The sequence below is a fragment of the Leucoraja erinacea genome, unplaced genomic scaffold (assembly GCF_028641065.1).
Source record: "Leucoraja erinacea ecotype New England unplaced genomic scaffold, Leri_hhj_1 Leri_177S, whole genome shotgun sequence".
Lineage (NCBI taxonomy): Eukaryota > Metazoa > Chordata > Chondrichthyes > Rajiformes > Rajidae > Leucoraja > Leucoraja erinaceus.
The window spans coordinates 815-72,903 of NW_026576078.1; the positions used below are offsets into that span (position 1 = coordinate 815).

Consider the following 72,089-nt stretch of genomic DNA (forward strand, 5'->3'; position numbering starts at 1 on the left):
GTGGAGTTTATAAAGTCCAGAACAGAGGATGTATAGGAATCAATGTCCGTGTGGGAGTGGCATGGGCTGCAAACGCCTTCCAGTCAGTGTTTTCAAAACACTGCTGAAGTGTGGAGTCCGCTTCCTCTGACCAGGCCTTAACTGTCCTCACAGTGGGTTTAACCCGTCTGATGACTGGGGAGTACTTAGGGAGCAGGAACAATGAGAGGCGATCAGACTGACCAAGGTGGGGGAGGGGGACGGCTTTGTAAGCTTCAGCCATGTTAGTGTACACTTTGTCCAGTGTCTTGTCTACTCTAGTGGGGAAGGAGGCATGTTGGTGGAATTTGGTGAGTACAGTCTTCAGGTTGGAGTGATTGAAGTCATCCGCAACAATGAAGGCTGCCTCGGGGTTGTGAGTCTGGTGTTTACTAATGGCAGTATGCAGCTCTTTCATTGCAAGCTTGGCATTAGCATCATGAGGGATATAGGCTGCAGTCACAACAGTGGAGGTAAACTCTCTGGGAAGATAAAACGGTGTGCATCTAACCAAGAGGAACTCAAGGTTCAGCCGAACGCACTACTTTCTGCAGAGCCTTCATATCCTAGTCAGAACAGTTCCTGTAGATTGATGATGTATGTGAACCAATCACACATAAACCAGCATCACTAACTCCACTATAACACTTATAATAACACTCTTTCCCGGCACTGCCAGTTCGAGCCGCTAGGATGAACTGACAACCCGTCATCCTCAACGCTGTTAATAATAATAATAATAATAATAATAATAATAATAATAATAATAATAATAATAATAATAATAATAATAATAATAATAATAATAATAATAATAACGTTATTTATAGAGCACTTTAAAAACAACCACTGTTGCGACAAAGTGCTGTACATGACTAATCATGGACAAAAAATTATTACACGACAATAAAAACATTAAAAGAGAGAGTAAAAACAATTAAAAAAAAAACATTAAAAACACTAAAACAGGAGCAAAGTCTCATACAGGATCAAAAGCCAAGGAATATAAATGGGTTTTAAGATTGGTTTTGAAGATGGACAACGAGGGGGCCTGTCTGATGTGCAACGGCAGAGTGTTCCATAACGCCGGAGCAGCAACAGAAAAGGCTCTATCCCCTCTGAGCTTCCGCTTAGACCTCGGTACCTCCAGGAGCAGCTGACCTGAGGCACCGGGCAGGAGCGTAGGGATGAAGCAGCTCAGAGAGGTAAGGCGGGGCGAGGCCATTTAAAGATTTAAAAACAAATAAAAGAGTCTTAAAATGAACTCGAACGTACACCGGGAGCTAGTGGAGGGAGGCCAGAATTGGCGTTATGTGCTCCCTCTTTCGAGTTCCAGTTAAAAGGCGAGCAGCAGCATTTTGAACCAATTGGAGACGAGCCAGGGAAGATCGAGCAATTCCAAAATAGAGTGCGTTACAGTAATCCAGCCTAGACGTGATGAAGGCATGGATTACTGTTTCAAAATGCTGCCGCTCAAGAATGGGCTTCACCTTTGCCAGCTGCCTTAAATGAAAGAAGCTGGACTTTACTACCGCGCCTATTTGATGATCCAATTTAAAATCACTGTCCATCTTAAGTTAAGTTTCAAGTGCTCATTAAAGATGTGTTAAAACATGATTTGAGAATTAAGGGACAGGAGTTTAGGGGTAACATGAGGGGAAACATCTTTACTCGGAGAGTGGTAGCTGTGTGGAATGAGCTTCCAGTTGAAGTATTGGCGGCAGTTTCGATTTTAGCATTTAAAAATAAATTGGATAGGTATATGGACGGGAAAGGAATGGAGGGTTATGGTCTGAGTGCAGGTAGATGGGACTAGGGGAGAGTAAGTGTTCGGCACGGACAAGAAAGGCCGAGATGGCCTGTTTCCGTGGTGTAATTGTTATCTGGTTATATGTTATATACGGTTATAATTCACATACTGCTCTGGCTCGTGTTTACTTGGCGTCAGAAGTGATCTGACCTTCGTCTTTTGTATAACGGTTTTTATTTTTATTATTTGGTGAGTTTTGTTTTACTTTACGATGGCTTCTTGTCGAAAGCCTGACCCTCTTGTCTTTGATGCGGATATCAGCGGACGCTGGGCTACGTTTGAAATGGATTACCAGCACTACATGAACATTGCACACCGAAATGAACCAGATGCTGTCAAGAACATTGCGCTATGTTCCAGCAGTCCGCGATACTAACGGTCAGGTAATAATCCCAGCTGAATCTCCTGACGATCCCAATGTCCTGCTGCGTAAACTGAGCCAGATCTGTGACCAGCCCTCAAATCACATTTTGGATAGGGCGAGGTTCATCTCTTGGCTCCCTGGCGAATGGGTAGACTCGTTTATATCTGAATAGATATCTAGCCCAACGTGGTCGGTTCGAACTCATGCCGATTGATCAGCTGACTGATCAGCTAACGATGGACATGTTAGTGAATGGCATGAGCGATTTAAAGCTCAGATCAGAGCTTCTGAGACGGACAGATTTGACGCTTGACGAAGCTGTGCACGCGTGCAGAACTGCTGAATTCATCGACCCCATAGACGGCATGCATGAAACAAAAACCATCGATCTGACGGACCTCACTAGGCAGCGAACAAACACAGATAACAGGCGATTTACGACCCGAGTCAGTCAGGCAGATGACCCAACTGCAATTACTTACACAAAACAGACAATCAGCCTGCCCCGCCCTCGGGAAAGCATGCAATTATTGCAAAATGTTGAATCACTTTGCTTTAGTTTGTAGGGCCTCAATCCGGGCTCGGGGGGAGGAATTCGCCAAGTTCCAAGTGTAATCTCAATGTTTTTGCAACGAGACAGCAACAGTATCACTCCCCAATTCAAGCTCGAAGCTGCCCCAGACTACAGCCGAATTGACTCTCAAGAGGATTAGACTGTTTACTCTTTACAGCATCTTGCTGCCAAGAACTCAAATCCGACGGTGACAATATCTGTAAACAATGTGGACTTTGGCGCGAAATTAGATACGTGGTGTAAAGTGAACACAATGCCAATCAACCTCTTCAACAAGATTAGAACTAACGAGCCTCTTATCAAGGACAAGTCTAGGGGTAATATGAGGGGGAACTTCTTTACGCAGAGAGTGGTGGCGGTGTGGAATGAGCTCCCAGTGGAAGTGGTGGAGGCAGGTTCATTGGTATTATTTAAAAATAAATTGGATAGGCATATGGATGAGAAGGGAATGGAGGGTTATGGTACGAGTGCAGGCAGGTGGGACTAAGGGGGAAAAAAAATTGTTCGGCATGGACTTGTAGGGCCGAGATGGCCTGTTTCCGTGCTGTAATTGTTATATGGTTATATGGTTAAGTCCACTTTACATGCTTTCGGAGAGGAGGTATTGGTTCCTCTGGGCAAAATCAACTTGAGATATGTATTGAAAAGATCCACGATGGATTTAACCTTTTTTATCCTGAACTTTGATTCAGCCATCGCTTGGCAATCGTGCCTGTCAGGAGCTGCAAATTTCGTTTGAGCCGCTGAGTGAATTCCCTGATCTTTTCGAAAACAACCTAGGCAAGTTGCCTGTGACCTACAATATTATTACTGACCCCGATGTGACGCCCGTCATCCGAACCCCGCACCGATTGTCATTTGCCATGACTGACAGGGTTCATTCTATGCTGAAGGACATGACCTCCATAGGCGTAATTGAAGCAGTCAGCGACCCCACTGCTGGGTCTTGACCATGATTTCCACATTCAAGAAGGGAAAGAACGAAATCCGTCTGTGCATCAACCAGAAAGACCTGAACACTGCCATTAAGCGCCCAGACCATCCAATGAAGACCGTGGAGTATGTTACGGCAAAGGTCGGAATGGCCACCCTCTTTTCTGTGCTCGATGCAAAGAACTCTTTCTGGCAGATACCGCTGGACAAGAAGTCATCAGACCTCACCACACATTTGCCACCCCATTCGGCAGATATAAGTTCCTGAGAATGCCATTCGGAATCAACTCCGCCAGTGAAGTCTTCCAGAGAACCATGGAGCAATTATTCGAGGGCCTACCTTGTCCTATCATTGTTGACAATATCCTCCTATATGGCAAAGACGCAGCTGAACACGATCACAATCTCAGGCTCATCTTGGAGCACGCACTGTTCAATCCTGACAAGTGCAAGTTCCGGGTTCCAGCGGTCTCCTATGTCGGCCACATCTTTACTCCTGATGGCCCTAAACCCGATCCGAAGAAAGCTGCTGCCATCACAGAGATGCCTGTCCCCATAGACGTGAAAGGCCTGCAACGTTTTCTGGGCATGGTAAACTATCTCAGAAAGTTCATAGCGAACCTCAGCGAAATAAGCTCCACACTGCGGCAGCTGACCAAAAAGGATCCTGCAACATCAGGCCACCTTTGATGTCTTAAAATCCAAACTGACCAGTGCACCGACCCTGATATTTTTCGACCTGAAACGTCCCGTGACGATCACCTGCAATGCCTCGAAATTTTGGCCCGGCACAGCCTGCTTGCAACCATCTGCCGATGGCACCTGTCACGTATGCCTCTCGCACCATGACCGACACAGAGCAGCACAATGCGAAAATCGAAAAGGAACTGCTGGCTGTCATTTTTGCCTGCACCAAATTTCGTCCTTGGCAACACATTCATGGTCGAGACGGATCACCAACCGCTGGTGACGATCCTGAACAAGCCCATCCATGCCGCGCCAACTCGCTTGCCGCGCATGATGCTGCTGATGCAGCGGTATGACTTCACCATTACCTACAAGAAGGGTAAGGACATGCATGTTGCTGACACTCCCTCTCTCGTGCACCTTGGGCATCTTGCGAACAACACCCCCACGAGCAGGAGGATTTCATGGTCCTTGGTGTCGACCTCGTCCCCAGTAAGCAACTGCGTACCCTGGCCGCGCACACTGCCACTGACGATACGCTTCAAACCCGCTCCTCCATCATCAAAACAGGCTGGCCAGACAAACGATTCGACACGCCCACAGAGGTACAGCCGTACTTCCTGGTACGTGATGAATTGGTGGTACAGGATGGTGTTGTGGTTAAGGGTGACAAGGTAGTGATACCCTCATCGCTACGAGACAAATATTTCAAAGAGAGACGCAGCGGTCATCCCGGGGATGGCCGAGTACATCCGGGACCGCAGAGCCTCCTGCCCCACTTGCAACAACCTTGCGCCTCATCAGCAGCGGCAGCCCCTTCTGCAACAACCTCCAGCAGCACTGCCCTGGACGTCGCTGGCGGCAGACATGTTTGAATGGTGCGGAAAGCACTACCTCGTTCTGGTCGATTCCTTTTCTAACTGGTTTGAACTTGACGAACTGACCTCCCTCACGTCTGACATGGTCATCAAGAAGCTGAAAAGGCACTTCTCCGCCCATGGCGCTCCTGTTTGCCTGAGAACCGACAACAGTCGGTAGTTCACCAACCACATGTTCAAGCTTTTCGCAGACTGATGGAACTTCCAGCACGACACAAGCAGTCCCGAGTATCCACAGAGTAATGGACTCGCTGAACACGCTGTCCGAAGTGCCAAGCACTTGCTGGAGGGAGCACACATTTCAAAGTCAGACGTCTATCTCGATCTCCTGAATCTCAGAAACATTGCCAGTGATGAAACCCTGGGATCGCCGGCACAGCATCTGATGTCACGATTGGCGAGGTCTCCGGTCCCCACCGCACAACAGCAGCTGGTTCCTCGGGTGTTGAAGCCTGCCTCTGTCCAGAAACATCTCCAAGAGAAGCATGACATCCAGAAACGGTCATACGACAGTTCCAGCAGACTACTCGAGCCTCTACTGCCGGGCCAGGTCATCCGTCTACAAACCTCAACTGGACATTCCCGTCTGGGCACTATTGTCAGCCCGACTGACGAGCCACGATCCTACCTGGTGGACTGTGAGGGAGCGGTATAACGGAGAAGTCTACACCTGCTGGCTGTGGGGGAGCCCCGCCCACCGCCTGCTGGTCCCTATGGTCCGCCGCTCCAGTTCCAGCTGCCTTCTGCAATGTCTCCCACCCGTCCCCGCATGCCTTACACCACTCTTCATCCCTCGGTCTCCACTAACCACGGGGCCTCATCTACCACATGTTTCCCATTTCGGTCCCCATGAGCCTCTCCCGCACCATTCTCGCCTCCAGGATCTCCGTCTCATCTTTCAGGAGAGGGAGGGGAGGGTTGGGTCCGCATGCCCTCGGGCCGTGTTAGCAGACCACCAGACAGATATGGCGAGTATGTTTAACTCCATTGCATGGGTGCCCTTTCCACACTTAATCTTAAGGGGAAAGGATGTAGATTGATGATGCATGTGAACCAATCACACATAAGCCAGCATCACTAACTCCACCCCACTATAACACTCATACTAATATTTGCTCCCGGCACTGCCAGTTTTGAGTAGCTAGGATGCACTGACAACCTGTTGTCATCAACGCTGTTAACTTTTAGTGCTCATTAAAGATGTGTTTAAATCATACACGGTCTCTGGTGCCTGTTTACACAAATAAAATACATCAGCGGCCAAACGAAATTGCCAAGTGCAGGAACTATCTTTGAAGTAGTGGGGAGGTGACTGACTGCCCTTGGGCTACAGATATGCATGGAGGAGAGAATAATTTCTTATCATTTCTGGAGATGGTTGGCATTTTCTTTCATTATGATAGCACATGTATTCTGAAGAATTCCGAAGAACAGTCAGATCAGGACAAACTTATTTTATTTGTTACGTAAGGCATAAATGCATCAAGACTTTCTTTAAAAACAATTGCCTTTAATTTTTTGGGCAAGTGGAAGCCAGCTGGTACTGTGAGCAGTCGGCTGTGCAGCTTGGCTCACTTTAGCATTTTCACTTGGGTACATTATGGATGAAAAGATGCTGGTACTGTTGATGGTCTGCTCCTCGACAGGGCCAAGGAGGGCTTACATTGGGAACACTTCTCCATCCGTTTCCCACCACGGATTGCCGACCTGCTGAGGTCTACCGATATTTTGGAGGGGAATGAACAGGCGACGTGTCGGGTCAGGGCCTTTCTTTGGACTGATGGAGTCGGGGGAGAAAGTTGAAAAAAAGAGATGGGGGCGGGACAGTAGTATATCAGCGGGATAGGCAGCATCTCCAGACAGAAGGAATGGGTGACCTTTCAGGTTGAGACCCTTCTTCAGAAGTGATAGGTGGATATAGGTGAGGGAGACACAAGAAACTGCAGATGCTGGAATCTTGCATAGAACACAATTTAGTTAGATGTACATAATCTGTTGCCCAGAGTGCGGGAATCAAGGACCAGAGGACATGGGCTCAAGGTGAAAAGATTTAATAGGAATCTGAGGGGAATGTTTTTTCCACACAGGGTGGTGGGTGTATGGAACAAGCTGCCGGAGGAGGTGGTTAAGTCTGGGACCATCCCAACGATTAAGAAACAGTTAGACAGGTATATTGGAGGGATAGGAACCAAATGCAGGCAGGTGGGACTAGTTTAGCTGGGACATGTTGTCAGGTGTGGGCCAGTTGCGCCGAAGGGCCTGTATCCATCCTGTATGTATGACTCTAACACGAAGTGCTGCACTAACTCAGTGGGTCAGGCAGCATCTGTGGAGAACATGGACAGGTGACATTTCACAGAGTGCTGGAGTAACTCAGTGGGTCAGGCAGCATCTGTGGAGAACATGGATAGGTGACATTTCAGTGTGCTGGAATAACTCAGTGGGTCAGGCAGCATCTGTGGGGAACATGGATAGGTTACATTTCGGGTCGAGACACTTCTTCAGTCTGACACGATGTTAAAAGATGAGGGGGTGATTGGCAGATGAGTGGAGTAAGTGACAGAGGCGAGAGAAAATAAGGAGATAAAAGGATGTGAGATATGGAGAGAGGAAAGTATATGTGCAACTTTAAGGGACATACGTCAGGTAGCATTTGGAGTATGGCATACAGTTCTGGTCACTCCATTACAGGACTGATATGGAGGCTTTGAGGAAGGTGCAGAGATGGTTAACAAAAGGAACTGCAGATGCTGGTTTTCATAAAAGGACATACAATGCTGGAGTAATTCAGCCGGACAGGCAGCATTTCTGGGGAGAAGGAATGGGTGATGTTTTGGGACGAGACACAAGAGGGTCTCGATCAGAACGTTACCCATTCCTTCCAGCATTTAGTGTCTACCTAAACAGCACCTATCCTCGTTGCGGTGTGCCAGCTGGCTGGAGCGGGCAAAAGCCTTGCCACAGAGTGGGCAGGTGAAGGGTCACTGGCCGGTGTGGACTCGCCAGTGCTCCAACAGGTGGTCAAGGCAGGTGAAGCCCTTACCACAGGATGGGCAGGGGAAGGTCCGCTCGCCGCTGTGGGTACGCCGGTGCTGCCACAGGCTGGACATGCGGGTGAAGCCTTTGCCACACTCAGCCCACTCAGAGTCTTTCTTTAGTGTGTATCCGCGGGTGCTCCCGCAGCCCCCGTGCACTCTTGAATTGCTTTCCGCAGTGGGACCAGCCGCTCGTGCTGATGAGATAGGTCATGGGAGGCCGTGGCAAAGCGCTCTCCACACACAGGGCTGGGGCTGGGACGGTCGCCGGCGTGCACCCGCTGGTGGGACAGCAGGTTGCTGAACTGGGTGAAGCCCTTGCCGCACTGGGTGCAGGTGTAGGGGCGCTCGCCGGTGTGGGTGCGTTGGTGCACCAGCAGGTTGTAGGACTGGGTAAAGCCCTTGCCACACTGTGCGCAGGTGTAAGGCTGCTCGCCAGTGTGAGTGCGCTGGTGCACCAGCAGGTGGCTGGAGCGGGAGAAGCCCTTGCCGCAGTCGCTGCAGGTGTAGGGCCGTTCCCCGGTGTGCAGGCGCCTGTGCACCTTCAGGTGCGACGACGACTTGAAGCCTTTGCCGCAGTCGCTGCAGGTGTAGGGCCGCTCACCGCTGTGCACCCGCCAGTGCCCCTGCAGCCCCGACAACTGGGTAAAGCTCTTGCCGCAGGTGGAGCAGTCATAGGGCTTCTCACTCGTGTGCAGGCGCCGGTGCACCTGCAGCGCCGACATATGGGTAAAGCTCTTGCCGCAGTCGGAGCAGTCAAAGGGGCGTTCTCCCGTGTGCAACCGCCGGTGGGCCTCCAGCCAGCTCGGGCACTGCCAGGCCTTGCCACACACGTCACACTCATACCGCTTCTCCTTGTTGCGCCCCATCATGTGGTCCTCCACCGAAGCTCAGCCCCTCGAAGCTCAGCCCGCACACTGAGCAGATGGGGGGGGGGGGGGGCTCACCGGCACCCTGGCCACCCTCAATAGCCGCTCACGTCCCTGTCTCTCCGTCCACAGCAACAGCTCCTAAACCCTGCAGGAGGGGAACACAGAGGGTCAACAAGCTGACAAACAGGACATCACTGACGCGTGAACATTACTGGTGCTTGTTTTAAGGGGGGGAAGGGGGTTGGGGAGATGGGGAGGGGATAAGGGGGGGGGAAGGTGGAGAATGGGGGGATGGAGGAGGTGAATGGGGAGATAGGAGGGGGGGAAGGAGAGGGAGTTGGTGAGGAGGCAAGGGGGGAAGTGGGGAAGGGGGATGAGGACTGCGGAAGTGAGGGGAGGGGGAGAAGGGAGATGGTTTATGAGGGGAGAGCGGGGGGTGAGGGTGTTGAATGAGGGGGTGACAGGAGGGGTGGGGGAGAAGGGAGGGGGTGAAGGAAGCAAGTGGGAGAAGGGGGACTGCACGATCAGCGCGCCGACATCACTGCCAATCCGAGGGGGACTGCCGGCCACGCACCCTGCCAATGCGCAGAGTCACGTGGGGGGGCGGCGTGCATCCAGGCAAGAAGGTGACACAGTGCTGGAGTCACTCAGCGGCTCGGGCAGCTTCTGTGGAGAGGGGGAATTTGTTACATTTCGGATCGAGACCCTTCTTCAGTCTGATGGGAGGTACAGAGATAAGGAAGTATAAGGAGTGCAACAGGACAAATGGAATGGAGTTCAAGGAAAATGTAGAAGCGATCATTGTTCATTGGGAGAAGGTAACAGGCAATAGGTGCAGGAGTAGGCCATTCAGCTCTTCGAGCCAGCACCGCCATTCAATATGATCGTGGCTGATCATCCAGTGTCTAATTACCCCGTTCCTGTTTTTTCCCTATATCCCTTGATTCCGTTAGCCTTAGAGCTAAATCTTACTTGAAAATCTAGTCTTCAAAACATCCAGTGAATAAGCGTGTTCGGTATTCTGACTGCACATGTCCAGGTCATAGAAACATAGAAAATAGGTGCAGGAGTAGGCCATTCGCCCCTTCGAGCCTGCACCATTCGCCATTCAATATGATCATGGCTCATCATCCAACTCAGTATCCTGTACCTGCTTTCTCTCCATACCCCCTGATCCCTTTAGATACAAGGGCCACATCTAACACCCTCTTAAATTTAGCCAATAAACTGGCCTCAACTACATTCTGTGGCAAAGATTTCCAGAGATTCACCACTCTCTGTGTAAAAAATGTTTTGCTCATCTCAGTCCTAAAATATTTCCCCTTTATCCTTAAACTGTGACCCATTGTTGTGGACTTCCCCAACATCGGGGACAATCTTCCTGCATCTAGCCTGTCCAACCCTTTAAGATTTTTGTACGTTTTTATAAGATCCCTCCTCAATCTTCTAAATTGAGGAAAATACAAGCCGAGTCTATCCAGTCTTTCTTCATATGTCCTGACATCCCAGGAATCAGTCTGGTGAACCTTCTCTGTACTCCCTCTATGGCAAGAATATCCTTCCTCAGATTAGGTGCCCAAAACTGTACGCAATACTCCAGGTGTGGTCTCACCAAGGCCCTGTACAACTGGAGTAGAACCTCCCTGCTCCTATACTCAAATCCTTTTGCTATGAATGTCACATATTCACATTTTGTTATTGTCATAGGTCACTCGCTATAAAGATTCTCGGCGACTGTGCTGATGTGTGGGTGCAGTTCTGCATCTCGCCCGTGGTCGGGGTCGGGCCCGGGTCTCTGGCACTGCGGACGCTGTTGAGTTGCTGCTGGGCCGTCCCCGCCCCGGGCATGCAGCCGGCGCAGGAAGGAGGCATGGGCTCCAGCTCAGCTCTGCCTGTCCCGCCGGGTTGGTCGGCAGCCCTGGACTGGTGGGGCACCGGCTCTGGACTTGCTGCCAGCAAGGAGGGGTGACGAGTCACTCGGGGGGACGGGGACTGTCCAGTAACAGTTCGGCAGCGCTTCGGCACCATGGACCCGGGTTCGATCCTGGCTGCGGATGAGATGAGGGTCTGTGTGCGCACAGCAGCGCAGCTGCAGAGAATGTCTCTGCCCATCACCCACTCGCATCTGCCCCCTCTCTCTCGCGCTGTTGCACCCCGCATAAATTATGAATAAAGATACGAATTTAAACACAGATTATACAGCCAGCACCTTGTTTGCTTTTTCTTTATAGCAAATGACCTTTGACAAATCAATGATTCCTTGCGATTTTCAGAGTACCAAACTCGCTTATTGGCATCCACTGCCTTCTGAGGTAGAGAATTCCACAGATTCACAACTCTCTGAATGGCGGAGCAGACTTGATGGGCTGAATGGCATAATTCTGTTCCCTTTACTTAGGACCTTATAGGAACATAGAAAATATGTGCAGGAGGCCATTCGGCTCTTAGAGCCAGCAACGCCATTCATTGTGATCATGGCTGATCGTCCCCAATCAATAACCAGTGCCTGCCTTCTCCCCATATCCCTTGACTCCACTAGCCCCGAGAGCTCTATCTAACTCTCTCTTAAATCCATCCAGTGACTTGGCTTCCTCTGCCCTCTGTGGCAGGGAATTCCACAAATTCACAACTCTCTGGGTGAATAAGATTGTTCTCAACTCAGTCTTAAATGGCCTCCCTTTTATTCTAAGGCCCCTGGTTCTGGACTCGCCCAATTTTGGGAACATTTTTCTTCATCTAGCTTGTCCAGTCCTTTTATAATTGTATATGTTTCTATAACATCTCCCACTCAGCCTTCTAAACTCCAGTGAATTCAAGCCTAGTCTTTTCAATCTTTCCTCATATGACTGTCCCGCCATCCCAAGGATCAATCTCGTTAACCTACGCTGCACCCCCTCAATCACAAGGGGGTCCATCCTCAAATTAGGAGACCAAAACTGTACACAATACTATAGATGTATTAGCTTTCTTCACTGCCTGCTGTACCTGCATGCTAACTCTCAGTGACTGGTGTACAAGGCCACCTAGGTCTCGCTGTACCTCCCCCTTACCTATCCTAACCCAATTGAGATAATAATCTGCCCCCTTGTTTTTGCTGCCAAAGTGGATAACCTCACATGTATCTATATTATACTGCATCTGCCGCGCATCTGCCCACTCACTCAACCTGCCCAGGTCACCCTGCAACCTCCTAACATCCTCTTCACAGTTCACACTGCCACCCAGGGAGAAACCTTGTCTCTGAGCTGGAGTCACACAAGTCTTGCACTCAACGTTATTCCCTTTATCCCATATCTGTAAACTGTAGAAAGATCGATTGTAATCACGTACACAAAAAAGCAAGAGAAACTCAGTGGGTGCAGCAGCATCTATGGAGTGAAGGAAAAAGGCAACGTTTCGGGCCGAACCCCTTCTTCAGACTGATCGGGGGTGGGGGAACGGGGAGAAGAAAGGAAAAAGGAGGAGCCCGAAGGCTGGGGGATGGGGGGAGACAGCAGGAGGGCTGAGGAAGGGGAGTTGACAGCAAGGACTAACAAAATTGGGAGAATTCAATGTTCATGCCCCCAGGATGCAGACTCCCCAAGCGGAATATGAGGTGCTGTTCCTCCAATTTCCGGTGTTGCTCGCTCTGGCCATGGAGGAGACCCAGGACAGAGAGGTCGGATACGGAGTGTGAGGGGGAGTTGAAGTGCTGAGCCACCGGGAGGTCAGGTTGGTTATTGCGGACCGAGCGTGTTCGGTGTTCGGCGAAACGATCGCCCAACCTCCGCTTGGTCTCACCGATATAGATCTGCTGACATCTAGAGCAGCGGATGCAATAGATGAGGTTGCAGGAGATGCAGGTAAACCTCTGTCGCACCTGGAATGACTGCTTGGGTCCTTGAATGGAGTCGAGGGGAGAGGTAAAGGGACAAGTGTTGCATTTCTTGCGGTTGCAAGGGAAAGTGCCCGGGGAGAGGTGGTACGTGAGGGAAGGGAACAATTGACAAAGGAGTTATGGAGGTGGGGTCACGTTGGAGGTGGCGAAACTGACGGAAGATTACTCGTTGTATGTGAGGGCTGGTGGGGTGAAAGGTGAGGACTAGGGGGACTCTCCCCTTATTGCGGGGTATGGAAGAGACCCTGGTGCGAGCCTCATCTATGGTGGAGGACAGGAACCCCCGTTCCCTGAAGAATGAGGACATTTCAGATGCCCTGGTGTGGAACGCCTCATCCTGGGAGCAGATGCAGCGTAGACGGGGGAATTAGGAGTAGGGGATGGAGTCCTTACAGGAAGCAGGGTGGGAAGAAGTGTAGTCCAGATAGCCATGGGAGTCAGTAGGTTTACAGTGGATGTCGGTCAGAAGTCTATCACCTGCAATGGAGATAGTGATTGTAATCTCTTGTTGTCTTTCCGCTGACTGGTTAGCAAGCAACAAAAAACTTTTCACCGCACGTCGGTACGCATGACAATAAACTAAACTAAACCCTCCCACCGCCAGGGGGCGATGCGGCCAGCTGACCAGAGGCTCTGCACCGCGGCCTGCAGGCACCAGGGGGCGTTGCAGACAGAGGAACAAAGACTGCGCCGCGGCCTCCCGCTGTCAGAGGGTGCTGCACATGGAGGGCCTCAGGCGCTGCATTGCGGCCTTCAGCCTATAAGGGGCGCTGTACCACGGCCTCCCACCGCCAGAGGGCCCTACAGTCGGAGGACCAGAGACACTGAACCGCGGCCTCGTCTTTTCAATCTTTACTCATATGACAGTCCCGCCATCCCAGGGATCAATCTCATGAACCTACGCTGCACTGCCTCAATCACAAGGTTGTCCTTCCTCAAATTAGGAGACCAAAACTGTACGCAATACTCCACATGTGGTCTTACCAAAGCACCTCTATAACTGCAGAAGAACCTCTCTACTCCTATAATGAAATCCTCTTGTTATGATGGTCGGTTTAAAACTGAAGATAGAGACAAAATGCTAGAGTAACTCAGCGGGTCAGGCAGCATCTCTGGAGAACGTAGACAGGTACAAAGTGGTTGAGTAACTCAGCGGGACAGGCAGCATCTCTGGAGAACGTGGACAGGTACAGAGTGGTTGAGTAACTCAGCAGGACACGCATCTGCAGTTCCTTCCCACACAACTATCTGCAATTACTTGCAGGTCTTGGACGGAGCTGTCCTAAACCGTGCTGTGATAAATCCCGATAAAATGCTTTCTATTGTGGGGAGGGAGGGAGAGGAAAGGGGTGAGGGAGGGGTGGTAGTGAGGGGGAGAATTTCCCAAAAAGTTAATCTGCAAGTCAATAGACAACCGGTGCAGGAGTATGCCATTCGGCCCTTTGAGCCAGCACCGCCATTCACTGCGATCATGGCTGATCATCCACAATCAGTACCAGTTCCTGCCTTCTCCCCATATCCCCTGACTCCGCTATCTTTAAGAGCCTTATCTAGCTCTCTCTTTTGAAGTATCCAGAGAACCGGCCTCCACCATTCTCTGAGTCAGAGAATTCCACACTCACAACTCTGTGTGAAAAAGTGTTTCCTCATCTCCATTCTAAATGGGCGACCTCTTGTTCTTAAACTGTGGCACCCTTGGTTCTGTACTCATCCAACATCGGGAACATGTTTCCTGCCTCAAGAGTGTCCAACCCTTAATAATCTTATATATTTCAATAAGATCTCCTCTCATCCTTCTAGATTTCAGAGTATACAAGCCCAGCCGCTCCATTCTATCAACATATGACAGTCCTGCCATCCAGGGATTTAACCTTGTAAACCTACTCTGTACTCCCTCAATAGCAAGAATGTCCTTCCACAAATTTGGCGGCCAAAACTGCACACAATACTCCAGGAGTAATCTCACCAGGGCCCTGTATAACTGCAGAAGGAACTCTTTGCTCCTATACTCAACTCCTCTTGTCGTATGCAGACGTGGCGTCGAAGGATGAGAAGCCGAAGGGAAGAAGTCGAAGCCAAATAACCAAGAGACGAAGAGAGACAGAGAGACAAAGAGGGGGGGGGGGGGGGGAGAAAGGGGAGAGTGGAGTGAGGGAGAGGGCGGAAGAGGGAATGTGAGAGAGAGGGGGAGAGATGTCCAGACACTTCGAGAAACAGCCACCTGTCCCCCCCCTCTCCATTTCTCTCCCCTCCTTCCATCCTTCTGTCGCTACTTCTTTTTCCCCCTCTCTCCCTCCCCCCTTTCTCCTCTTCCTTCCCTCTCCATCTCCCTCCCTCTCTCTCCCATTCCCTCTTCCGCCCTCTCCCTCACTCCATCCTTCCCTCCCCACCCCTCTCTCTCTGACTGTCTGTCTGTCTCTCTCTCTCTGCCTCTCTTTCACTCTCTCTGTCTGTCCTGTCTCTCTCTGTCTCTCTCTCTCTCACCACTATATGTCTCCGATGATCAGCAGCTTGAACAGATGATCCTGGTCCCGACCCGCCATGGACCTGCCCCGCCCCGAACTGCGTCAGCACGTACAGCGCTCATCGTCACCACATACAGCCTGTAACGTCACGGCGTACACGTTCAACCTGTGACGTTAGCGTGTAGACACTTCACCTTTGACGTCAGCTCATTCCCCTGACTCTGCCCTCCTGACGTCAGAGCTGAAAGAGTCGAGACATTGTCGTTGGTTTTTTGTGTCTTTTCTTTCTGTTTTGTTCTGTTTAATGGGAGGTTGCACGGCAGTCGGGGTCATGACCCGTGACCCGTACTGTTGCCACACAACGCCAGCTGGAGTACACGAGGTGAACTACAGGTAAGCACTTACCATTGTTTCCATGGTAGCGGGCCAGTTAAAAACTGCCAAAATGGTCAATTTTTGCACTGTAAATAATTATGAAAATCGGGGTAACCGTGAGAGACATTTATCCTACTTTAGAATTCAAAATGTGAGGAGAAATTATGGTAGAGAGAAGCGAGAGCTGAAGGGACAACAGCTAAAGTGCTTGGCGAACATTGGCCATGCAGATATCGAGATTGAAAATATTTGGAATTAGTGCGTTTGTTCACTGCATTCCATCAACAGTAAGGCATCATTTGTGTTTTTTTCTTTATTCTTTTGGTATCTAAAACGTTTCTGAAGTGATAAATCTGGCTGAAAAATGTTAAAAATCGCCCATGGTTCTCAAGTGGGTTTTTGCATACAAAAAGAATACGCTTCTGAAGCTAAATTTATCATTATAAAAATCGCAAACCATACGTGGGTTTTGAATTACATTTTACTCAGGTGCAAGCCAAGGGGTAGCATAATTGTTAGCTGTTAATTGGACATAATCAACCTCAGAAAATTGACAATATCTTTGAAAGGGAGTGAGTGTTTAACCTGTCAGGACATTTTATTTTCCAAAATATACATCTCATTAGCATAATGATAAAAAACTTACTTTTCCACACGCCACTCGTATGTCTGGAGATGTTTTTAATGAGAAATTTCGCTTCATAAGCGTTTTTTTTATGCATGGGCGACGTTTTCAGTGATTTTTAACGGGTAAGAAAGTACATGTTTCATGTATTAACAGTATATGCCGGAAGCTGCCTTGTCCTCCACATGGATTGAGCTGCTCCATGCGACACGGCCTATGACCTGATGACCTTACGTGCAACCACCCTATAACAAGAGGGGTTGAGTAGAGGAGCAAAGAGGTCCTTCTGCAGTTGAATAGGGCCCTGGTGAGACCACACCTACTCATGACTGCGTAGCCGGTCACAGTGCGAACTCCATCATCAAGTTCGCTGACGACACCACTGTTGTGGGATGTACCACTGATGGGGATGAGTCATAGTATAGAAGATCGAGCAACAGTCCATATGATGCCAGCACAATAACCTGTCCCTCAACACCAGCAAAACCAAGGAACTGATTGTCGACTTTGGAAGGTGTAGGATGGGGACGCACAGCCCCGTTTATATCGATAGTTGAAAGGGTCAAGAGCTTCAAATTCCTGGGCGTGCACATCTCTGAAGATCTTTCCTGGTCCGAGAACACTAATGCAATTATCAAGAAAGCTCATCAGCGCCTCTACTTCCTGAGAAGATTACGGGGAGTCGGTTTGTCAAGGAGGACTCTATCTAACTTCTACAGGTGCACAGTAGACAGCATGATGACCGGTTGCATCGTGGCTGGGTTGGTTCGGCAACTTGAGCGCCCTGGAGAGGCAAAGACTACAAAAAGTAGTAAACACTGCCCAGTCCATCATCTGCTCTGACTTTCCTTACATCGAGGGGATTTATCGCAGTCACTGCCTCAAAAAGGCTGGCAGTATCATCAAAGACCCACACCATCCTGGCCACACACTCATCTCCCTGCTACCTTCAGGTAGAAGGTACAGGAGCCTGAAGACTGCAACAACCAGGTTCAGGAATAGCTACTTCCCCACAGCCAACCCCTCAGTTAAACATGGTTCGGACAAAACTCTGATTTTTAATAACCCATTATCTGTTATTTGCACTTGATCAGTTTATTTATTCATGTGTGTACATATTTATATTATGGTATATGGACACACTGATCTGTATTGTAGTAAATGCCTACTATGTTCTGTGTGCTGAAGCAAAGCAAGTATTTCATTGTCCTATCAGGGCCACATTACAATAAACTCACTTGAACTTGAACTTGAGTGCAGTTTTGGTCTCCAGATTTTGAGGACATTTTTTTTGTTGTTGTTTGACTTTTGCACAAAAGTCCGCGAGCATTGCCACTTTCATTTCACTGCACATCTTGTATGTGTATGGTAAATGACAAATAAACTTGACTGTGACTTTCAGGAATTTCTCTCAGTTAAACCTGGTTCGGACCATAAAAAAACACACCAGATTTGATAAGACTACAATTCCTAAACACTGATCTGGGGCACTGTTCTGTGTTTCTGAAGCAAAGGCAAGAATTTCATTGTCCTACTCAGAGGAGAGCCAATGTGAGGCCGACATCCCTCGTCAATTCCTGACGTCACCGCGCCGTCCCGAGTGGCCACGCATTCGTGGCCTACACCTCCCGGCGGGCGCTGCGCGGCGGCGGCCAATCGGAGCGGGCGGTGACGTCCCGACAACCAATGGGCGGAGGACGACGCCACGACGCAGGCCCGTAGTAACCAAGATGGCGGCGGCAACAGCGATGGCGGTTTGACGAAGGCGGAGAAAGAGGAGGAGGAGGGGCGGCGACTCCATTGCTCTCCCTCTCGCTCTACACTTACCGTGTGGAGGGGCCATCGGGTTACCGCGCCGCCTGCGAACGGAGACGCTCCGTCAACTACTCCGGTGAGCCACGGCCGCCATTGTTCTTCCTCCGCTCTTAGCCCCTCCCTCCACTTCCTGCCGTCTCACAAATCAGGGAACTTCCGGTCGCTCCTGATTAGATACAACGGACGTCAATCAATCACCTCCGTGATTGGATCAGAATTACGTCAGTCAACCCGCCGGTCCACGTCCCGCCTCCTACCCCCATTGGATGAAGAAGCCTATAGACAATCGGTGAGAACAAGGAGGAGCCATAGATCCCCCCCACATGCACCAACTCTCCCCCCCATGCACCAACTCTCCTCCTCCCTGTCTCCCCCCCATGCACCAACTCTCCTCCTCCCTGTCTCCCCCCCCCTTCTTCATGCACCAACTCTCCTCCTCACTATCTCCCCCCCCATGCACCAACTCTCCTCCTCACTATCTCCCCCCCCCATGCACCAACTCTCCTCCTCACTGTCTCCCCCCCATGCACCAACTCTCCTCCCCCTGTCTCCCCCCATGCACCAACTCTCCTCCTCACTGTCTCTCCCCCCATGCACAAACTCTCTTCCCCCTGTCTCCCCCCCTCATGACCAACTCTCCTCCTCACTGTCTCCCCCTCATGACCAACTCTCCTCCTATCTATCCCCCCCATGCACCAACTCGCCTCCGTTCGTCCCTGTCTCCCCCATCATGTACCAGCTCCCCCCTCCCCTCCCTCTCCCTCCCCCTCACTGTCTCCCCCCCCTCACTGTCTCCCCCCCCTCACTGTCTCCCCCCCTCACTTGTCGGCTCCCCCCTCTCACTGTCCCCCCCCTCACTGTCTCCCCTCTCACCTCCCCCCTCCCTCTCTCCCTCTCACTCCCCCCCTCCCCCCCCCCTCCTCTCCCCCCCCTCACTGTCTCCCCCTCCCTCCTCCCCCTCACTGTCTCCCCCTCACTGTCTCCCCCTCCCTCTCCTGTCTCCCCCCTCACTGTCTCCCTCCCTCACCCTCTCCCCCCCCTCACTGTCTCCCCCCCTCACTCCCTCCCCCCTCACTGTCCCCCCCCCCCTCACTCTCTCCCCCCCCCCTCACCTCCTCACTCCCCCCTCACTCCTCTCCTCCCCCCTCACTCTCCCCCCTCACTCTCCCCTCACTGTCTCCCCCCCTCATTGTCTCCCCCTCACTGTCCCCCCCTCACTCTCCTCCCCCCCTCACTGTCTCCCCCTCCACCCCACTCTCCCCCTCACTCTCTCCCCTCACTGTCCCCCCCTCACTGTCTCCCCCTCACTCTCCCCCCCTCACTGTCTCCCCCCCCTCACTCACTCTCCCCCCCCTCACTGTCTCCCCCCCCTCTCTCCCCCCCCTCACTCTCCTCCCTCCCCTCCTCTCCCCCCTCACACTCTCCCCCCCTCACTGTCTCTCCCCCCCCACTCCTCTGTCCCCCCCCTCACTGTCTCCCCCCTCACTGTCTCCCCCCACTGTCTCCCCCCTCACTGTCTCCCCCCTCACTCCTCCCCCCTCACCACTCTCCCCCCCTCACTGTCTCCCCCCCCCTCACTCTCCCCCCTCACTGTCTCCTCCCCTCACTCTCCCCCTCATGCACCAACTCTCCCCCCTCATCCGTCCCTCTCCCTCGCTGTCTCCCCCTCCTCACTGTCTCCCCCCCTCATGCACCCCCTCAGTGTCTCCCCCCCTCACTGTATCACCCTCATGCACCCCCCTCACTGTCTCCCCCTCATGCACCAACTCCCCCCCCCATCCGTCTCTGTCCTCTCCCCCTCATGCACCAACTCACTGTCTCCCCCTCATGCCACCTCACTCTCCCCCCCCGTCTCTGTCTCCCCCTCATGCACCAACTCCCCCCTCACTGTCTCCCCCCCTCACTGTCTCCCCCCCCCCTCACTGTCTCCCCCCTCACTGTCTCCCCTCCCCCTCCTGTCTCCCCCCTCTATCTCCCCCCCTCATGCACCAACCTACTGTCTCCCCCATCCGTCTCTCCCCCTCACTGTCGCCCCCTCCGTCCTCTCCCCCCCTCATGCACCGCCTCACTGTCTCCCCCCCCCACAGTTTCCCCCCTCATGCACCAACTCTCTCCCCTCATGCACCAACTCTCTCTGTCTCCCCCCCTCACTGTCTCCCCCCTCACGCACCACTCCCCCCCCCTCACTCCTCCCCCCCATGCACCAACTCTCCTCACCTGTCTCCCCCCCCCATGCACCAACTCTCCTCCCCTCTCTCCTCCCCCCCCCCCCCCCCCCATCCGTGCCTCTCCCTCCGCACTGTCTCCCCCTCATGAATCAACTCTCCCCCGTCCCTGTCTCCCCCCATCATGTACCAGCCCCTCCCCCCCCCTCTCTCCTCCCTCCCTCACTGTCTCCCCCTCACTGTCTCCCCCCCCCTCCCCTCACTGTCCCCCCTCACCCCCCCCCTCACTGTCTCCCCCCTCACTGTCTCCCCCCCCCACTCACTGTCTCCCCCCCTCACTGTCCTCCCCCCTCACTGTCTCCCTCCCCCACTGTCTCCCCCCTCACTGTCTCCCCCCTCACTGTCCCCCCCCTCACTGTCCCCCCCCCCCCCCCCCACTCTCCCCTCACTGTCCCCCCCTCACCAACCTACTGTCTCCCCCATCCGTCTCTCCCCCTCACTGTCGCCCCCATCCGTCTCTCCCCCTCATGCACCGCCCCTCACTGTCTCCCCCCAGTCCCCAGTTTCCCCCCTCACTGGCACCCCTCATGCACCCCCCTCACTCTCCCCCTCATGCACCAACTCACTGTCTCCCCCCCCCCTCACTGTCTCCCCCCCTCATGCACCAACTCCCCCCCCCCTCACTGTCTCCCCCCCCCCCCGCACCAACTCTCTCCTCACTGTCTCCCCCCCCCATGCACCAACTCTCCTCCTCCTCACTCTCCCCCCCCCCCCCCCCCATGCCACCCAACTCTCCTCCTCCGCACTGTCTCCCCCTCATGAATCAACTCTCCCATTCGTCCCTGTCTCCCCATCATGTCCCAGCACCCCCCCCTCACTCTTCTCCCCCCTCACTGTCTCCCCCTCACTGTCTCCCCCCCCCCCCCCACTCCCCCACTCCTGTCCCCTCTCTGTCCCCCCCCTCACTGTCTCCCCCCCTCACTGTCCCTCCCCCTCACTGTCCCCCCCTCACTGTCCCCCCCCCACTGTCTCCCCCCCCTCACTGTCTCCCCCCTCACTGTCTCCCCCTCAGTCTCCCCCCCTCATGCACCAACACTCCCCATCCCCTCCTGTCTGTCCCCCCTCACTGTCTCCCCCTCACTGTCTCCCCTCACACCAACCTCCCCCACTGTCTCCCCCCTCACTGTCTCCCCCCTCCCCCCCTCATGCACCAACTCACTCCCCCCCCCACTGTCTCCCCCTCACTCATCCCCTCACTCACTGTCTCCCCCCTCACTGTCTCCCCCCCTCACTGTCTCCCCCTCACTGTCTCCCCCCCTCTCTCTCCCCCTCACTGTCTCCCCCATCCGTCTCGTCCCATGCCCACTACCGCCCCCCCCCTCCTGTCTCTCCCCTCACTGTCGCCCCCCATCCGTCTCTCTCCCCCTCACTGCACCCATCTCTCCCCCTCTCATGCACCCTCACTGTCTCCCCCTCACAGTTTCCCCCCTCATGCACCAACTCTCCCCCTCATGCACCAACTCACTGTCTCCCCCCCCTCACTGTCTCCCCCCTCATGCACCAACTCCCCCCTCACTGTTCTCCCCCCCATGCACCAACTCTCCTCCTCACTGTCTCCCCCCCATGCACCAACTCTCCTCCTCACTCTCCCCCCCCCCCCATGCACCAACTCTCCTCCGCACTGTCTCCCCCTCATGCACCAACTCTCCCATTCGTCCCTGTCTCCCCATCATGTACCAGCACCCCCCCCTCACTGTCTCCCCCTCACTGTCTTCCCCCCCCTCACTGTCTCCCCCCCTCACTGTCTCCCCCCTCACTGTCTCCCCCCTCACTGTCTCCCCCCTCACTGTCTCCCCCCCCTCACTGTCTCCTCCCCCTCACTGTCTCCCCCTCATTGTCCCTCATTGTCTCCCCCTCACTGTCTCCCCCCCTCATGCACCAACTCTCCCCCCATCTGTCTCCCCCTCACTGTCTCCCCCTCACTGTCTCCCCCTCACTGTCTCTCCTCATGCACCAACTCACTGTCTCCCCCTCATGCACCAACTCTCCCCCATCCCGTCTCTGTCTCCCCCTCATGCACTGTCTCCCCCTCATGCACTGTCTGCCCCCCCTCACTGTCTCCCCCCCTCACTGTCTCCCCCCTCACTGTCTCCCCCCTCACTATCTCCCCCCTCATGCACCAACTCACTGTCTCCCCCATCCGTCTCTCCCCCTCACTGTCGCCCCCATCTGTCTCTCCCCCTCACTGTCGCCCCCATCTGTCTCTCCCCCCTCATGCACCACCTCACTGTCTCCCCCCCCCCTCACAGTTTCCCCCTCATGCACCAACTCACTGTCTACCCCTAACTGTCTCCCCCTCAGTACTCCGCCCAGACAGCACCTATAATCAGAATCGACCCGGGTCTCTGGCAGTGAGGCAGTAGCTGTACCACTGCGCCACTGTGCCACACAGAATTATATAACGGTTTCCTCCGCCATAAATGCACCCAATATGTGCTAGTATTGTCCTGTTTGCCAGCTTGTTGCCCCTCTGTTCACCTCCTGCAGGGTTTAGGTGCCGTTGCTATGGACCTCCGTAGTCCCGACGAGGATTTGAGCAGCCATTGATTGCAGCCAGGGTGCTGGTGAGCCCCCCCCATCTGCTCGGTGTGCGGGCTGAGCTTTGATGGAGGACCACATGACGGGGCACAACAAGGAGAAGCGTTATGAGTGTGACGTGTGTGGCAAGGCCTGCCCGAGCCCGAGCCGGCTGGAGACCCACCGGAGGGTGCACACGGGAGACCGGCCCTTCAACTGCTCGGAGTGCGGTAAGAACTTCATCAGCTATGCCAACCTGCAGCAGCACAACAGCGTGCACTCCGGCGAGAGGCCCTTCACCTGCTCTGACTGCAGCAAGAGCTTCAAGACTGCACAGGTCCTGAAGATGCACCGACGGGTGCACAAGGCTGAGAAGTCCTATGGCTGCTCCACCTGTGGCAAGAGCTTTGCCCGGTCATCGGGGCTGCGGCTGCACCGGCGGGTGCACAGCAGTGAGCGGCCCTTCACCTGCTCCGACTGCGGCAAAGGCTTCAAGTCGTCAGCGCACCTGAAGGTGCACAGACGCCTGCACACCGGGGAGCGGCCCTACACCTGCAGCGACTGCGGCAAGGGCTTCACCCAGTCCAGCAACCTGCTGGATCACCAGCGCACCCACACCGGGGAGCGCCCGTACACTTGCGTCCAGTGCGGCAAAGGCTTCGCCCAGTCCAGCATCCTGCTGGCGCACCAACACACCCACACCGGCGAGCGTCCCTACACCTGCGCACAGTGCGGCAAGGGCTTCACGCAGTCCAGCAACCTGCTGTCCCACCAGCGCACCCACACCGGCGAGCGTCCCTACACATGTGCCCAGTGCGGCAAGGGCTTCACCTGCTCCACCACGCTGCTGTCCCACCAGCAGGTGCATGCCAGTGGCCGTCCTGTCCCCAACCCGATGTGTGGAGAGCGCCTTGCCATGGCCTCCCATGCCCTGTCTCACCAGAGTGTGCACACCAGTGGCCAGCCCTACGACTGCCCGTACTGCGGTGAGGCGTTTGACAGCTCGCGGGGGTTGCGGCAGCACCGGCGGGCCCACGCCGGAGAGCGACTGCTCCCACTGCGGCAAGCATCTCAAGAGTGTATGGGGGCTGCGGCAGCACCCGTGGATACACACTAGAGAGAGACCCTTTGTGTGCACTGAGTGTGGCAAGGGTTTCACCCGCCTGTCCAGCCTGTGGCAGCACCGGCGTACCCACAGCGGTGAGCGTCCCTTCCCCTGCCCGAACTATGGTAAGGGCTTCACCCACCTTGACCACCTGCTGGAGCACCGGCGAGTCCACACTGGCCAGCACGCCCCTTCACCTGCCCACTCTGGCAAGGTCTTTGTCCACTCCTCCAGCCTGCTGGCACACCGCCATGCTGTTTAGGAAGACACAAAATGCTGGAAGGAATGGGTAACGTTTCGGGTAATTTCTTCAGTCTCCCATTCCTCTCCAGAGGTGCTGCCTGTTACTCCAGCATTTTGTGTCATTTTTTGTAAACTAGGATCTGCATTTCCTTGTTTTTAAACCATACTTGTTAACCTTCTCTGCACCTTCCCCAAAGCCTCAACATCAGACCTGTAATGGAGTGATCAGAACTGTATGCAATACTCCAAATGCTACCTGACCAATGTCCCTTAAAGCTGCACATATACATTCCTCTCTCTCCCCCCTCCCCACACCCTCCTTTCTCCCCTCCACTCATACATAACTTCTCACCACCCCACCCTCCCGCGTCCCTCTCGCTCACACACCCCCTCTCCCGCTCCCTGTCTCTCTCTCACACACTCCCCCTCTCGCTCCCCGTCTCTCTCACACACACCCTCAACACCCCTTCCCTCCAGTGCCTCTCCCAGGCAGAAATAAAAAGCTTCCCCCCCTCCCCACGTTTCCTCCGTCCCTCTCCTACACCCCCTCTCTCTGTCCCTCTCTCTCACGCGTACACACACTCCCTCTCTCTTTTTCTCTCTCACACACTCCTCTCTCACACACACACCCTATTTCTCTCGCACACATGCACCCCTCTCTTGCTCTCTCACACAACCTCCCTCTGCTCTCTCTCACACACATTCTCACACACACATTCTCACACACACACTCTCACACACACACACACACACACACACATTCTCACACACACACTCTCACACACACACACATTCTCACTCACACATGCACCCTCACACTCTCTCACACACGCTCTCTGACACACGCAGCACCTCTCACACACGCTCTCACATACATTCTCACACACATTCTCACACACGGTCTTTCAAACATGCACTCTCTCTCTCCTTGTATCTAGACTAGGCGGGCATTCCACCCTACACTTGCACTCAGTCCGCCAAGTCCTGCTGGATCTCCCGGTTGCCAACGATTTTAACTCCCCTTCCCACTCCCACACTGATCTTTCTGTCCTGGGCCTCCTCCATTGCCAGAGTGAGGTTGAAAGAGCTAATAGCCCTTTTTCACGTGGCGACTTGACGCAAGATGTAGCCAGAGTGGAGTGGTCGTGGTCTAACACGATATCACACGATATAACGGGGGTAGAGTAAAGAGTTCCCACGGTATTCGGCAATTCTGTCATTTGTGCGAGTGACTTGTCCGTCTCCCGATCTTTCCCGTTAATCGTGAATGAACATCGTGGACTGTAGTGTAGTTAATCACGTGGCACAAATTATGTTACTTTGTTGTCACACACTATATTGTTTTTTTTCACCCGAGCTCTTTAATGAGCTGAAGAATAATCTGTGTTTTTTTAGACAAATGTTGTTTGGTGTGATGCACCTTCTCTCAATATGTGCAAGAAGTCGTCTTTTTATTTTGTCAAATATGAATAAAGACTGTGTCTCACATTGACCGTGATGATTGTGTTATTTTAAGATCTACTGAGAGGTGAAACTTTCAGTCTGAAGAAGGCTCTCGACCCGAAACGCCACCCGTTCCTTCTCTCCAGAGATGCTGCCTGTCCCGCTGAGTTGCTCCAAGCAACTGGTGTCTATCTTCAAAGGACTGACCAGGACTGCCTCTCTCTCTCTCTCTCTCTCTCTCTCCCTGCCTCCCTCTCACACAGGCATGACTGGAGGAACTCCGTGGGCCAGGCAACATTTACGGAGGGAAGTGGACAGGCGACCCATTCTTCAGGCTGCCTTATGTCTCTCTCCCCCAACTCCCACCCACACACACGAATGCTGGAGAAACTCAGCGGGGCCAAAACGTTGTCTATTTCCTTCGTTCCATAGATGCTGCTGCACTCACGGAGTTTCTCCAGCATTCGCGTGTGTGGGTGGGAGTTGGGGGGGGGGGAGAGAGACATAAGGCAGCCTGAAGAATGGGTCGCCTGTCCATTTCCCTCCGTAAATGCTGCCTGGCCCGCGGAGTTCCTCCATTCATGCCTGTGTGAGAGGGAGGGAGGGGGAGAGAGAGAGAGAGAGAGAGGCACACACAAGGTGGATGCGAAATCTCACCTGCCTGTTTCAGTGACAGACACCCACCGCCAGTAAATGAAGACACCTCCATCTGTCTCCCCCTCCTCTCCCTCGACTGCCCCACCTTTCCCTCCCAACTCCAGTTCCGTCCCGACCCCCTGGGAAACTGAAGGTTTCCCGCTGTAATTAAAGAGTTCCCACGGTAGACTGTAAAACTGGGACCCTGGTTTTGGACTCCCCCAACATCGGGACATTCTTCTTCCATCTAGCCTGTCCAATCCCGTAGGTACGATTAGACAGGTATCTAGTTATTTAATTCAATTAATGATTTCTATCGCCCAGCCTCTCATCTTTCAATCGGGTTCGGCCAGGAAGGAACTGCAGATGCTGGATTAAAACGAAGATAGACACAACATGTAGCTCAGCGCGACAAGCAGCATATCAGAAGGGTCTCGACCCGAAATGTCACCCATTCCTTCTCCCCAAAGATGCTGCCTGCCGTCGAACTCATTCTCTTTAAACCTGCATCTGCTGTTCCTTCCGACACACACACAAGAAATAAGCAACTTTTCAGGCCGAAACGTTGCCTATTTCCTTCGTTCCATAGATGCTGCTGCACCCGCTGAGTTTCTCCAGCATTTGTGTGTTTGGGTGGGAGTTGGGGGGGGGGTTAGAGAGATAAGGCAGCCTGAGGAAAGGCTCGCCTGTCAATTTCCCTCCGTAGATGCTGCCTGGCCCGCGGAGTTCCTCCTACCGTTCGCAGGAGTTCCCACGGTAACCACAAGAGTTAATACGGATATCGCACTGGCCACTACGTTCATAAAATGTTGCAATGCTCAACCACAAGTGTACAAGTCACTCTTGGACAATTTCAAACATGTTTGAATTTTCTCCCGAGTACCCAAGTTACACGATTACCTGCCGTTAGCGCCACGGTGGTCCACGAATGCCGTACTGTTACCGCACGAGGTTCCCACGATGTTAAACTCTGGTTACCTCTTGCGTCAAGTCGCCCCGTGAAAAAGGGGTTTAATAGTTAAATCTAAAACATGCTTTTGTTCTTCTACAAAAGCATGGTCTAGTAGAACAAAAGAATGGCTCGGTCCCAAGTCTCAGATTCAGATTCAAACTTTATTGTCATTGTGCAGTGTACAGTACAGAGACAACGAAATGCAGTTAGCATCTCCCTAGAAGAGCGACATAGAATATGAGCAATAAATAAATATACGTGCATACAGTCATAGTAGTGCAATTATTTTTTTCCTGGTGGAAGGAGTGTTCGGGGTGGGGGGGGGGGGTGATTGGCAATCAGCGAGGTACAGTGTTGAGTAGTGTAACAGCCGCAGGGAAGGAGCTGTTCCTGGACCAGCTGGCCTGGCAACGGAGAGACCTGTAGCGCCTCCTGGATGGTAGGAGGGTAAACAGACTGTGGTTGGGGTGAGAGCAGTCCTTGACGATGCTGAGCGCCCTTCGCAGACAACGCTTGCTTTGGACAGACTCAATGGAGGGGAGTGAGGAACCGGTGATGCGTTGGCCAATTTTCACCACCCTCTGCAGTGCTTTCCGGTCGGAGAAATAGCAGTTGCCATACCACACTGTGATACAGTTGGTAAGGATGCTCTCGATGGTGCAGCAGTAGATGTTCTCCAGAATCTGAGGAGACAGATGGACCTTTAGTCTCCTCAGGAAGAAGAGTCTGAATGACTTTGCAAATTATATGGAACACAATATGGAGGACAGGTCTTTTTAATAAATAAATTTTGATGGAAGCCTGCATATACTTCTTTCAAGGGGGGAGAGGATTGGGGGAAACTTTTTTCAGGATCTTACCTTCCCGGAGATGTGATCAATTTTCAGAGCACATTCTCCGGGCTCTGCAGCCTACCATCGATGGAGCTGGAAGCCTCCTCGGACTGTCGTGAACTTAACATCGAAGCTGATCCCTTGCCTGGGATCGCTCCCACCGTGACCATTGCAGACTTACCATCAAGGTCTCGCAGTCTTCAGGTGAGGCCGAGTAGGGAACTCCAACGCCGCGGAAGGTTTGGCCAGCCCCGACGCGAGATTTGATCGCCCGGCGCGGAGTAGCTGACATCCCCCTTGATCGCCTCGACACGGAGGCCTTGAATGCCGCCGGCTATGGGAGTCAAGATCGTCCCTTCAATGGGGGCTCGAGGCCCACGACTGAGGAAGAGCTAAGGGAAGGACTTGAACTTTATTTGCCTTCCATCACAGTAAGCAATGTGTAGGAGTCACTGTGGAGGATGTTTCATGTTAAAATGTGTTTTTGAGTGATCTGTTACTTTTAATTGTTTGACCTGGCCAATGAAATTCCTCGTATGTAGCAAAACATACTGGCGAATAAAGTGTGATTCTGATTCTGATAAAGAAGCCAAGATTGGAAAAAAAAAGCTGACGCTGCAGATATAAGTAATAACTTGTTATTGGATGAGCTTGATTTGGACCCAGCTTTTCCTATATTCTGAAAGGCTACAGAATCTTTCAGTCGTACCATATTCAGACTTGGTAGGAGTGTTTTACTGATAAGAAAAATGTATAATTGCGCTAACTTTCCTTTGTTCTGAGAGTGGAGCCCGTGAAGCACTGAGAAACATTTGTGCTCATTGTAGATCTTGCCACTCACGGCTGAAAAATCAATTAAAGATTGCCATGGTTTACCATTAACAATTTAGTTGCTATCTGCTTTTTAAGAGATGAATTTTGACAAGGTGACACGCATGCTGGAGGAACAGCAGTGTCCAGACCCGACTCGTCGCCCGTCCATTTCCCTCCAAAGTGCCAGTAGAACTCAGCAGGTCAGCCATCCGTGGTGGGAAACGGATAGAGAAGTGTTCCTTATATAAGCCCTCCTTTATATCGAAGTCATGTCAGTGACTACGTGAAGAGGCCGCCAGCCCGCGTGCGCTTCAATACGTCGACGATTGGCACGAGAATGTTGTGACTCCGCGGGGCAATGGTAAGTAATGTCAGTCCCACAGCTGAATCCGAGCTCTGCGAATGGGTCGGTTCAACTCCGTGGCCCGGGGTGGTCGAAGCTGCCAAAGCTGTGGCCCTCCAGTCCAGCGGACGCAGCTGTTGTTGCAGGAGCTCCGGAGAACAAGTCACCAACTTGTGACATGTGAGCTCCCGACGATGTCGTCCACTTGCCGAGCCTCCGAGGTCGGATCGCCACTGCCGGAACGCCGCCCCAGCTCCGAGGTCGGGTCGCCGCTGCCGTCGGAACAGCACAGCTCCGGAGTCGGACCACTGCCCCAGCAGGGAGCAGGCAGCTGTTCGGAGCATCTGACGGGCGATGCCTGTTCAGACACCTCCTTTGCCATTTGTGTACCTTCAGTGAATTATGAATTATGTCCAAAAAATGCTCACTGAATGCTCACTGGTCATTACGGCCTTTTGCAAGTCAGTAGATGGGTCTCAACTCTCGGAAGTGCAGAAAGCTGCATTAACACTTCTCGGTAATACACAGTTGGGGCTATTGCCTTCACAAAAATGTTATAAGGCATGAGATAATTCCCAAAATGGCTCATATTTCAGGGCCAGTAAAGTGCAGCCTGCATTGTATCTCTTCAGAGAGGACTTATATAGCAAGTTGAAGACTTGCAGGGGGATTTTAAGACGACTGCGGGGGTGGAGTGCCATCCTATGTGGGCAAACCTCCAGTATTCCGGCAAGTTTTCACCCCCGTATTCAAGGGGCAGGATGCGTAGTTGAAGCTCCGGAAAGGAGCAGTCGGGAGTCACTAGCTGGCCCCGCAAGTCACTAGCTGACCCTGTTGAACCAGGCTTGCAGTAATGGAAGGCATGACCTGTCCAGTGAGCCCCCACTGAGGCTCCGAAGGAGCAGCAGGCCAAAGGAGCAGCCTGTCGATCCAGGCTGGGAAAAACTGGCAGCTCGATCTGCACAGTCAGCTCCAGCAAAGGCTCCAAAAATGGGCAGAAGGATCAGCCTGTCGAGGCAGGCCTGGTAAATGGCAGGCGCGGCCTAGGGTCTCCACTAGGGGACACTGCATTGGTGGCAGCCTCTGCCTACAGCCTGTTTGTCTTTTCAATCTTTTTTTTTTCAGTTAGTTTAATGTCTGTTTTTGGGGGAAACGTTAACTTTTCTATGTGTGGGAGGGAGGCAGGGTAAGGGGGAAACCGTTTCCCAGTCGCTTCCTGGCGGGGACGCGACTATTTCTCCAAGTCATGTCCTCACCCCCTCCTCGCGGCCTACCAGCTGGATCGGAGCGGCCTTTCCTACTGGGGACCGGGAACCGGACCAGAACGACAACAGCGTCGGCGCAGAGCTGGATTCACCACGGAGCGGGGCGATGCCTACCTGGGTCGCCGTTTGGAGCCCCGGAGCATTGGGCCGCTGCTCCAACATCGTAGAGCTCTGGTTTGTAGAGCTTCTAACGCGGGCGGTGCTGACCGTCATCGCGGAGTCCTGGGTCTCCTTGCAGAGGGCCGCCAGCATCAATCTCCGCCCGGCGCGGCCTGCGGACTTTGGGAGCCGCGGACTTCGGTAGGAGGTGGCCGACTTTGTTGTCCAGGCCGCTGAGGATGTCCCCCAGCCCCGACGTCGGACTTACATCACCCTTGGCGAGCGGGACTGAACATCGGACCGCCCGTAGCGGCAACTGCGGAGAGCTCGGGGAGGCCCAGACCACGGGTGAACATTGGAGGAAGAGATTGACTTTGGTGCCTTCCCTCACAGTGGGAAACTTTGATGCTGCTGTGTGGGGATGTTTTTATGTTAAATTCTATCGTGTGTCGGGTTCTTTATTTTTATTGTATGGCTGTATGGAAATCTCATTTTACTGTGCCATCTGGCACATGTGACAAATAAATGTATCTTGTATCTTCAGTGAGCTCCGCAAAGAGCTGAAGGGGCCAAAGGAGCGGCCTATCAAACCAGGCTGGGAATAACTGGTAGCGTGACCTGCACAGTAAAGCTCCAGCAAGGCTCCAAAGAAGCAGTCTGACATTCTTGCCATAGAGGGAGTACAGAGAAGGTTCACCAGACTGATTCCTGGGATGTCAGGACTTTCATATGAAGAAAGACTGGATAGACTTGGCTTGTACTCGCTAGAATTTAGAAGATTGCGGGGGGATCTAAGAGAAATCCATAGACTGAGAACAAAGAACAAAACACCAAGGTCAGCCATCATTACATTTCTAACAGAAGCTGCATATTAATTCACCACCATTCGTGCAATCTTGTTTGTAACAGGAAATAAACGGACTGAAAATAAAATACTTTTCATATCAGGCACCAGTAACATTTTGTGAAAGGCCACAAGATGCAAATTAGGCCACCGATGAAAACAAGAAACAATGGGAGTTAGTGGAGTGGGGAGAGAGGGACGCAAAGAGAGTTGTCAAGGTAGTTTGAATTTGTGGACATTGCGGTTCCAATGGAAACATTCCACTGGTCAATTCTTCCCCGTGCTGTTATCATGGTGATAATGGCAGCTCAATGCGAATAAGGCATGAAAGCAAAGAATGAAAGAATGGGTCGACTGGCCTTGTATTCACTGGGATTTACAAGGATGAGAGGAGATCATCGGCTATATTTAAGAGGGAGTTGTGGCTAAAGGGATCAGGGGGTGTGGAGCAAGGCAGGTACAAGATACTGAGTTGGATGATCAGCCATGATCATCTTGAATGGCAGTGCAGGCTCGATTGGCCAAATGGCCTACTCCTGCACCTATTTTCTATGTTTTTATGTCCCATTGGGCTCAGAAATGCTGGCAGGCATGCCTTGCACAGCAATGTCACTTTTGAGCTCTGGAAAAGAGCTGTTTTGCGTAGGAGTAGGCCATCTTGCTCTGCTATAAGATCTTTGCTCTAATCTGCGAAAAATAAAGCATAAAACACGATTTTCTCTGCCCTCCATCCCCGTCTCACAAACACAGCCATGCCATTTTCGCACAGATTTCCCCCTTAATTATCTCATCACCTCGCCGCCCCCCCTGCCCGCCATGAGGCTCCTTCATCAGCGAATCTTTGTCTGAGCTACATCATTTTTTCTGCCATCCCCATCTCACAAACACACACACACAACATTTTTGCATACAATATCCCACTTTAAATCACTTCTCTTCTCGCTCCATCGATCGATCTTATGATTATATTAATATATATATTATATTTTTATATTTTTACTTTTTTTTACAACAATTTTTATTACAAAATGTTTCTCCATATAGCCTCTCTCTCTCTCTGCCTCGCTCGCTTGCTCTCATTTCCCCCCTTTCTCTCTCTCTCACTCACTTACACTAACGCGCACACATCTAACTAGCGATCGATCGAAAAGATTACTAATTCTGTACCTACATGTCTCTCTCTCTCTCCCTCTGACTTAAGAAATTCCTGCTCATCTCCTTCCTAAAGTAATGTATTTTAATTCTGAGGCTGTGGCTACTGGTCCTAGACTCCTCCAGTACTGAAAACATCCTCTCCAACTCCACTCCATACTAGGCTGCGACAGACGGCAACAGCTTCACACCGTGTCCCAAAGCTTGTGTCCTGTCCTGCATCACCCAAGGCAACAGAGACGTTATAGGAGAGGGCAAGCACAGTAACAAAGTAGCTCACGATGGTTTGGGTAACTTTCAGGAATGTCTATGCATGTCATATCATGAATATTACTGAAGAACGGTCTTATAGAAACATAGAAACATAGAAAATAGGTGCAGGAGTAGGCCATTTGGCCCTTCAAGCCAGCACCGCCATTCAATACGATCATGGCTGATCATCCAACTCAGTATCCTGTACCTGCCTACTCGCCATACACCCGGATCCCTTTAGCCACAATGGCCACATCTAACTCCCTCTTAAATATAGCCAACGAACTGGCCGCAACTACGTTTTGTGGCAGAGAATTCCAGAGATTCACCACTCTCTGTGTGAAAAATGTTTTCCTCATCTCGGTCCTAAAAGATTTCCCCTTTATCCTTAAACTGTGACCCCTTGTTCTGGACTTCCCCAACATCGGAAACAATCTTCCTGCATCTAGACTGTCCAAACCCTTAAGAATTTTGTAAGTTTCTATAAGACCCGTCCTCAATCTTCTAAATTCTAGTGAGTACAAACCAAGTCTATCCAGTCTTTCTTCATATGAAAGTCAGTCTGGTGAACCTTCTCTGTACTCCCTCTATGGCAAGAATGTCTTTCCTCAGATTAGGAGACCAAAAATGTAAGCAAAACTCCAGGTGTGATCTCACAAAGACCCTGTACAACTTTAATACAACCTCCCTGCTCCTATACTCAAATCATTTTGCTATGAATGCTAACATACCATTCGCCTTCTTCACTGCCTGCTGCACCTGCATGCCTACTTTTAATGACTGGTGTACCATGCCACCCAGATCTCGTTGCATCTCCCCCTTTCCTAATCGGCCACCATTCAGATAATTGTCTACTTTCCTGTTTTTGCCAACAAAGTGGATAACCTCACATTTATCCACATTATACTGCATTTGCCCTGCATTTGCCATGCATTTGCCCACTCACCCAGCCTATCCAATTCACCTTGCAACCTCCTAGCACCCACCTCACAGCTAACACTGCCCCCCAGCTTCGTGTCATCTGCAAATTTGTAGATGTTGCATTCAATTCCCTCGTCCAAATCATTAATATATATCGTAAATAGCTGGGGTCCCAGCATTGAGCCTTGCGGTACTCCACTAGTCACTGCCTGCCATTCTGAAAAGGACCTGTTCACTCCTACTCTTTGCTTCCTGTCTGCCAGCCAGTTCCCTATCCACATGAATACTGAACCCCCAATACCGTGTGCTTTAAGTTTGTATACTAATCTCTTATGTGGGACCTTGTCAAAAGCCTTCTGGAAGTCCAGATAAAACACATCCACTGGTTCTCCCTTATCCACTCTACTAGTTACATCCTCCAAACATTCTATGAGATTCGTCAGACATGATTTACCTTTCATAAATCCATGCTGACTTTGTCCAATGATTTCACCACTTTCCAAATGTGCTGCTATCCCATCTTTAATAACTGATTCTAGCAGTTTCCACACTACCGATGTTAGACTAACTGGTCTGTAATTCCCCATTTTCTCTCTCCCTCCCTTTTTAAAAAGTGGGGTTACATTAGCTACCCTGCAATCCTCAGGAACTACTCCAGAATCTAAAGAGTTTTGAAAAATTATCACTAATGCATCCACTATTTCTGGGGCTAATTCCTTAAGTACTCTGGGATGCAGCCTATCTGGCCCTGGGGATTTATCAGCCTTTAATCCATTCAATTTACCTACACCACTTCCCGGCTAACCTGGATTTCACTCAGTTCCTCCATCTCATTTGACCCCCGGTCCCCTGCTATTTCCGGCAGATTATTTATGTCTTCCTTAGTGAAGACAGAACCAAAGTAGTTATTCAATTGGTCTGCCATGTCCTTGTCCCCCATGCTCAATTGGTCTGCCATGTCCTTGTCCTACATTTGTTTTAACTAATCTTTTTCTCTTCACAGACCCGAAATATAATCTATACCTTTTCTCCAGCGATGCTGCCTGACCCACTGAGTTACTCCAGCAGTCTCTGACATGTCACCTATCCATGTTCTCCACAGATCCTGCCTGACCCACTGAGTTACTCCAGCACTCTGTGACATGTCACCTATCCATGTTCTCCACAAATGCTGCCTGACCTACTGTGTTACTCCAGCACTCTGTGAAACGTCACCTATCCAGGTTCTCCACAGATGCGGTGGTCTGAAGAAGGGTTTCGGCCCGAAACGTTGCCTATTTCCTTCGCTCCATAGATGCTGCTGCACCCGCTGAGTTTGTCCAGCTTTTTTGTGTAACCCTCTCCACAGATGCTGCCTGACCCGCTGAGTTACTCCAGCACTTGGCGCCAGCGGCCAATGGGAGTGGTCCCGCTCCCCTCAACATCACAAAGGACCAGGGAACGCCTCCTCCTTTCGTCCGACCAATCAGAACCGCGTCCCCGCCGCAGGAGACTGCGTTCTATAGGTCAGGCCGTAGGCCCACCCCTCGGACCCTCCGCCAATCGGAGCCGCCCATCCCACCCTGGCAATGGTTGCCAGGGCGAGAGGGAGATAGAGAGAGAATAAAGATAGTGAGAGAGAGGGAGATAGAGAGAGAATAAAGATAGAGATAGATAGAGATAGAGAGAGAATAAATACAAAGGCAGACAAAATAACTAACCTAACCCGCTGAGGAGCAAATGGAAAGGCCACAAGGAGTTGGTGTTGGAAGTAACCGGTGATTGATTAAAACTGGTGCGCTCCAGGAGACCAGTCAAAGCTGAGCTCCTGAGCATGACTTTGGTTCAGCTATTACATTCCCAGCTGACAGAATTACACAGAAATTAGATTAACTGTGTGAGTAAAGGGTTAATAGAGATGGTTGATTTATACTAGAACTCTGAAATATAACTTTAATAACTTTAAAATTAATAAGATGTCAGCAGAAGCCAGACTGCTAGTGGAATAGAAAGTAACGATATACAGAACAGAGAGAAATTCTAGATTAAAAGTAGCAATAGAAATACTTCAGCAGGTGTTTTAAAGGAAAATAGAACAAAGGCAAGAAGGACACGAGGTCACGCTCAACTACACATGCTTAATGAGATTATATGAATATGTACTCACGCCCACTATGACAAGATGCCTAATTTAAATGCACATGCGATGCATGTAATAGGAGGTAACCTTGACATCAGGGGAGGTGTCTTTGATGTTCTCGTGGGAATCTGGGCTTTATGTTATGATTGGAAGAAGCTCAATGGGGAGGGATGAGGGTGTGACAATAGTGAACCGAAATGTATAAAGATAGAAAGCATCACCATCTTCGTTGTGTCTCTAGAGGGCGACAGAGGGGCACCCTTTTCTGCACAGAAATGTAATAAATGAGATAAACTTGTTTCTCTGACTTTGTATCTGAGTATTTGTGAATTTAAATCTCACAACAGTAAAACCAGGTCTGGATTGCCGAATGGAGGTACTGAAATACTTAATTAGGTGACAAACTAGGTCTTGGTTACAGAATAAAACAATTATCCACAAGTCTAACATAGTTCACAGTAGAAGGCAGACACAGAATGCTGGAGTAACTCAGCGGGTATGGCAGCATCTGTGGAGAGAAGGACTGGGTGACGCTTTGGGTTGTGTTTGAAGAAGGGTCTTGACCCGAATGTCATCCATTCTTTCTCTCCATGGCTGTTGTCTCACCCGGTTTTTTCACCAGCATTTTGTGTCTAACTTCGATTTTTCCAACATCTGCAGTTCTTTCTTGCACATTATTGGCAAGTAGATCCAGTTTTCAGTTACAATGATGTTCCTGAATCTTGGGTGTCCTCACTGCTACATTCCATGTCTCCAGGTTTAGGCTTTGTCTGTGGTTCCCTGTCACCATATTAGCACACTTCACATCCCTATTTACTAGTTATTGGCCCTCACTATTCTGTCCCCTACAACAGACACTCCCCTTCCCCCTTCATTCCACTGAGCCCGTGCATATCAGCCACCCCTGCACACTAACACTATCTTACACATGCTTGGAACAGTTTACAATCTTACCAAGTCAACTGGCCACAAACCTGTATGCCTTTGTAGTGTGAGAGGAAGCAGGAGCACCCGGAGAAAACCCACGCGGGTCACAGGGAGAACGTACGGGTAGAAGGCACACTAATTGGTAGGCATCAGACGTTGCCATTAGATATGACCGTGATCCATCCGTATCAGAAATTATTTTTACGCAGTGAAGCTGCTTGGCATTAACTACAGTGGTTGTTGCAATAAATAGCTTTGAAAAACAAGAATAGGGCATCAAGAAATGCCACTATACAGCTGTATGTTGCAGGATGTTGGTGTCCAGTATCAAACATGTCACAGTTGTTAGGCTGAATGGCCTGTTCCTGTGCAGTAACTTCCATACAATTCACCCTTGTTTATGCAGCCATTACATTCCTGATGGGTTAACTCTGCCTTGCTCTATCACCCCTGTTTTAACAGGAAATCCATAGACTGAGAACAAAGAACAAAACACCAAGTTCAAAACAGGCATCATTATATTTATAACAGTCGCTGCATATTAATTCACCACCATTTGTGCAATCCTGTTTGAAACAGGAAATAAACGGACTAAAAATAAAGTACTTTTCATATCAGGCACCGATAACATTTTGTGAAAGGCCACAGATGCAAATTAGGCCACAGATGAAAACAAGAAACAATGAGAGTTAGTGGCGTGTAATTCCAGTGGAAGTGGTGGAGGCAGGTTCGTTGGTATCATTTAAAAATAAATTGGATAGGCATATGGATGAGAAGGGAATGGAGGATTATGGTATGAGTGCAGGCAGGTGGGATTAAGGGAAAAAAGTTGTTCGGCACGGACTTGTAGGGCCGAGATGGCCTGTTTCCGTGCTGTAATTGTTATATGGTTATATGGTTATATGGAGTGGGGAGAGAGGGAGGCAAAGATAGAGTAGTTTGAATTTGTGGACAGTGCAGTTCCAATGGAAACATTCCACTGGTCAATTCTCCCCAGTGCTGTTATCATGTTGATAATGGCAGCTCAAATCAGCCATCATTACATTTCTAACAGAAGCAGCATATTAATTCACCACCATTGTGTGCACTCCTGTTTGAAACAGGAAATAAACGGACTAAAAATAAAGTACTTTTCATATCAGGCACCAGTAACATTCTGTGAAAGACCACAAGTTGCAAATTAGGCCACAGATGAAAACAAGAAACAATGAGAGTTAGTGGAGTGGGGAGAGAGGGAGGCAAAGAGAGTTACACAAAAAAGCTGGAGAAACTCAGCGGGTGCAGCAGCATCTATGGAGCGAAGGAAATAGGCAACGCTTCGGGCCGAAACCCTTCTTCAGACTGATCGGGGGCGGGGACAAGAAAGGGAAAAGGAGGAGGAGCCCGAAGGCTGGGGGATGGAAGGAGACAGCAGGGGGGCTGAGGAAGGGGAGGAGACAGCAAGGACTAACAAAATTGGGAGAATTCGATGTTCATGCCCCCGGGATGCAGACTCCCCAAACGGAATATGAGGTGCTGTTCCTCCAATTTCCGGTGCTGCTCGCTGTGGCCATGGAGGAGACCCAGGACAGAGAGGTCGGAGACGGAGTGGGAGGGGGAGTTGAAGTGCTGAGCCACCGGGAGGTCAGCTTGGTTATTGCGGACCGAGCGGAGGTGTTCGGCAAAGAGAGTTGGCAAAGGTAGTTTGAATTTGTGGACATTGCAGTTCCAATGGAAACATTCCACTGGTTAATTCTCCCCTGTGCTGTTATCATGTTGATAATGGCAGCTCAATGAGAACAAGGCATGAGAGCAAAGAATGAAAGAATGGGTCGACTGGGCTTGTATTCACTGGGATTTACAAGGATGAGAGGTGATCTTATAGAAACATATACAATTCTTAAAGGTTTGGACAGGCAAGATATAGGAAAAATGTTCCCGATGTTGGGAGAGTCCAGAACTAGGGGTCACAGTTTAAGAAGAAGGGGTAGACCATTGGGGACATAGATGAGGAAAACCTTTTTCACCCAGAGAGTTGTGAATCTGTGGAATTCTCTGCCAACGAAGACAGTGGAGGCCACTTCACTGGATGTTTTCAAGAGACAGTTAGATTTAGGTCTTCGGGTTAAAGGAATGAAGGGATATGGGGAAAAAGCAGGAACGGGATACTGGTTTTAGATGATCATATTGAATGGTAGTGCTGGCTCGAAGGGCCGAATGGCCCACTCATGCACCTATTTGTCTATGTTTCTATCTTCCAATGGCAAACAGAGCAAAAGATCGAAATGTGGAACGAGAGAGGGATTGGCCAAAGGGGATTGAAGGGAGAAGGAGACATGAAATGAACAACTGGAGAGACACCGTGTGGGAGAGACAAACTAGTCAATAGAAGGGCAGAAGAAGGAAGTGTTTGAGTTGTAGAGAGAGGGTGTTAGTGGACAGTGAAAGGTGAGAGAAATGGAAACAGTTTATTCATGACAGATTGAAGTCACAGGCAGAATTCTTCATATTTCACAATGTGCACCAATCAGGTTCACCTGTGACTGCTTGGTGAGACCACACCTGGAGTATTGCGTACAGTTTTGGTTTCCTAATCTGAGGAGGGACATTCTTGCCATGGAGGGAGTGCAGAGAAGGTTCACCAAACTGATTCCTGGGAAGGCAGGACTTTCATATGAAGAAAGACTGGATAGACTCGGCTTGTACTCGCTAGAATTTAGAAGATGGAAGAGGGATCTTATTGAAACATACAAATTCTTAAGGGGTTGGACAGGCTAGATGCAGGAAGATTATTCACGATGTTGGGGAAGTCCAGAACAAGGGGTCACAGTTTAAGGATAAGGGGGAAGTCTTTTAGGACCGAGATGAGAAAATCTTTTTTTACACAGAGAGTGGTGAATCTGTGGAATTCTCTGCCACAGAAGGTAGTTGAGGCCAGTTCATTGGTTATATTTAAGAGGGAGTTAGATGTGGCCCTTGTGGCTAAAGGGATGAGGGGATATGGAGAGAAGGCAGGTACAGGATACTGAGTTGGATGATCAGCCATGATCATATTGAATTGCGGTGCAGGCTCGAAGGGCCGAACGGCCTCTACTCCTGCACCTATTTTCTATGTTTATATGTTTCTAATCCTGGTCATAAAATTCAAAACCTGGTTATAAATGCCCTGTGTGTCCTTGGCCTTCGCTGTCACATATCCCCCACCATTACTTTCAGAGGTTGGCTCTCGGCCACACTAATTCTCACCTGTTATCCACAAATTTAACAGCTTCACAATTCACAGCTTTGTCTTCATTTAAATCATTAATATGTATTGTAAATAGCTGCGGTCCCAGCACCGTGCCTTGCCCCACTAGTCACTGCCTGCCTTTTCGAAAGGGACACGTTAATCTGTATGCTTTGTTTCCTGTCTGCAAACCAATTTTCTATCCATGTCAGCACTCCACCATGTGCCCTAGTTTTGTCCACTAATCTTCTATGTGGGACCTTTTCAAATGCTTTCTGAAAGCCCAGGTACACTACATCCACTGGCTCTCCCTTGTCCATTTTTCAAGTTACATCCTGAAAAAATTCCAGAAGATTAGTCAAGCATGATTTCCCCTTCGTAAATCCATGCTGACTCGGACTGATCCAGTTACTGCTATCCAAATGTGCCACTATTTCATCTTTTATGGTTGATCCAGTACATTTGGAAAGTGGTGAAATCATTGGACAAAGTCAGCATGGATTTATGAAAGGTCTGACGAATCTTATAGAATTTTTTGAGGATGTAGAGTGGATAAGGGAGAACCAGTGGATGTTTTTTAGATCTGGACTTTCAGAAGGCTTTCGACAAAGTCCCACATAAGAGGTTAATATACAAACTTAAAGCACACGGTATTGGGGGTTCAGTATTAATGTGGATAGAAAACTGGTTGGCAGACAGGAAGCAAAGAGTAGGAGTAAACGGGTCCATTTCAGAATGGGGTAGTGACTAGTGGGGTATCGCAAGACTCAGTGCTGGGACCCCAGCTATTTACAATAATGATTTGGACGAGGTAATTGAATGCAACATCCCCAAGTTTGCGGATGACACGAAGCTGGGGGGCAGTGTTAGCTGTGAGGAGGATGCTAGGAGGCTGCAAGGTGACTTGGATAGGTTGGGTGAGTGAGCAAATGCATGGCAGATGCAGTATAATGTGGATAAATGTGAGGTTATCCACTTTGGTGGCATGAACAGGAAAGTAGACTATTATCCGAATGGTGGCTGATTAGGAAAAGGGGAGATGCCACAAGACCTGGGTGTGATGGTACACCAGCAATTGAAAGTAGGCATGCAGGTGCAGCAGGCAGTGAAGAAAGCGAATGGTATGTTAGCATTCATAGCAAAAGGATTTGAGTATAGGAGCAGGGAGGTTCTATTGCAGTTGTACAGGGTATTGGTGAGACCACACCTGGGGCATTGCGTACAGTTTAGGTCTCCTAATCTGAGGAAATATATTCTTGCCATAGAGGGAGTACAGAAAAGGTTTGCCACTCTGATTCCTGGGATGGCAGGACTTTCATATGAAGAAAGACTGGATAGACTCTGCTTGTACTCGCTAGAATTTAGAAGCTTGAGGGGGGATCTTATAGAAACTTACAAACTTCTTAAGGGGTTGGACAGGCTAGATGCAGGAAGAGTGTTCCCGATGTTGGGGAAGACCAGAACAAGGGGTCTTAGTTTTAGGATAAGGGGGAAGTCTTTTAGGACCGAGATGGGAAAAACATTTTTCACACAGAGAGTGGTGAATCTCTGGAATTCTCTGCCACAGAAGGTAGTTGAAGCCAGTTCGTTGGCTATATTCATGAGGGAGTTAGATGTGGCCCTTGTGGCTAAAGGGATCAGGGGGTATGGAGAGAAGGCAGGTACAGGATACTGAGTTGGATGATCAGCCATGATCATACTGAATGGCGGTGCAGGCTTGAAGGGTCGAATGGCCTACTCCTGCACCTATTTTTTATGTTTCTATGTTTCTCTGAAAAAGTTACTTTTATAACAACTAAACAGGTTCACTTCTTAATAAACAGACAACACACAAAATGTTTGGTAGACCAGTTCAAAACTTTACTTACTATCGGCCGATGGAAGGGAGGGAGAACTCCAGTCAAGTGACCAATGTAGACACTTCACTATCCTCAGTCCACTTCTCTGAACAACAGAATTACATTGCATTATATAGTGTTTTTTTGTCACCTTAGCACATTCCACAGACATTAGTCATGGTCAGAGGTACTGAAAAATAAAGGTTTCTACAGAATGCATCACATCAAAGGCATTTTGTCACAATCCCTTATATCAATCTAGCTTCTCCTCTCTTGTCACCTCCACCCTCATAAATATAGGACACTTGGTTTACGACATCTTACTTTTCACATACATCAAAGAGATCCAGCTACTTCTCTGGTTCCTCTCTGTCACCTCGTCCCTCATAAACATAGGACATTTGGTTTGCGACATTTTACTTTTCACATACATGAAAGAGCAAAGAGATCCAGCTACTTCCCTGGTTCCTCCCTGTCACCTCGTCCTTCATAAACATAGGACACTTGGTGCCAGGCATCTTACATCAAAGAGATCAATCTAGCTCCTTCTCTCTTCCTCTCTCGTCACTTGGGAGACAATGTTATACTATTTATTATCCCACACACCACAACCTGAGGCAAGCCTAATTTGAGACTAAATATAAGGTGTAAGGTAGCCCAGAATATCTTCTTATATTTTTAACCAAATTCGGCTTTATCATCTCCACCACTGATGTGAGGCTAACTGGTCTATAATTCTCTGTTTTCTCTCTAGGCCTTTCTTAAAAAGTGGGATAACATTAGGTCCCGTCCAATCCACAGGATCTGATCCTGAATCTATAGAACTTTGGAAAATGATCACCAATGCATCTCCAATTTCTAGAGCATCTTCCTTAAGTACCCTGGGATGCAGACCATCTGACCCTGGGGATTTATCAGCCTTCAGTCCCATCAATGGACAATAGCCAATAGGTGCAGGAGTAGACCATTCGAGCCAGCACTGCCATTCAATGTGATCATGGTTTATCATGCACATTAGTACTCCGTTCCTGCCTTCTCCCCATATCCCCTGACTCCACTATCTTTTAGAGTCCTTTCCAGCTCTCTCTTGAAAGTATCCAGAGAACTGGCCTTCACCCCCTTTTGAGGCAGAGAATTCCACAGACTCACAACTCTCTATGTAAAAAAGTGTATCCTCATCTACGTTCTAAATGGCTTACCCCTTATTCTTAAACTGTAGCCCCTGGTTCCGGACTCCCCCAACATCGGGAACATGTTTCCTGCCTCTAGCATGTCCAAACCCTTAATAACCCTATATGTTTCAATAAGTTTGCCTCTCATTCTTCTAAATTCCAGAGTATAAAAGCCCAGCCGCTCCATTCTCTCAGCATATGACAATCTCACCATCCCGGGATTTAACCTTGTGAACATATGCTGCACTCCCTCAATAGAAAACATGTCCTTCCTCAAATTTGGAGACCAAAACTGCACACAATACTCCAGGTGTGGTCTCACCAGGGCCCTGTACAACTGCAAAAGGACCTCTTTGCTCCTATACTCAATTCTTCTTGTTATCAGTATCAGTATCAGTCAGTATCAATATATCTTTATTGTTATTTCCTGGGTACTCACATACCCAGAGGAAACAAAAAAACATTGCTCAACCAGTGTCCATTCAGTGTGCAGTACAAATAACAACAAGTAAATAGAAATAAAAATACATATATCATGAACAAATTAAATTAAACACTCTACTCTCTACAAAACATCAACAGGCGTTCCGATCGACAGCTGCTGCAGTATGTCCAGGTTGGTGGTTGGTGCGCGATACTTGGCAGGGGGCAAAGTCCGTTTATCAGTCTTATAGCCTGCGGGAAGAAGCTGAGGAGCATCCTGCTGGTTTTGCAGCTAATGCTCCTGTACCTCTTCCCAGATGGCAGGATGGAGAATATGTGATGCGATGGGTGGTAGGGGTCTTTGATGATGAAGATGGCTCTGTTGATACATCTCTTCCTGTATATGTTCAGCAAGAAAGGGAGTGGAGCACCAATAATCCTGCTGGCGGTCTTCACAATCCTGTCAAGTTGGTGCCGTTCGTACGCCTTGCAGCTCCCGAACCAGGAAGTGATACTGTTGGTTAATGTGTTCTCGACTGTCCCCCTATAAAAAGTTCGTAGATGTGTAGTGGGGAGACCTGCTTTACGTAGTCTTCGGAGAGGGTGTAGTCGCTGCTGGGCTCTCTTGACCAGTGCTGTGGTGTTGGTTGTGGACACCAAGTCATCTGACAGGTGGAGTCCTAGGAACTTCATGCTGCTGACCCTTTCCACATCAGCTCCATCGATGTGCAGAGGTGTATGGTGTTGTTTTCCCGCCCTCCTGAAGTCAACCACCATCTCCTTAGTTTTTCCCACGTTGAGAATGAGGTTGTGGGATATGCACCATCCTGTGAGCAGCTCCACCTCCATCCTGTACGCCGACTCATCATTGTCACTGATGAGACCCACCACTGTTGTGTCATCAGCGAACTTGTTGATGAAGTTATGAAGACCAACATGCCATTCACTTTCTTCACTGCATGCTGTACCTGCATGCTTACTTTCATTGACTGATGAATAATGACCCCCAGATCCCGTTGTACTTCCCCTTTTCCCAACTTGACCCCATTTAGATAATAATCTGCCTTCCTGTTTTTGCTACCAAAGTGGATAACCTCACATTTATCCACATTAAACTGCATCTGCATGCATCTACCCACTCACCCAACCTGTCCTAGTCACCCTGCATTTTCATAGGATCCTCCTCACAATTAACACTGCCACCCAGCTTTGTGTCATCTGCAAATTTCCTAATGTTACTTGTAATCCCATCATTTAAATCATTCATATATATTTTAAATAGCTGCGATCCCAGCACCAAGCCTTGCCCCACTGGTCACTGCCTGACATTCTGAAAGGGACTCGTTAATCCCTTCTCTTTGTTTCCTATCTGCCAACCAATTTTCTATCCATGTCAGCACTCTACCCCAATACCATGTGCCCTAATTTTGCCCACTAACCTCCTATGTGGGACCTTATCAAATGATTTCTGAAAGTCCAGGTACACTACATTCACTGGCTCTCCCTTGTCCATTTTCCTAGTTACATCCTTCGTACCTCATCTTTTTCCCCCTTATTGTCCTTTTAGTTATCTTCTGTTGCTCTTGAAACGTTACCCAAACCTCTTGCTTCCCACCCATCTTTGCTACGTTGTACTCATTCTATTTTATTTTTATACTGTCCCTGACGTCCCTTGTCAGCCACGGTCGCCCGTTACTCGCCTTGCAATCTTTCTTCCTCTTTGGAATGAGCTGATCCTGCACCTTCTTTATTATTCACAGAAATACCTGCCATTGTTGTTCCACTGTCATCCCTGCTAGATTAGATTAGATTAGATTCCTTTATTTGTCATTCAGACCTTTCGGTCTGAAAGAAATTTTGTTGCCTGCAGTCATACATAAAATAATAATAAATAACAAAACACATAATAAACACAAATTAACATCCACCACAGTGAGTTCACCAGGCACCTCCTCACTGTGATGCAGGCAAAAGTCTTAAGTTACTGTCTCTTCCCTCCTTATTCTCCCTCTGCACTGAGGCGATATGTTGTTACCCCACCGGGTGATGGTAGTCAGTCCCGCGGCTCAACCGAGCTCTGCAAACGGGCCGTTCAAGCTCCACGGCCCGGGATGGTCGAAGCTGCCGCCATCCAGTCCAGCGGACGCAGCTGTTGCCATGGGAGCTCAGGAAAACAGGCACCACCCTGTGACCAGCGAGCTCCCAACGATGTCGTCCACTGACCCGCGGCCGAGCCCCGGATTCAGGTTGCCACCGTCGGAGCCCCACCTCAGCTACCGGAGCACTGTCCCAGCCCCGGGTCAGGCCGCCCCCACCGGAGCATGGTCTTAGCCCCGAGTCGGGTCGCCCCCACAGCTCCGAATTCGGCCAGCCTCGCGTTGGTGAGTCCTGGCTGGCTCTGCTTCCGGAGCCTCGAGGTCGGTTGTAGTTGGAGGCCTCCACCTCCACCATTAGGCCTCAGCGCAGACGGAGGCAGAGAAGGGGATATGACAAGAAAAGGTCGCATTCAAAGAAAACATGTTACCCCCTCCACACACACACACATAACACAACCTAATAAACTAAAATGTAATTAAAACAAGACAAAAAAAAAACAACAAAAAAAGTACAAACAGACGGACTGCAGGCGAGCCGCAGCTGTTCAACAGCGCCGCCACTTCCGGATGTGCTAGGGTATCTTTCCAGTCAACTTTGGGCAGCTCCTCCCTCATGACACCATTGTCCCCTTTATTCAACTGTAACAAGGACACCTCCGATTTAAACTTCTCCCTCTACAATTGTAGATTAAATTTGACCATATTATGGTCACTACCTCCTAATGGCTCCTTAGCCTCAAGTTCCTTTATCAAATCCGGTTCATTACATAACTCTAAATCCAGAATTGCCTTCTCCCTGGTAGGCTCCAATACCAGCGGATCTAAGAATCCATCACAGAGGCACTCCACAAACTCCCTTTCTTGGGGTCCAGTGTCAATCTAATTTTCCCAGTCTACCTGCATGTTGAAATCTCCCATAACAACCGTAGCATTACATTTACTGCTTGTCAATTTTAACTCCTGAATCAACGCGCCCTATATCCAGGCTACTATTTGGGGGCCTGTAGATTAGTCCCATTGGGGTATTTTTAACCTTACAATTCCGCAGTTCTATCCATACTGACTCCACATATAATAACCAAATAACAATTACAGCATGGAAACAGGCCATCTCGGCCTTACAAGTCCATGCCGAACAACTTTTTTCCCCCTTAGTCCCACCTGCCTGCACTCATACCATAACCCTCCATTCCCTTCTCATCCATATGCCTATCCAATTTATTTTTAAATGATACCAACGAACCTGCCTCCACCACTTCCACTGGAAGCTCATTCCACACCGCTACCACTCTCTGAGTAAAGAAGTTCCCCCTCATGTTACCGCTAAACTTCTGTCCCTTCATTCTCAAGTCATGTCCTTTTGTTTGAATCTTCCCTATTCTCAAAGGGAAAAGCTTGTCCACATCAACTCTGTCTATCCCTCTCATCATTTTAAAGACCTATATCAAGTCCCCCCTTAACCTTCTGCGCTCCAGAGAATAAAGACCTAACTTATTCAACCTATCTCTGTAACTTAGTTGTTGAAACCCAGGCAACATTCTAGTATATCTCCTCTGTACTCTCTCTATTTTGTTGACATCCTTCCTATAATTGGGCGACCAAAATTGTACACCATACTCCAGATTTGGTCTCACTAATGCCTTGTACAATTTTAACATTACATCCCAGCTTCTATACTCAATGCTCTGATTTATAAAGGCTAGCATAGCAAAAGCTTTCTTTACCATCCTATCTATATGAGACTGCACCTTCAAGGAACTATGCACGGTTATTCCCAGATCCCTCTGTTCAACTGTATTCTTCAATTCCCTACCATTTACCATGTACGTCCTATTTTGATTTGTCCTGCCAAGGTGTAGCACCTCACATTTATCAGATCTCCTGATTCTATATCACCCCTTGCAAGGGACTGAATTTCGTTCCTCACCAAGAGAGCTATCCCCCCCCCCCCCCCCCCCCCCCCCCCTGCTCATCTGCCTGGATTTTCGATAGAAGGTATACCCTTGAATATTATTTCCCAGCAGCCATGTCTCTGTAATTCCCACAACATCATACTTGACAATTTCTAACTAAGCCTCAAGCTCGTCCACTTTATTTCTTATACTTTGCGCATTCATATACAACACTTTAACTTCGTTATTCACCTCCCTTCTCACACCGGTCACTTTTGGCCCTGACCTTACTCTCTTATCCCTTCACAAACTTTCCTTCCCATTATTTCGGGAGTCTTTTGTAACTTATCCTGTACTCACTTCCCCTTTAACTCCATCTTTATACTCCCAATTTGTCAATCCCTCCCCCCCACTATTTAGTTTAAACCCACACGTGTAGCCCTAGAAAACCTGTTTGCCAGAACGTTGGTCCCCCTCCAGTTAAGGTGTAACTGTCCCTTTTGTACAGGTCACCCCTACCCTAGAAGAGATCGGCTACTGCTGAAAGCACGGGACACCGCTTTCAGGTCAGGCGATGCTCAAGCCTACAGTTCATCCAGGGCTAACCTCAAGTAGGCCAAGCACTGCCATAAGCTCAGGATTGAGGAGCACTTCAACAACAACTCCGACCCCCAACGCATGTGGCAAGGCATCCAGTCCATCACGGATTATAGACCCACCAACACCACCCCCACATCCAGCGACGCCTCCTTCCTTGAGGAGCTTAATCACTTCTATGGCCGCTTCGACAGGGACAATCTAGAGGCAGCCATCAAGGCTGTGCTCTCTGCTGATCACCAACCCCTCACACTCACCCCCTACGACGTGTACATGGCACTGTGTAGGACTAATGTGCATAAGGCTGCTGGCCCTGTCGGCATTCCCGGACGCGTCCTCAGGGCCTGTGCTGCACAGCCGACAGGCGTCTGGATTGACATCTTCAACCTGTCACATGTCCAAGGAGTTGTCCCCACTTGCCTTAAAACCACCTCCATCGTGCCGGTGCCATAACACTTCACTGCGCCAAGCCTTAACAACTTCCGCCCAGTTGCACTTACTCCCGTCATCACCAAGTGCTTCGAGAGGCTGGTCCTGGCACACCTCAAAGGCTGCCTAGCCCCCACATTGGATCCCTATCAGTTTGCCTTCTGCAAGAACAGGTGTACGGAGGATGCCATCTCAACGGCACTTCATTCCACCCTCTCCCACCTCGACAACAGAGACAATTACGTAAGAATGCTGTTCATCGATTACAGCTCAGCATTCAACACCATTACACCCTCTAAACTGATCACCAAACTCAGTGACCTGGGCATCGATCCCTCCCTCTGCAACTGGATACTGGACTTTCTAACCAACCCAGTCTGTTAGGTCAGACAACCATACCTCTTCAACCCTCACCCTGAACACTGGCATTCCACAGGGCTGTGTGCTGAGCCCCCTCCTCTACTCCCTCTTCACCTACGACTGCACACCTGTACATGGTACTAACACCATCATCAAGTATGCAGATGATACAACGGTGATTGGCCTCATCAGCAACAACGATGAGTCGGCCAATAGGGAGGAGGTCCAGCTCCGAGCAGCATGGTGCGCTGAGAACAACTTGGTCCTTAACTCCATGAAGACCAAGGAGCTCATTGTAGACTTCAGGAAGTCTAGGGGCGGCACGCACACCCCCATCCACATTAACGGGACGGAGGTGGAACGTGTCTCCAGCTTCAGGTTCCTGGGGGTCAACATCTCCGATGAGCTCTCTTGGACCCAAAATACCTCAACTCTGGTCAAGAAGGCTCACCAGCGTCTCTTCTTCCTGAGGAGACTGAAGAAGGTCCATCTGTCTCCTCAGATTGTAATGAACTTCTACCGCTGCACCATCGAGAGCATCCTTACCAACTGTATCACAGTATGGTATGGCAACTGCTCCATCTCTGACCGGAAAGCACTGCAGAGGGTGGTGAAAATTGCCCAACGCATCACCGGTTCCTCGCTCCCCTCCATTGAGTCTGTCCAAAGCAAGCGTTGTCTGCGAAGGGCGCTCAGCATCGTCAAGGACTGCTCTCACCCCAACCATGGACTGTTTACCCACCTACCATCCGGGAGCCGCTACAGGTCTCTCCGTTGCCGGCCCAGCAGGTCCAGGAACAGCTTCTTCCCTGCGGCTGTCACACTACTCAACACTGTACCTCGGTGACTGTCAATCACCCCCAACCCCCCCCACCCCCTGGACACTCCTCCCACAGGAAAAATACTATGACTGTATGCATGTAAATAGATTTATTTATTGAAATCATGTTCTATGTCTCTCTTCCAGGGAGATGCTACCTGCATTTCATTGTCTCTGTTTTGTACACTGACAATGACAATTAAAGTTGAATCTGAATCTGAATCCCAGGGGTCTATAAATCTAAATCCTTGCTCCCTGTACCAGCCCCTCAGCCACACGTTCAGATTCCCTATCTCTCTGTTCCTGCCCTGACAAGCACGAGGCATAGGAAGCAATCCAGAGATAACCACCTTAGAAGTCCTGCATTTCACTCATCTTCCTAAAGGGCCTGTCCCACCAGCATGCGATTGCATGCGTCTAGCGCGACCAAACGTGGTTGCTTGAGCAGTACGGCCTCACAGGGCCGGTCCCACTTCCAACCGCGGAGCCGTCTGGAGTTGTGTGGGGCTGGTCCCGACATCATACTAACCAATCAGCTGGGCAGGAGGCGGGCCGACTTAATTTGAACGTTGCACGGTGTCGGGCCATTACATCATCACGCAACGGCACGCCGGGCGGTGACGTCATCGCGCAATCCCAGGCGCTAGGTGTACGTCATCAAGACACTGTGTAAGGCATCGAGAAACTGCGTACGCCCGTCGTGGCGCTGCGTACGGCCTCAATACGGCTGCGGGCCATCAGGCCATTTCCGCGCGGAATTTTTGGACAGTGTCAGTTTTTCGGAGCCCCGCGCGATGTCGGATCCAGCCCCGCACAACTCCATACGGCTCCGGCGAGCGAAGTGGGACCGGCCCCGCGAGGCCGTACGGCTCATGCGACCACGTTAGGTCGCGCTTGCCGCATGCAGTCGCATGTTCGTGGGACAGGCCCTTAATGTCTTCTCACAGGAACACAGCAAAACAGGAACAAAAGTAGGTTGCCTGCCCTGTGGCAGGGGAGGGAGGGAGAGAGGAGAGAGAGAGGGAGGGAGAAAGAGAGGGAGGGAGAGAGAGAGAGACGGATGGGAAGAGAGCTCGACAGTGCAAGAGAGAGAGAGAGTGAGAGAGAGAGACACCGAGAGGAGAGAGAGAGAGAGAGAGAGGGGAGAGAGAGAGAGAGAGAGAGGAGGGAGAGAGGAGAGTGAGAAATAGGGAGAGAGAGAGAGATAGGGAGAGAGAGACGGGAGAGAGGGAAGGAGGGGGGCGAGAGAGAGAGAGGAGAGGAGAGAGAGAGAGAGGGAGGGAGAGAGAGGGAGAGAGAGGGAGAGAGAGAGGGAGAGAGGGAGAGGAGAGAGGGAGAGAGGGAGAGAGGGAGAGAGGGAGAGAGAGAGAGAGAGAGAGGGAGGGAGAGAGGGAGAGGGAGAGAGGGAGAGAGGGAGCAGGAAGACGAACACACAGTCAGCCCATACTAACTCTTGCTGGACATGTGGGTTGAAAATGCTAAAGTTGCTTTGGGTTGAAATTGCTAAAGTCGCCTTTGTCTTATTGAAAAGTGGTGTTGCCTTATTGAATTAAAGAAAATAATTATTAATGTTTACAAAATGTTGAGATTCTCTCTCGTCCCAGTCACGCCAGGAAGGCCATGCCCCTTCCGGTGGGAGTGGGGGGGGGGGGGGGGTGGGGGGGGGCTATAAAAACCAGAAGTGTGCCTTGCACCCTGCTTGAAACGGTAGGAAACTGCACTTGAATTTGGTGGCCTTGCATCCTGCTAGAAACGGTAGGAAACTGCATTTGAATTTGGTGGCCTTGCACCCTGCTTGAAGTGGCATGAAACTGCCCTTGAATTTGGTGGCCTTGCACCCAGCTTGAAGTGGTATGACACTGCACTTGAATTTGGTGGCCTTGCACCCTACTTGAAATGGAATCTCAAGGAATAGCCATGAGTCAACTGCCAGCACAACAGGATTGAGTGACTGAGCTGCCAGCCCAAATATCCATTCGGCCCACAATGTCCATACTAGCCCTCAGGAAACCAGCCAACAACACCCATACTGGCGCTCCAGAAAGCACCCCCCCCACTGGCCACCAATATTGGAATTGGTGGAGAAGTGGAATGTCGTGTTGGGGGACCAGCCCTCCCGTGTGAAGTTGGGTCCCACTTAGTCTATCTAGTATGACAATAAAACATTCTTGACTCTTGGCTCTGACTGGAGATACATAGTGAACAGTACAAGGAATCAAGAAAAATACAAAGGGGAGTGAGGGAAGAAGTGCTGGTGGATAAAGAGAAGAGCCAGTGAACAGACATAATGTTTCTTTTATTTCCTTCCATGGTCTCACCCCTTCCCTATCTCTAATCCACTCCATGACTTTAACTTTGTTATCTGAGCTCCTCTCATTTGGACCTGATAATCCACAAATTTAGCCACCTCACAACTGGCCATTGTGCCTTCAGCTGCAAAGGCCTTGTGTGCTGTTTACCCATTATACTTCCGGAGCACAGGGACCAATATCCAAAACAGTTACAGGGAAAGAATCACTCTGTAGGTTTACTTTCTAATCCTGCATAGATTGACTGGGAGGGACTTGGAGCTGGAAGATGTATGTATGACACATGGGAGCCACATTTTAAAGTGAGATAGAGTAGTTTTCGGGGCAAACATGTTCCTATGAGAATAAAGAGTAAGACTGCCAGAGTTTGACGAGGGATATTGAGCTCTGGGCAGGAAAAAGGGGGCATATGTCACAAATAAATAGCTGGGATCAAGCAAATCCCCTGGACTGATGGATTTAGGTTAGGTTAGGTAAGGGGGAGGTGCAGTGTGACCTGGGCGTCCTTGCACTGAAAGTTGGCGTGCAGGTACAGCAGGCAATGAACAAAGCTAATGGAATGTTGGCCTTCATAACAAGTGGCTTGCCGTATAGGAGTAAAGAGGTTCTTCTGTAGTTGTATAGGGCTCTGGAGATCCATATCTGGAGTATTGTGTACAGTTATGGTCTCCTAATTTGAGGAACGACATCCTTGTGATTGAGGCAGTGCAGCATAGGTTCACGAGATTGATCCCTGGGATGGTGGGACTGTCATATGAGGAAAGATTGAAAAGACTAGGCTTGTATTCACCGGGGTTTAGAAGGATGAGGTGCTATCTTATAGAAACTTATAAAAGGACTGGACAATCTAGATGCAGGAAAAATGGTCCCAATGTTGGGCCACAGTCTTAGAATAAAGGGGAGGTCATTTAAGACTGAGGTGAGAAAAAACGTTTTCACCCAGAGAGTTGTGAATTTATGGAATTCCCTGCCACAGAGGGCAGTGGAGGCCAAGTCACTGGATGGATTTACGAAAGAGTTAGATAGAGCTCTAGGGGCTAGTGGAGTCAAGGGATATTGGGAGAAGGCAGGCACGGGTTATTGATAGGGGACGATCAGCCATGATCACAATGAATGTCGGTGCTGGCTCGAAGGGCCGAAGGGCCGAATGGCCTCCTCCTGCTCCTATTTTCTATGTTTCTATGATTGTGTGGGATGCAGGAGAACACAAAGAAAAACATCAGGAAGGCTGAAAGGGAAGATGAAGTATCCTGAGTCAATGTGTTTCTTAAAGTATTCCAAGAGAAAAGGGATAATTCTGGAGAGAATGTTTCCTGAAGGGGATTCTTTTCGAACAAGGTGACGGAGAGAATGACAGGGACAGGGAAGTAGATGTGGTTTTCATGGACGTTAGAAAGGCTTTTATTCAATAAACACATGGCAGATCGGTCATGAAGATGAGATCATGTGGGATCCAAGGTGAGCTGGCCAGGGAGGTATTAAGTTGGCTCGGTGACTGATGAGAGTCAGAGGGGGTCGTGGAGGTTTTTTTTTCAAATTTAAATCTTGTGACCAGTGAAGTGCAGCAGGGATTGGTGCTCAGACACTTGCTAATATGCCGCCATTTACAGTGTTACTCTCCTGGACCCTGTCATTTACAGTGTTACATAGAAACATAGAAAATAGGTGCAGCAGTCGGCAATTCGGTCCTTCGAGCCTGCACCGCCATTCAATATGATCTTGGCTGATTATCCAACTCAGTATCCTGTACCTGCCTTCTCTCCATACCCCCTGATCCCTTTAGCGACAAGGGCCACATCTAACTCCCTGTTAAATATAGCCAATGAACTGTGGCCTCAACTACCTTCTATGGCAGAGAATTCCACAGATTCATTGTGTGAAAAATGTTTTTCTCATCTTGGTCCTAAAGGATTTTCCCCTTATCCTTAAACTGTGACCCCTTGTTCTGGACTTCCCCAACATCGGGAACAATCTTCCTGCATCTAGCCTGTCCAACCCCTTAAGAATTTTGTAAGTTTCTGTAACATCCCCCCTCAATCTTCTAAATTCTAGCGAGTACAAGCCGAGTCTATCCAGTCTTTCTTCATATGAAATTCCTGACATCCAAAGAATCAGTCTGGTGAACCTTCTCTGGTTCCCTCTATGGCAGGAATGTCCTTCCTCAGATTAGGAGACCAAAACTGTACACAATACTCCAGCTGTGGTCTCACCAAGACCCTGTACAACTGCAGTAGAACCTCCCTGCTCCTATACTCAAATCCTTTTGCAATGAATGCTAACATGCCATTCACTTTCTTCACTGCCTGCTGCATTATGTTCTCTGTGTAATAATGGTCAGCTGGTCATTTGACAGGATTTATACATAGAAACATAGAAAAGAGGTGCATGAAGAGGCCATTCGGCCGTTAGAGCCAGCACCACCATTCATTGTGATCATGGATGATCGTCTCCAATCAATAACCCGTGCCTGCCTTCTCCCCATATCCCTTGACTCCACTAGCCCCTAGAGCTCTATCTATTTTTTTCTTAAATCCATCCAGTGACTTGGCCTCCACTGCCCTCTGTGGCAGGGAATTCCATAAATTTACAACTCTCTGGGTGAAAAAGTTTTTTCACACCTCAGTCTTAAATGACCTCCCCTTTATTCTAAGACTGTGTGGCCCCTGGTTCTGGACTCGCCCAACATTGGGTACATTTTTCCCGCAGCTAGCTTGTCCAATCCTTTTTTAGTTTTATATTTTTCTATAAGAACCCCCTCATCCTTCTAAACGCCAGTGAATACAAGCCCAGTCTTTTCAATCTTTCCTCATATGACAGTCCTGCCATGTCAGTGCATTTTCTCTCTAATACAATTGTTACAATTGTAACGCCTGTTACAATTGCAGCCCCCTGCTCAGTGCTGACCCATTACTGATTCTGCGGATGTTTGAGGAAGTGGAGTGGAAAGAATGGACCCTTCATTTCACAGGCCCAGAATAGATGTTGGTTAGTCTGCTTTGCATGTTTTCCCCAACTCTACACCGGCTGCGGATGTTTGAGGAAGTTGGCTGTAAATAATGGACTCTTCATTCCACAGACCCACAAAAGGTGTTGGTTAGTCTGCTTTGCATCTTTTCCCCAACCCTACATCAGCTGCACTATTATCCAGCCCTGCAGTTATTCACTTGTGGAAGGTAGTCAGTGAGCTGTCGCCGAGCCTGTCACCATTCACAGTAGAGTCCCTGGGACTGAGGAGGTTGCAGGTGGTCTCATCTCCCTCCATCCCAGGCAGCAACACCTGTGCAGATTCAGGTAACAAGACATCACCACTTGATCAATCTCACAATGTTACCTTCTGCTGTTCATTGATTGTAATTGATTTTCCAGTACAACGCTGAGAGGGAGATCTCACGTCTGTCTGTAGGTCTCCCAGTCAGGGAGTGATGTTTTTCACAAACTATCAATTGCTGTTCCGATTTGCAACTTGCACAAGACCCCAATCCCTCATTTCTCTCTGATTGTAATTCCGTGCTTTCCTTTGCAGAATGTCGCCTGGTGAAATGAGGGTTGTGTTACTGATCCTGGCTTCTCTGAGTGAGTAATTTCCAACAGGGGTAAACTGCGTATTGTGTACAGCAAGCAGAATTGGGTTTCATTTATTGTCTATAGAGGAGCAATAGCAATGCATGTATTCAGTGAAAATGGAGCATGACCAAATAATATTTGATATAGAATATTAGAACAGAGATTAAAAACTATACACAGCAAGTTTGAAAAGGCAGCAATATCGAGGAGAGGGAGCAGCAGCTTTGTTTTCCACATTTAGCTGAAGCAACTTCTCTGCCAATCTCTATTCTGTCTGTGTGCGGTTGTTAAAATTAAAGATTCAACGACACTGATATCCCGATTCTTTCACATTCACCACCTTAACGTCACTGCTGATACCACTGCCCTCTTCTGTCAAAGACCAATGCAAAGGGCGACTTATAACCATATAACAATTACAGCACAGAAACAGGCCATATTGGCCCTTCAAGTCCATGCCGAACACTTACTCTCACCTAGTCCCATCTTCCTGCACTCAGACCATAACCCTCCATTCCTTTCCCGTCCATATTCCTATCCAAGTTATTTATAGATGATAAAATTGAACCTGCCTCCACCACTTCCACTGGAAGCTCATTCCACACAGCTTGGGGAGACTTTAAACTAGAATGGTTGGGGCGAGGGACTCAAATAGAGAAAACTAGTAGACAGAATGGGAGGCAGGAAGCAGAAAAGTGAAGCACTCGGACACAAGAGGAGAAAGAAAAAAAAGGAAATAAACAGAGAATAAGAGACGGGGGGTTTCTTAAATGTGCATATTTTAATGCTAGGAGCATTGTAAGAAAAGTGGATGAACTTAGAGTCTGGATTGACACCTGGAAGTATGATGTTGTGGCGATCAGTGAAACATGGTTGCAGGAGGGCTGTGATTGGAAACTAAATATTCCAGGATTTCGCTGCTTCAGGTGTGCTAGAATTGGAGGGGCAAGAGGTGGAGGTGTTGCATTACTAGTCAGGGAAGATATTACAGCAGTGCTTTGGCAGGATAGATTGGAGGGCTCATCTAGGAAGGCTATTTGGGTGGAACTGAGAAGTGGGAAAGGTGTAGCAACACTTATAGGGGTGTATTATAGACCGCCAAATGGGGAGCGAGAATTGGAAGAGCAAATATGTAAGGAGATAGCAGATATTAGTAGTAAGCACAAGGTAGTGATTGTGGGAGATTTCAACTTTCCACACATAGATTGGGAAACACATTCTGTAAATGGATGGTTTGGAGTTTGTAAAATGTGTGCAGGATAGTTTTTTGCAGCAATACATAGAGGTACCTACTAGAGGAGGGGCAGTGCTGGACCTCCTGTTAGGAAATGAGACGGGACAGGTGGCGGAGGTATGCGTTGGGGAGCACTTCGTGTCCAGTGATCACAATACCATTAGTTTCAATATAATTATGGAGAAGGTCAGCACTGGACCTAGGGTTGAGATTTTTGATTGGAGAAAGGCTAACTTTGATGAGATGCGAGATGATTTAAAAGAAGTGAACTGGGACATTTTGTTTTATGGGAAAGATGTAGAAAAGAAATGGAGGACATTTAAAGGGGAAATTTTAAGAGAACAGAATCTTTATGTTCCTGTTCGGTTGAAAGGAAACAGTAAAAATTGGAAAGAGCCCTGGTTTTCAAGGGAAATTGGACATCTTGTTCGGAAAAAGAGGGAGATCTACAATAATTATAGGCAGCATGAAGTAAATGAGGTGCTTGTGGAGTATAAGGAATGTAAAAAGAATCTTAAAAAAGAAATTAGAAAAGCTAAAAGAAGATATGAGGTTGCTTTGGCAAGTAAGGTGAAAGTAAGGGTTTCTACAGCTATATTAATAGCAAAAGGATAACGAGGGATAAAATTGGTCCATTGGAGAAACAGAGTGGGCAGCTATCTGCAGAGCCAAAAGATGTGGGGGAGATATTGAACAATTTATTTTCTTCGGTATTCACCAAGGAGAAGGATTTGAATTATGTGAGGTAAGGGAAACGAGTAGAGTAGATATGGATACTATGAATTTCAAAGTAAAAGAAGTACTGACACTTTTGAAAAATATAAAAGTAACTTCTTTACTCAGAGAGTGGTAGCGGTGTGGAATGAACTTCCAGTGGATGTGGTGGCGGCAGGTTCGTTGGTATCATTTAAAAATAAATTGGATAGGCATATGGATGAGAAGAGAATGGAGGGTTAGGGAATGAGTGCAGGCAGGTGGGACTAAGGGAAAAAAGTTGTTCGGCATGGACTTGTAGGGCCGAGATGGCCTGTTTCCGTGCTGTAATTGTTATATGGTTATACGGTTACCACTCTCTGAGTAAAGAAGTTCCCCCTAAACTTCTGTCCCTTCATTCTCAAGTCATGTCCTCTTGTTTGAATCTTCCCTACTCTCAATGGACAAAGCTTATCCACGTCAACTCTGTCTATCCCTCTCATCATTTCGAAGACCTCTATCAAGTCCCCCCTTAACCTTGTGCGCTCCAAAGAATAAAGACCTAACTTGTTCAACCTTTCTCTGTAACTTAGTTGCTGAAACCCAGGCAACATTCTAGTAAATCTCCTCTGTACTCTCTCTATTTTGTTGACATCCATCTTATAATTAGGCAATAAAATAGTAAGATTAAACGAGTACTTACCAGTATGAAGTTTGATCTGTATTTTATGAGGAGTTACGGTGAGGTATTACGTGAAGATCCCAGCGCAGTGCGCATGTGCGGCATACTTCGAAGCAGCGGTGTGAAATCACAGGATAGACACAATATTTGAAGTAAGATAGTAAAGATCATGAGACATCAGTTTATTAGTTTGATCTATATATTGAGGGTGGGAGCGGCGGGCACGTAATACCTCACCGTAACTCCTCATAAAATACAGATCAAACTTCATACTGGTAAGTACTCGTTTAATCTTACTATTTTACTTCGGAGTCACGTGAGTGATTCCGTGAAGACTTCAAAGGTCTGTGATTTCAAACCGTGTAACAGTTTTTATTTCACTCACTGCCGAAGTTTTTGAGGGAGGAAGTGTTATCGTAATCAACCAGTGGATCTGCTTTCACAAGAAACAGAAAGGTATTTGTTAACAATAACAACATAAAGAGCTCCCCTGAGCTTAAATTGATATTGCAGTTTGTAATATTCTTCCTGCAATTAAATCAGGTTTATCAACGGTTTATAATAAAAAATGTTCTGAACGTCGTTCCCTTGACCATTCTGCCGTATTGAGAATGTGGTCAACCGGGATGTCCATTCGTTCAGCCGCTGATACCAATGCTGCCCTAGTGGAATGGGATTAAAATGTATTATTATCTATTCCGGCAGCTTTCAGTACCTGTTTGAGCCACCTTGGAGTGGTTTGGCTCGTACCCCGTCTTGGGGTTTCTGTGGTTGACCCATAGGCTTTCCTCTCCCTCTAAGATTGTGGGTTGTGTCTATATATAGTAGTAGATGGGTCACCACACTCAACCTGGACTCTGGTGGGTAGGCCCGGAATCCCACCAGTGAATTGGGCGTTCCTGGTCCATATAGCCATATAACGATTACAGCACGGAAAACACAGGCGATCTCGACCCTACTAGTCCGTGCCGAACTCATAATCTCGCCTAGTCCCATATACCTGCGAGTTAGATTTTACCAGACCTAGAATATGAACGTGATGCGTCTGGGGTAATCACCATGTTATCCAGTCTAGTCTTATGGAGTGACTGGACTCTGTGAGCATGTACGAGAGCCATAAGCATGAGCGTTTTTAACATAGATTGAGCAAGCTGAGGGATCTGGCTGGTGCCATTCTCTGAGATATGGGATCCCATGCTCTGCTGACATGCTGTTTTAGATAAGCAGATAAGGCGCTCCATGCTGTATTTACGGCACTGTAACTCACCTTTTAGTCATGGTGTAGATGTTCCAGGAACTCCAATACGTCAGTGGTTGAATAGTTCATTGTCCCTGCGTCGTGGCAGTATTTTACCCATGTTAGCTTTTAGTGACTGTTCGCAGGGATGCCGACATGGTGGTAATGGTTCCTTTGGATAATCCCAGTCCCTGGTAAGGTCTATTCAAAACCTGCACCCAGGAGTTTGATGTTTCCCTGGCATGGGTGGCTTGTGCCTGATACTGGGTTGAGTCAGCAACCATGGTCCACTAGGGAAATCCATAGGTGACTCGCCCACCGTGTCGTGATGAACTGGGAACCATGGCTGGGTAGGCCTGTCGGGCACGTTCAATATCTCGGAGACAGATCCCATCTGTATTGCGAAGTGCCCGTCTGATGAGGCAGAAGGGAGGAAGGCAAAGCAGAAATTCCCCCTTCCAGCGTGTAGGCATCTATCGCTGCTGCCTCTAATCTGGTTCCTAAGTCACATACATAGGTTACTGGTGATTCCGTCTTGTGCAACCAAATTGATATCTGGCTTTCAAACTGCTTAATACCTTTAGCAGATATTTTGGGTTTGACATCTATTCAATGTAATCATAAATTTTACCCCGTGACATGGTGTCTCCCACTGTGTTCTAGCTTCCTAGGACATAGGCAGCTGATAGTTAAAATGTCTTTTGACACACCATTGCCAGATTTGTTTGACCAATTTGTTGCACAATAATGATTATTATGCTCCCCATATGGTTGATATAAGCCACCACCATAGTATTATCAATCCGTAACCACGTATGTACGTGCTGCATTTGAAATGCATATGCTTTTTAGCATCTGTTACCTATGCTGGATATGGAGTTTAGTTGCTCCCCAGCCTAAAGTACTGGCATCGGTTTTTAATAACCAAGTTGGGATTGGTGATGATAATAGGGCTGAAACTATGCCAAATATATGTCTGCCCACCACCTTAATTGTGATATAGCTTCAGTGGGTACATTCATGATTTGATTATAGTGACCCAAGTACCTTGGCAAAGTAACAGTCATATGGACGGAATTATTATTGAAGCCCAGATAATCCTTGGTAGTTAACGCTTCAATTCTGGTTTATCTGGGCGTGGGATAAACCTCAGCTTTAGGGAGCTGTTTCGTAGCTAGAACTGCTGCCACAGCTAATTCCTTTGTTTCCCCTAATATGAGGATATCATCCAATATATGCCATGATTATGCTTGTTTTCTTAATATTTTCATGGCCATTTTTTTAATATTTATAATAGTTTAGGGCTGAGGTTAGACCATAGGGAATGCTATATGCTCCCATGGTTGCCCTAACCGGGATATCCATTATCCAGGTAAAATTTTTTAGGTATCTATAATGATCCTAGTGTATGGGTATAAGATAGTTAGCATCTTCCATATCAATGCTCCCCATAGGTATCCTTGGGAGATCAGATGTCTGGCAGTGACAACAAAAATCCGTCTCCATCTTAAAGTGTATATACTCAACAGATTTATTTAGTGATATTAGATCAATGATGATGCTACATTCACCATCTTTTGTAGTTTTGGTGAATATATTCGATACAAATTCCAATGGTTCATGTTTACTCCCATGATCCGTTTAGTAATGAGCCTTTCTAGTTCAGCTTGACCTTCTCACTTCTCTTTTCTTAGAGGGAGAAAATGCCCTTTGGGCGCATTGCTGAACTGGCGGTAATATGCCCAATTTGAATTCGTTTTTATCCTCTAATACTGTTGAGTATATTTTAGTTATTTTTGACAGCCCCCCATGCTTTATCAACAAGTGTAAATGCCCCCCCCCGCAGTTAGTAGAACACCCTTATTTAGTGTAAACTGGGAGGAACCAGACTACCTACCTCCATGTTTATTGTTTTTTCATGAAGGCCTAGTTTGCTGGTATGCTGGTGCTGTCGGTGGGGCGGCGCATTTTCCCACGGCTCCGCTCTGGGCCCCTGTCTAAAAAGAACTTTGGGGGTAATGTGAAGCGGTCGCCAGGCTTTCACCAGTCCTTGTTTGATATTGCTGGTGGATGCCGAGGGGTGCTGCCAGCTGGGTGTTGGATGCGATGTCCTGCTCGTTCCATGGCCTGCCCTCATGAGGCGCACAGGTTTAGCTGCCTCTCTTCCCGCAGCAGCGGTTTGCATAGCCCCGTATATTTGGGGTTGCGGGCAGGTCTATATGCACCATTGTTCAGTCGGGTATCCCAAATTTGGGAACATCTTAGGCGTCAGCACCCTGGTAGTGCAACGGGATAGTCTCATCCTGGGAGAACCACCTTGGTGATCATGGCGTCTCGCCTGCCAGGTGAGTATGATCCGTGGAAAAACGAGCAAAGGCGGTAACATCTTGACCCTTCTGTTAGGAGCTTCAGAATTCGCTGCTTGTCTGCGAGTCTGCTGACCCAGCTGCCTGCGGATTTGCCTCTAGAAAGGCCTGCTCCTGCAGGGCTTTGTTGGGAAGATGGTCGCGTGGAGGAGCCATGTAGTGGCCCACGACACCCAGTAGCTCTTCCTGATCCTGCTCCCCTGGCATACTGCTGTTCTCGTCCGCCTGCCCAGCGTTTAAGCCAGCCCAGCCCTGGCCTCCTTAGCTAGCCTCAAAAGAGGGAGCAAAAGGGTGTGCTATAAATTGGAGGAGGCATAGCTCAAACTCCTCTGTTGCATCAATCCCTCGTCAAGGGAGATGGCTAGTGCAATAGCACTGGGGTAGGAGTGTCAGCTCCCTTGGCATTCAGCCGGTGCCCCTTTTTCCCTGGAGGTGAACTCCATGACCTCCTCTGGCTTGGGGAGACAGACATACTTATTTTTGCTGTCTCCAACCTGTTCCAGTTTTGGAGGAAGTTGGCTCCTGTAGAACCTGTTAAATTGGTAAGATTTTTGTCTTACCTGTATGTAGTTCACCAAACAGCTGTTCAGCGGACCGGCATCAGCGCAGCTCCCTGTCAGCGGTCCGCAGCGTTTGCGGTCCGGGTAGCGCCTTTCCCCCTCCACTGTCGGCTCCTTCGCTGGAGTCGAAACGGGGGCCGCTGCCTCTCTACTTTGCTCCCCCTGGAGCAAAAAACCACAAGGCCCGATTAAGGTAAGTACTTACCTCACGTTCCTTGGATGCGGGAGCTGCCGACTCCCGCTGGCCGCGTTCTGCACAGCTGTGCGATTATGCCGCACATGCGCACTGCGCTGGGATCTTCACGGAATCACTCACGTGACTCCGAAGTAAAATTGTACACCATACTCCAGAATTGGCCTCACCAATGCCATGTATAACTTTAACATTACATCCCAACTTCTATACTCAATGCTCTGATTTATAAAGGCCAGCACACCAAAAGGTTTCTTTACCACCCTATCTACATGAGATTCCACCTTCAGGGAACTATGCACAGTTATTCCTAGATCCCTCAGTTCAACTGCTCTGTTCGACATGGTGGCGCAGCGGTAGAGTTGCTGCCTTCCAGCTCCAGAGACCCGGGTTTGAAGCTATCTATTGGTGTTGTGTGTATGGAATTTGTACGTTCTTCCTGTGACCTGCATGGGTTTTCTCCAGGTGCTTCGGTTTCCTCCCACACTCTGAACATATACAGGATTGTAGGCTAATTGACTTGGTATAGGAGTAAATTCTCCCTCGTGTGTAGGATAGTTTTAGTGTGCAGGGATCACTGGTCGGTATAAAATCGGTGGGCTGAAGGGCCTGTTTCCATGCTGTGTCTCTAACCTAAACTAAACTAAAAAAGAAGGTACACAAAGTTCTCCTCCTCCTTCCGGCGACAGTTTCACAACCTCCTCTGTAACATTTTTGTGTACCTTCGATTTTCCAGCTTCTGCAGTTCCTTCTTTAAACTAAAAGAGAGGTTTGTTTAGAACTGGGCGCTGCCTCCAAATACATGCTGTTGTCTGGTCAGCGACACAACTCTCTATTCCTCTTCCAATTCTCATTCTCCATACAATACACAACATCTTATATGCTTTTGTTGCCTATATGTCGGTTTTCTTCACCCAAGTGTCTTCCAGGCTAATCTTGTAAACCTAACATCCTCTGCACCACCTCATCTACTTAATTGTCTCTAGATATCTGTCCTAAATCTCCCTATGTTTGCTTGTGCCGACACCATGCTTTCCTTGAGATCTGTGTGTACCTTGGATTAGAGGCTCCACTTCTTTAATGAGAAATTGACCACACCTGGAGTATTGCGTACAGTTTTGGTCTCCTAATCTGAGGAAGGACATTCTTGCCATTGAGGGAGTACAGAGAAGGTTCACCAGACTGATTCCTGGGATGGCAGGACTTTCATATGAAGAAAGACTGGAAAGACTCGACTTGTACTCGCTAGAATTTAGAAGATTGAGGGGAGATCTTATAGAAACTTACAAAATTCTTAGGGGGTTGGAGACGCTAGATGCAGGAAGATTGTTCCCGATGTTGGGGAAGTCCAGAACAAGGGGTTGCAGTTCAGGGATAAGGGGGAAATATTTTAGGACCGAGATGAGGAAAACATTTTCACACAGAGAGTGGTGAATCTGTGGAAACCTCTGCCGCAGAAGGTAGTTGGGGCCAGTTCATTGGCTATATTTAAGAGTGAGTCAGATATGGCCCTTGTGGCTAAAGCGATCAGGGGGTATGGAGAGAAGGCAGGTACAGGATACTGAGTTGGATGATCAGCCATGATCATATTGAATGGCGGTGCAGGCTCGAAGGGCCGAATGGCCTCTACTCCTGCACCTATTTTCTATGTTTCTATGTTCCAAGCCTTCACTCTGTTCTCTATGATCGACTCTCCCTGCAGGCTGCTGCTGTAAATTGAGTGGTGACAGCCTTTTGACCAGAGTGGGAATGTTAAGGACCGGGGAGCATAGTTTAAAGTTGAGACGGTCAAGATTTACAGATGATATGTAGGGCAAGTTTTTTTTTTCACACAGAGGCTGGTGGGTGGCTGGAACACACTGCAGAGGGCAGCAACAGATATGACAGTCGTGTTCAAGAAGCTTTTAGATGTACATAGATAGGCAAGGAGTGGAGGCATATAGGTCGCATGCAGACAGAGAAGATTAGCTTAACGGCATTATATTCAACACAGACATTGTGAGCCGAAGGGCCTGTTTCAGTTGTACTATTTTATAGTAACATAGAAAATAGGTGCAGGAGTAGGCCATTCGGCCCTTTGAGCCTGCACAGCCATTCAATATGATCATGGCTGATCATCCAACTCAGTATCCTGTACCTGCCTTCTCTCCATACCCCCTGATACCTTTAGCCACAAGGGCTACATCTAACTCCCTCTTAAATATAGCCAATGAACTGGCCTCAACTACCTTCTGTGGCAGAGAGTTCCAGAGATTCTCCTCTCCCTGTGTAAAAAATGTTTTTCTTATCTCGGTCCTAAAGGATTTCCTCTTTATCCTTAAACTGTGACCTTTTGTCCTGGACTTCCCAAACATCGGGAATAATCTTCCTGCATCTAGCCTGTCCAACCCCTTAAGAATTTTGTAATTTTCTATAAGATGCCCCCTCAATCTTTTAAATTCCAGTGAGTACAAGCCAAGTCTATCCAGTCTACATAGAAACATAGAAACATAGAAATTAGGTGCAGGAGTAGGCCATTCGGCCCTTCGAGCCTGCACCGCCATTCAATATGATCATGGCTGATCATCCAACTCAGTATCCCGTACCTGCCTTCTCTCCATACCCCCTGATCCCCTTAGCCACAAGGGCCACATCTAACTCCCTCTTAAATATATACATGTTCTATACTTTGTGAGTGTAATCCAATACTTCCACTTCTCTCCCCTTCCCTCCAGTGGTATCCCAGTTGGGGAAAATGCTGTTGAAATTCCCAATCATTAGCACCTTGTGCATCTTTGAATTTGAGGTCTCCTCTGAAACCTGTATTTGACAAAGCTCAGTTGCTTCTCCTCCCAACACTGTGACGTGTCCACTGTCATAAGTCCACAGCCATCTGTTGCCCCAGTTCATTGTCTTTATTTCCAGAGTTAGAGAGGTGTACGGTACAGGAACAGACCCTTAACCCACCTTGTCCATGCCAATCAAGTGGGTAGTATGCCAATCTGAATGGTGGCCGATTAGAAAAAGGGGAGATGCAACGAGACTTGGGTGTCATGGTACACCAGTCATTGAAAGTAGGCATGCAGGTGCAGCAGGCAGTGAAGAAAGCGAATGGTATGTTAGCATTCATAGCAAAAGGATTTGAGTATAGGAGCAGGGAGGTTCTACTGCAGTTGTACAGGGTCTTGGTGAGACCACACCTGGAGTATTGCGTGCAGTTTTGGTCTCCTAATCTGAGGAACGACATTCTTGCCATAGAGGGAGTACAGAGAAGGTTCACCAGACTGATTCCTGCGATGGCAGGACTTTCATATGAAGAAAGACTGGATAGACTCGGCTTGTACTCGCTAGAATTTAAAAAATTGAGGGGGGATCTTATAGAAACGTACAAAATTCTTAAGGGGTTGGACAGGCTAGATGCAGGGTGATTATTCCCGATGTTGGGGAAGTCCAGAACAAGGGGTCACAGTTTAAGGATAAGGGGGAAGTTTTTTAGGACCGAGATGAGAAAATCATTTTTTACACAGAGAGTGGTGAATCTGTGGAATTCTCTGCCACAGAAGGTAGTTGAGGCCAGTTCGTTGGCTAAATTTAAGAGGGAGTTAGATGTGGCCCTTGTGGCTAAAGGGATCAGGGGGTATGGGGAGAAGGCAGATACAGGATACCGAGTTGGATGATCAGCCATGATCATATTGAATGGCGGTGCAGGCTCGTAGGGCCGAATGGCCGACTCTTGCACCTATTTTCTATGTCTATGTTTGTAATCAAGTGGGTATCATTTGCCTGCATTTGGCCCAAAGTCCTCTTAAGCTCTTTCTATTCGTATGTCTGTCCAAATGTCTTTTTTTGTATAACCATATAACAATTACAGCATGGAAACAGGCCATCTCGGCCCTACAAGTCCGTGCCAAACTATTACTTTCCCTTTCTCCCACCTGCCTGCACTCATACTCATGCACTGTATCCCCTTCCATTGCTTACTCTGGCAGCTCCTTCCAGATACTGGCGACCCTCTGACTGAAATGGTCGTCTCTGAGTTCCTCTTAAATCTCTCCCCTCTCATCTTAAGACAACTGTATTGTAGGGGAAAACATAGTGAGGGCTAATAACTAGTAAATAGGGATGTAGATTGTGCAAATGTGGTGTTAGGGAACCACAGCCAAGTCTAAAAGTAGAGACATGGAATAGAGCAGTGACGACACCCACGTTTCAGGAACTTCATTGATTATGTTATAGAAACATAGAAACCTAGAAAATAGGTGCAGGAGTAGGCCATTCGGACCTTTGAGCCTGCAACGCCATTCAATATCATCATGGCTGATCATCCAACTCAGTATCCTATACCGGCCTTCTCTCCATACCCCGTGATCCCTTTAGCCACAAGTGCCACATCTAACTCTCTCTTAAATATAACCAATGAACTGTCCTCAACTACCTTCTGTGGCAGAGAATTCCACAGATTCACCACTCTCTGTGTGAAAAATGTTTTTCTCATCTCGGTCCTAAACGATTTCCCCTTTATCCTTAAACTGTGACCCCTTGTCCTGGACTTCCCCAACATCAGGAACAGTCTTCCTGCATCTAGCCTGTCCAACCCCTTAAGAATTTTGTAAGTTTCTACAAGTTCCCCCCCAATCTTCTAAATTCTAGCGAGTTATAGTGTGCACCCATCGATGTAACAGAAAGTTGAATCACAACTTGTGGATAATCTATTTATTCTGTAATTCTAGTTTGTTACTGTAGGGGAAAATGTTGTGCTTTTCCCATACTCTGAATCTGATAAGCATATAATACAAAAATAAAACAGCTCATAGATCTATTGAACAAGTTGTGTTATTGAAGGCCTTTACAGTAAAACTCTGAGAGAACCCAAAGTGTTTCGAAGATTCACAGTATCTACAGCATTTTTATATTCTCATGACACAATGGTCACTTGTGGATTTGAAATGTCATCATTGATCAATGTCTCTAACCTTTCATCTTTGTCTGTCCCTAAAGTTACCTCTAAGCTTGTTTCCTGTTATTTATTGTGCCACTCTTCCTATTTGTACAACAAATGTCAGTATCCCTGGATGGAGAATTAATGGGGTCAGTTAAAAGGCCATTAATAGAAGCATAGAAACATAGAAAATAGGTGCAGGAGTAGGCCATTCGGCCCTTCGAGCCCGCACCGCCATTCAATATGATAATGGCTGAACATCCAACACAGTATCCTGTACCTGCCTTTTCTCCATACCCCTTGATCCCTTTAGCCACAAGGGCCACATCTAACTCCCTCTTAAATATAGCCAATGAACTGGCCTCAACTACCTTCTGTGGCTGAGAATGGTACCTGTCCCAAGCCTCCTTCTTATTCTTAACCAATGACTCAATATTCCTCATCATCCAAGCTTCTTTACGTCAGCCTGCCTTGTCCTTCAATCTAACAGGGTTGTTAGCTCATTTTTAAAATCATCCCACTTTCCTCATGTTCCTTTTCCTTCAAACAACCTGCTCCAATCAACGTGCAAATCCCTCTCTCATACTCTGAAAGTTTGGCCTTACAATACAATACAATTTATTTGTCATTTGAACTCCATTGAGTTTCAAACGAAATGTTGTTTCTGCAGTCATACACACAAGAAAGAACCAAGACACAACACAATTTACACAAACATCCATCACAGCGCATGTCCTCCTCGCTGTAATGGAAGGCAAAAACTTATCTCTCCCTTGCAGTCCCCATCCCCCTCCCGATGTCAGAGTCAAAGCCCCCGGCAGGCGATGGTAATTGTCCCGCGGCCATTTACGCCGCGCGGGGTGATGCAAGGTCACGCTCCGGGTCTTGTTGTTGGAGGCCCCGGCGTGCACTAGCAAAGTCCCACAGCCATTCCAAGCCGCGCCGGGCGATGATGTAAGGCCCCGCTGCAGGTACTCTTCAACCCCGCAACTCGGGCGGGTGAAGTCGCCGTTGCGGAAGCGCCAAAAAACGGTCTCCCAGCAGGGACCCGGTGTCACTGTCCACCAGACCTGCGGTAAGCCTCCGAATCTCCGGGGTCAGGTCGCAGCCGAGCGCCACCACAGCTCCACCCGCTCTGAACTCGGCCAGCTCCACGATGGTGAGTAGGTCCGCAGGCTCCGTGACTGGAGCCCCAGGTCGTTCCTGCTGGAGGCCGCTCCACGGTGCTCGTCCCCAACGACAACGGAGACCCGACAGAGAAAAGGTCGGGTTCTCCGTGCAGGGGATAGATTTTAAAAGTTTCCCCCAACCCCCACACGCATACACAAAAAAATAAATAAAAACTACATTCAAACGAGACAAAAAATAATAAAAAGACAGACGGACTGCAGAGGCCGCTGTGACGTGAGTCGCGCCGCCCACCATTATAGCCTTACCCCAAGTTAGGAATTTAGCTCATGTTAAGGTCCCTCGATTTAGTATCATCTAACTGTTTGAAAGACTGTGAGCATTGTCCATGCTCTTGTACACCTCAAGAGGTCACTCCTCAGCCTTCAAAGAAAAAAGTCCCAGACTATCCAACCTTTCCCTCTAGCTCAGTCTTGAGGTAACATTCTGGTGAATCGCTTTTGCATTAAACTAATAGCAATTAATACTTGCTAAGGGAGAATTTTGTTTCAACCCCCTGTCCCTGTTTCATCCACTCAGCAGAGCCATGTGTCTGCCTTCAGTTTGTTCATACAATCCATGGCTAATACTAACCCTAATACTAACCCTCGTAAGTAATACTGACCCTCAGTAAGTTATACTGACCCTCAGTAATAATACTAACCCTCAGTAAGTAATACTGACCCTCAGTGAATAATACTGACCCTCAGTAATAATACTGACCCTCAGTAAATAATACTGACCCTCAGTAAGTAATACTGACTCAGTAAGTAATACTGACCCTCAATAATAATACTGACCCTCAGTAAGTAATACTGACCCTCAGTAATAATACTGACCCTCAGTAATAATACTAACACTCAGTAAGTAATACTGACCCTCAGTAATAATACTGACCCTCAGTAAGTAATACTGTCCCTCAGTAATAATACTGACCCTCAGTAATAATACTGTCCCTCAGTAATAATACTGACCCTCAACAATAATACTAACCCTCAGTAAGTAATACTGACCCTCAGTAATAATACTGACCCTCAGTAAGTAATACTGTCCCTCAGTAAATCTATGTTACTGACCACTAGGGACTCGAACCCTCACCTAAACCGGAGTTTGCCAGACTACTAACCTTAATTCGACCTCATTGGGAATCCATGCACAAGTCAGCGAATGACTGATTCGTAGTCAGATTAGCGGAGCGAACCTATAACGAAAGATATTTGGGATGAAAGTCTACAACATATACATCAATGCTCGTTAAATGCCAGACATACTTTAATACAATTTAAAGTAATACACAGATTACATTACTCTAAAACAAAACTAAATAGAATCTTCCAACATATCGCTCCTATCTGTGATAAATGTCAGCATCTAGAGGCTAACTTAACACATACTTTTGTAAATTGTATAAAAATCAAAAATTTCTGGATTGATATTTTTAGAATAATTTCTGAAGTTATCAATACTAAATTGGATCCCGATTCAAAACTAATAATACTTGGAATATCAGAACAAAGTTTAACACTCACAACAAGCCGAAGAAACTTCCTCGACTACAATATAATAACTGGGAAAAAATTAATATTAAAATTTTGGAAAGGCCCTATAACCCCCACAATTATGGAAATATCATAGACCCTACACCTGGAAAGAATCAGATTTGTCTTAATGGACAAACAAGAACTTTCTGTTAGAATATGGTCTCCATTCATTGACTATTTGAAGGGGTAGATCGGGTCATCACGGGAACCTAACTGAAGCTTAAACTCACGATTAGATGAAAGTTATACTTTATAATTTACGAACCTATCTCCAATGATGTATTATTAGTAATTCATTCCATTCTTTTTTTTTATCTTGACATTTGTGTTTTTTTTTCTCTTTCTTTCTTACTTCCTATCTATATAAAAAATTTAAAAAATAGAAGCAGATTCAATCCACAATTGATAATATTAATAATGTACGACTGATATACATGAAATGTTTTTTAGCATAGTTTGTGTTTGCTTCTAATAAAAATAATATTTAAAAAAAAGATTAGCGGTGCGGGGAAAACTGATGAAGTAAAAATTATTCACACCTGGGGCCCAATTTCTCTTCGCCGCGATCCAAAAGTATTCAGCACTTTGGTCGCAGACTCACGTTGGCAATCCTTTGAGATCCCGGACGATGCCCCCAAATGTTAATTCCAGATCTAAACTTACCCCCCTCGACTGGTTAAGACAACACCAAGTCAAACTCTGGTTCCAAAACCTTACTTTATAGAAGAACAAACTGCAGAGACGGTCGCTGATCCACTCACACAAGACAACAATATCTGGTGCAAAGACAACAGAAGTCACAATTAAATGACCCACCCCAAATTATTACCCACCCTCTTATACCCTTCCGCACTAAGGACGTGACATTACTTGGGGGAGGGAACCCCTACAAGCCAATTACAGATACCGGCTGCAAAACATATAGAATGACAACTCTTTAGGCCAATCATATAACAACAGTACATAAAATAGTACTTATCCCCCTGTCCCACTTGAACGGAAACCTCTGGTGACCTTGTGCCTCACCCAAGGTTTCCGTGAGGTTCCCGGAGGTCCCCAGAGGTTTTGGTCACTCTCTCTAATGGTCAAAAGTGGTTTCCGCGTAGTCGAGGCTTCTTCTATGTTCCTTCAATTATTTCAACAAAATCGAAACCAATCTCGACCAAAAATAGGTTGGGAGGCTTTTATTGTAAGAAGAAAGAAAACATTCATGACATCATTTCATCATGTGATCAACTGAGCTGTAACCAGTCGACGCTGGTCATTGTTGGTTTTTAGTTTGGTTGTATGAGGTTGAAGCGGGCGTTGTTCAATGGCGGACCAATTTAACAAAGCCAGTTTTCAAATTAGTCAAAGGAGGTTGCTGTCGGTTGAAGGAGGTTTTTTCATAGTCGAGGAAGGTTTTCAACGTATGTGTGGGAGGTGGTAGGCGGTTGCATGTCACCTCAACCTTGATCTTTTTTGAGTGGGGCGCAAGGTCACCAGAGGTTTCCGTTCAGGTTTCCTAAGTGGGACACGGGCTTTGCGAGAAACTCTTCCATTAAGGAAAGAAACATTATCATTAGATAAAGAAACATAGAAACATAAAAACATAGAAAATAGGTGCAGGAGTAGGCCATTCGGCCCTTCGAGGCTGCACCACCATTCAATATGATCATGGCTGATCATCCAACTCAGTATCCTGTTCCTGCCTTCTCTCCATACCCCCTTATCCCTTTAGCCACAAGGGCTACATCTAACTCCCTCTTAAATATAGCCAATGAACTGGCCTCAACT

At 48.6% G+C, this 72,089-nt stretch overlaps 2 protein-coding genes across 3 annotated transcripts; one reads left to right on the forward strand and one right to left on the reverse strand.

Moving 5' to 3' along the window:
• Positions 1–6,703: 6,703 nt before the first annotated feature.
• On the reverse strand, positions 6,704–18,475 carry LOC129716174 (zinc finger protein 239-like). Its single transcript, XM_055666049.1, has 2 exons — positions 18,341–18,475; positions 6,704–9,316 (listed from the first exon to the last, which is right to left on the reverse strand). Exon 2 carries the CDS (start codon positions 9,169–9,171, stop codon positions 8,419–8,421), a length of 753 nt encoding a protein of 250 aa, XP_055522024.1. The 5' UTR covers positions 9,172–9,316; positions 18,341–18,475; the 3' UTR covers positions 6,704–8,418.
• LOC129716172 (zinc finger protein 239-like) lies at positions 18,278–25,910 on the forward strand. Of its 2 annotated transcripts, none has more exons than XM_055666047.1 (2): positions 18,278–18,404; positions 23,041–25,910. In XM_055666047.1, the coding sequence occupies exon 2, from the start codon at positions 23,159–23,161 to the stop codon at positions 24,185–24,187; it is 1,029 nt and encodes a 342-aa protein (XP_055522022.1). In that variant the 5' UTR covers positions 18,278–18,404; positions 23,041–23,158; the 3' UTR covers positions 24,188–25,910. The 2 variants fall into 2 exon arrangements, with proteins under 2 accessions (XP_055522022.1, XP_055522023.1); XM_055666048.1 differs by lacking the exon at positions 18,278–18,404 and adding an exon at positions 18,482–18,617.
• The last annotated feature ends 46,179 nt before the right edge of the window (positions 25,911–72,089 follow it).

Bases quoted from the DNA above. Each gene is read 5' to 3' on its own strand.
- LOC129716172 (XM_055666047.1), top strand. From the start codon at position 23,159: ATGGAGGACCACATGACGGGGCACAACAAGGAGAAGCGTTATGAGTGT.
- LOC129716174 (XM_055666049.1), bottom strand. From the start codon at position 9,171: ATGATGGGGCGCAACAAGGAGAAGCGGTATGAGTGTGACGTGTGTGGC.